Consider the following 72089-nt stretch of genomic DNA (forward strand, 5'->3'; position numbering starts at 1 on the left):
TTCCATAAACTGGATCATGATTTTGTTGATGTGCTCTCTTTCTGTTTTTCAAATGCAGGCATCTAATGTGATAAATTTCCCTCTCAAGACTGTTTTAGCTGTATCCCACAGGTTTTGATAACTTGTGTCTCCATTGTTGTTATGTTGAGGAATTTAACAATTTCCTCTTTTATCTCTTCCTGGATCAAACTATCATTCGGCATAAGATTATTTAATTTCTAAGTCTCTGTGTGGGGATGAACATTTTTGTTGGAGTTGAGATCCACCTTTATTGCCTTGTGGTCTGAGAAGGTACAGGGTATAATTTCTATTCTTTTAATTTTGTTGAGGTTTGATTTATATCCTAGGATGTGGTAGTTTTTGGAGTATGTACCATGGGCTGACAAGAAAAATGTGTAATCTTAACTTTGGGATAGTGTGTTCTGTACATGTCTATTAATCCCATTTGTTCTAGACTTATATTTAAGTCCTTTGTATCTTTGTTTAGTTTCTGCTTACAGGCTCTGTCCAGTTCTGAAACTGTGGTGTTAAAGTCCTAGGCTATTATGGTATTATTGGATATCATATTTGCTGAGACATATCAAGGTCTGTTTCATAAATCTGGGAGTATTTAAGTTGGGTGCATAAATATTTAAAATTGAAATGTCTTTTTGTTGTATTGTTCCTTTGACCAGCATAAAATGTCCATCTTTGTCTTTCTTAGCTTTAGCTGCTTTAAATCCACTTTTATCTGAAAATAAGATTTCAACCCCTCCTTTCTTCAGATTTCCATTAGCTCGAAATACAGTTTTCTATCCCTTAACCCTGAGTCTTGACTTGTCCTTCAGGGCTAGGTGTGTCTCCTGGATACAGATATGGATGGCTTGTTCTTTTTTATCCAAGTCCAGCTGTGCCTCTTTAGTGGTGAATTCAGTCCACTGACATTTACTGAGAAAATTGATAAGTGTAGTGGAATTCTGTTCATCTTATTTTGTGCAAGTCTGTTGTGTAGTTTTATCCTTTGTGCCATTGTGGAAGCAAAGTTTTGACCGTTAGCTTCTGGGTGTTTACTTTGCTGATGGTCCGTTGTAATGGTTAGTGTTAAGAATAGGTCTAAGTATTTCCTGTAGAGGTGGTCTTGTTGTGGTGAATTTCCTCAGTCCTTGTATATTTACAAAAGATTTGATTTCTGTATCAATTTTGAAATTTAGTCTAGCAGGATACAGAATTCTGGGCTGAAAATTGTGTTGTTTTAGAATGTTGAAGTTGGATGACCATGCTTTTCTGTCTTGGAAGGTTTTAGTTGAAAAGTCTGCTGTCATCCTAATGGCTCTGCTTCTATAGGTAGTTGGTGCTTACTCCTAGCTGCTTGCAGATTGTTTTCTTTCATCTTGACTTTGGACAGGTTCATTACAATGTGTCTTGGAGAGGCTCTGTTTGATACCCATCTGAAAGGAATGTATCAGGGTATTTAGCAAAACTTGGGACATTTTCATTTAGGGCTTCCATTCCTTTGTAATTTGTGTCTTCTCTTTTTCTTAGTAAAACTGACTAGAGATTATGATTTTATTTATCTTTTCAAAGAACCAGCTTTTAGTTTTACTGGTTGCCCCTATTGATTTCTTATTACCAATTGTGTGAAATTCTGCTATACTTTTCATTATTTATTTTCGCCTTCTTCCCTTGGATTTACTTTGCTTTTTTTCCAGTTTCCTAAGGTGGAAACTTACATGATTGATTTTATATCTATCTTCTTTTTTCAATATATGCATTTAGTGTTACAGATTTCTCTCTACCAGGGGTGTCAAACCTGTGGCCCATGGGATACATGCAGATTATGTGAGGACTTTTTGACGTTTTTGTGGTGGTTATCACAAAAATCATACACAGAGCTTTCTTTCCCCCTTCAATACCTTTCATTAGTGTCTGTGTGTTTAATGTGTGGCCCAAGATCCCTCTATTCTTCTTCTTCCACCAGAGGCAGAGAAGAAAACAAGTTGGACATCGCTGAGGCATTTATTTCACTGCATTCTTCAGATTTTGATCAATTATGTTTTTGTCTTCATTTAGTTCAAAATATTTTTAAATTTCTTTTGATATTTCTTCAAAACCCATATGCCATTTAGAAGCATCTTATTTAATCTTCATCTGCTTTGATGGATGTCAACAACATAGCCTATCAGAGCCTATAGATATCAGTTATATCTAGATTTCAGTTGAAGCCCATTGAGTTCAATGTTTATACTGATTTCCTGCTTGCTATACCTGTTCATTTCTAATACAGGGGTGTTGAAATTTCCAGCTAGAATATGGGATCATCTACCACTCTTTGTAGTTAGATCAGTTTTTGCTTTACATGTTTTGGCACTCTGCCATTAGGCACAAACATCCTAAGGTTATTACATCATTGTGGAGTATTCACTGCTTTATCATTATGTAATGCCCTGATAACTTTCCTTCCTTTGAATTCTGCCTAGTCTAAAATTCACATAGATACTCCTGTTTCCTTTTGATTAGTGTGAGCATAGTGTTCTTTCCCCATTTGCTTTTAAATCTGCATGTGACTCTGTATTTAAAGTGGGTTTCACATAGATAACAAACAGTTGGGTCTTGTTTTTTCATCCACTAATAATTTTTATCTTGTAGTTGGGGCATTTAGGACATTGATATTCAAAGTTATTACTAATATATTACATCATAATATATAATATATTTAATATATAATATAACATGACTAATACTTGCCATATTTGTTACCATTTTCTATTTGTTATCCTTGTTTCAATTTTTTAACACTTTGTATGTTTCAATGTTCTAGACTCTTTTTGCTTTTTGTGCATATCAGTTATAACTAGCTTTTTTACTACTTTTAATGGTTGTCCTAGAGTTTTGCAAAGGTAATCCAAGCCCAATTTCAAACAACACTATGTCACTTCAAAGAGTCTATGAGTACCTCACAATAATAAAATGATCCCAATTCTTCTCTAACATCTCTTATATCATTGCTTCCATTCATTTTCCTACATATAAGGATACTTACGTATATGTGATATATACACAAGTAAACATAATTGACTATGTTGTTACTATTATTTGAACAAACTGTTATCTGTTAGGTCAGTTAAGAAAAATAAAAATATTCTTTCTTTGATACTCTTTTTTTCTTTATGTAGATCTGAGTTTCTGACCAATATTATTTTCCTTCTCTCTAAAGAAATTTTAACATTATTTGTAAAGCAGAAATTGCCTACTGATGATAATTTTTCTAACTATTTGTCTGAAAAAGTCTTTATTTCTCCTTGACTTATAAAAGAATTTACATAGTGTAAAATATTCTAGAATGGTGGTTTTTTTTTCCTGTCAACATTTTAAATATTTGCTCCACTCTCTTCTTGCTTACATAGTTTGAGACAAAGTCAGATATAATTCTTCTCAGGCAGTGCCCATGGCTCAAAGGAGTAGGGCCCTGGCCCCATATGCTGGAGGTAGTACGTTCAAGCCCAGCCCCGGCCAAAAACTGCAAAAAAAAGACAGATATAATTCTTGTCTTTACTTCTCTGTAGTGAAGATTTCCCCCCCATAGCTTCTCCCAGAATTATTATTATTGTTGTTATTTATTAAATCATAGCCGTGTACATCAATGTAATCATGGGGTACAATGTGCTGGTTTGATATACAATTTGAAATATTTTCATCAAATTGGTTAACATAGCCTTCATGGCATTTTCTTAGTTATTGTGTTAAGACATTTGTATTCTACATTTAGTAAATTTCGCATGTACCCTTGTAAGATGCACTGTAGGTGTGGTCCCACCGATTACCCTCCCTCCACCCATCAGAATTTTTTCTTTATCTTTGATTTTCTGTAGTTTGAAGTCATATCCTTTGGTCTTTATCCTGCTTGGGGTTCTCTGATTTTCCTGGGTTTGTGGTGTGGTGTCTGATATTAATTTAGGGGAAATTCTGCATTACTAATGCTTAAATGTTTCTTCTGTTTTTTTTTTTTTTTCTCTCTCTTCTCCTTGTGGTATTCCCATTTTGCTGTTACACCTTTTAGAGTTGTTCCACAATTCTTAGATACTCTGTTCTGATGTTTTTTCTGTTTACTTTTCTGTTTTAAATGTTTGTTTTAACATATCTCCAAGTCTTCCATATCTCCGAAATTCTTTCCTCAGTTTCATTCATTCTTCCGCCACCAAAGGCATTCCTCCCCCGTCCCCCTTGCAGCATTTCCTTTTCCTTTTTTTCTTCAAATTTCTCTCTCTCTTCTTGTATTGCCCATCTGTTCTTGCATGCAACCTACTTTATCCATTAGAGCCCTTAGCATATTAATTGTAGCTGCTTGAAATTCCTAGTCTGATAATATCAACACCCCTGCCATATGGGAGTCTAGTTCTTATGCTTGCTGTGTCCTCCAACGGTTTTTTGCCTTTTAATTTTGCCTTGTAATTTTTCCTTGGTAGCTGGACATGACGCACTGGGTAACAGATTTGCTGTAAATGGGTCTTTAGGAATGTCCTAGTAAGAAGTGGGGGTGGGGAAGCATTTGGAAGAAATAAGATTTGGCTTTGTTCTTTTAGTGAGCCTTTGAACTGTGAACTTCCTAAGAGCTTCTCATTTTTTTCTCCTCCCTTAAATGGGACAGGGTGGCTAGAAGAGGCTGGAATTTGGTATTTCCCTTTTCTTAGGTCACTTTGGCTCTGATAAAACCCTCACAGTTTACACTCTAGGAAAATAGTTTCTCTTGAGGGCAGACCTTAAGAAGAACAGAATGTTTGTTCTATTTCCTATTGCTCTGAATGGCCTACTTCAGAGCATTGGCTCTTTTTCCCCTCTTCCTATCGGGCGTACAAGGGATTTTTCTCTGGTATTTTCTTTTTTTTTGGCCGGGGCTGGGTTTGAACCCACCACCTCCGGCATACGGGGCCGGTGCCCTACCCCTTTGAGCCCCAGGCACCACCCTCTCCAGTATTTTCTGTGAGAATTTAGTTGAGCACCTGAAGATAAAATTCACAAACGTGTGAGGGTCCCTCTATGCCTGGTCCCCCTGGAGTCTTTTTTCTTTTCTTTCTTTCTTTTTTGAGACAGAGTCTCACTATGTTGCCCTTGATAGAGTGCCATGGCATCACAGCTCACAGCAACCTCAAACTCTCAGGCTTAGGTGATTCTCTTGCCTCAGCCTCCCGAGTAGCTGGGACTACAGGCGCCTGCCACAACGCCTGGCTATTTTTGGTTGCAGTTGTCATTGTTGTCTAACAGGCCAGGCTGGGCTCGAACCCATCACCTTCCGTGAATGTGGCCTGGGCGCCGAGCCCTCCCCTGGAGTTTTTAACTCTACAACTTGTCCACAGAGTTTCCAACCAAGGCACTGGTGGTTTCAATGGCAGTTTCTGCTTAGGGTTCTTGTTCTGGGGAATTGTGATTCTTTGCCTTGGCCTGTCTCTTCCCAATTGGGGGAGAGGGAGTAGTTTTTTCCTTGGATCTCGCTTCTCTGAAAGATCTACACAGAGTTGTTGATTTGTCAGTTTGTTCAGCTGTTTACTTGTTAAGACAAAAATGACTATTTTCAAGCTCCTTATCAATCAGACTGGAAACTGGAATCTGCAGTTTCTTTTTGGAATAATGAAAATGCTTTGGAATTAGAGACATGATGGCAGAACAACTTTGTGAATATTTTGAAAACCACTGAATTGTATACTATTAAAAAGTGAATTTTATAGTATGTCAATTATATCTTAATAAAAAAAGATTGGCCAGAAATCACAGTGACACTCACAAGTTTTACTCCTGATACCAAAAACAAACAAAACCGTAGGCAATGCTATTTTAAAGAAAAATAGCCCTGTAATAAGATACAGCTGTTTTAATTTTTAAAGACTATGTCAAAACAAGACAGACCACAATACAGTATAATGCTTCTAGGTGACAGGGGAGTTGTGTAATTCCATCAATATCTTTGCTTCAGTCTGACATTTGGCTGGATTAAATCGTTTTTACCCTTCTCCCTCCTTGTTCTCTTCTAGACAGGATTCAAAATTTAGAAGTCGGGTAAATACCAATCCTTGTTCTAAAACTCTATTCTCCAGCCTGTGAGCCAGAATATGGAGCCATGTAAGGTACAATACTCCAGCCTCCAAAGAACGCTGATAGAAATTCAAAGCCCCAGCCACTTATTGGGCAAATACTCTCAGAAGATGACTCAGGCATTGGCTGAACACTAGAAAAATTAGGGTTTGTGTAAACCAAAAGGTCAGAGAAAATAAAGATATGCAGCACAGGAAAAAATAGCTTTACGGTGATAATCTTGGGTGATGCAAATTTGCGTCTCAATTTTGTAACTGTTTCTAAACCATCGTGATTAGTTTTCCTTAGACCTCAGAAAACAGCCTTGAAAAAAATATATATATAATTTCAATCTTTCTCAGATTGCTTACGGTTGGAGAGGACCTGGAGTTATGAGTACATGCAGTAACAACAGGAAGATAGGAGAGGCAGAGGCAGAGGTCGGTGAATTCTGGCAGAGGCTTGTTTGTTGGAAAGTGAAAACTCATTATCATATCAAGATTCAGGAACCAGACTGCTTGGATTTAAATCCTTGTTCTGTCATTTACTGTGTGACATTGGGCAAGTCAGTTTTCTTATATGTGAAATGAGAAAAACAATACTTTATATGGTATTTTGAGGGAAGAGAATTGCTTGAACCCTAGAGTTTGAGGTTGCTGGGAACTGTGATGCCACGGCACTCTACCGAGGGCAACAAAGTAAGACTTTGTCTCAAAAAAAAAAAAAAGTTTACATTATTATATCATAATTTATTTTATTTCCACAGTTTCCCAGGGAAATAAAAATATATATTACACTGTAATTTCAAAATTTGATAGCCAAGTAATCTAGCTATTTTGACAATGAAAATATTCACACACAGTAAAAGTGGAGGCGTGATTAGTTTCTCCTTAGACTTCAGAAGACAGCCTTGAAAAATATATATACTGTTTTACTAAATCATGTATTTACTAAAAATACATGATACTATTATAAGAAATTGAAAAATGAATAACAATGAAAATAAACTCATTATAAATTTTATATATGTATTCATATTTACACAATGTGTATCTGGGCATACACACTAAAATGCATGTGTACTAGTAAAAGGATCAAATGAAGGGAACTTGAGAGATTTTATTAATTTGCTGCCACTAAGTCATGCATACATTCTTCCCAGCTCAGACACTTAAGTACAACATGTTGTTTGATAGATATGGAAATAATGAACATATGTAGACTGTGAAAGAATTCAAGTCTCACTGAGAAACCACCTTAATTCCAGTATAATCATTGATTGCTGAGAAAAACAGCCCTGCTTCTGATGAAACCCCTAGCAGACCCATAAATTCTGACTTGCAACGATGGCTCGAGGCCAGACACCCCTGCACCTCAGCCTTAACCTGCCTCTTTCCTCCACTTTTACTGTGTGTGAATATTTTCATTGTCAAAATAGCTAGATTTGGCTATCAAATTTTGAAATTACAGTGTAATATATATTTATATTTCCCTGGAAAATTGTGGAAATAAAATAAATTACAATATAGTAATATATACTTTTTTTTTTGAGACAAGGTCTCACTTTGTTGCTCTCAGTAGAGTGCCGCACCATCACAGCTCACAGCAACCTCAAACTCTAGGGTTCAAGCAATTCTCTTGCCTCAGCCTTCCAAGCAGCTGGGACTACAGGTGCCTGCCAGAACACCCAGCTATTTTTAAGAGATGAGGTCTTGTTCTGGCTCAGGCTGGTCTTGAACTTGAGAGCTCAGACGATCCACCCACCTGGGCCTCCCAGAGTGCTAGGATTACAAGTGTGAGCCACCGTGCCTTATATTCACATTTTCTTAAAGAGGGATGAAATATCCAGTTAACAGTAGAGAAATAAAATGAACATGAATAGTGTAATTCTATTTTTAAGCTGAATTTTCTAATTTAGTGGGGGATTATGAATACATATAATGGCCACGTTCTCTTAACTCTGTCTCACTCCATCCTTTTCTGCAGCTAAAATTAGAAAGGAAGTGAAGGGTACTGTCAGGCTCTAATGTTGCAACTTGTAGAGAGAAAAAGTATCTTCTAAAACTCTATCCTAGGCACAGTTCAGTGATTAGCTTAGTAGATCATTACTTTTCCTTTTCAAGGCTCATACAAATATTTTAACTTGAGCTTCAATTTCCTCTTTTCTGAGGTATTAATAGGTACTCAAGTATCTATTAACTTGTAATATTACGTATTACAAAATAATATTACAAAGTAGTATCAACATAGTATTTGGCACATAATAAGTTTAAAAATACTAGCTATAAACAATACATTCCAAATTCATATAAGCTACACTATAATTATGCTCTTTTTCTAAACTAATAATTGATTTTTGCTCTTACGTTTAAGAGAACACAATGGGGCCGAGATTGGTGGCTCACATCTGTGATCCTAGCACTCTGGGAGGCAGAGACAGGTGGGTCCCCGGACCTCAGGAGTTCCAGACCAGCCTGAACAAGAGCAAGACACCATCTCTACTAAAAATAGAAAAGTAGCTGGTCATGATGGAGGGCGTCTGTAGTCCAAGCTACTCAGGAGGCTGAGGCAGGAGGATTACTGAGCTCAAGAGTTTGAGGTGTCTGTGAGCTACGCTGAGGTCATGGCCCTCTAGCCGGGGCAACAGGGTAGGACACTGTCAAAAACAAACAAAACACCAGTGGCTTTATAGTTTATATTTAATATGTTTAATATGACCATTTATTTCTTCTTGAATTCCAATGCGTTTTGTTGCTGAAACTAGACTTTACTATAGCTCGTCAACATCTTTGCACAAAACAGAAGAATTTGATATTCAGTTCATTATTTATGGTTAAGGAATCAGCAGCCTACACGGCTGCATGGTAATTCTAGAAATGGCCTTCTAAGCAGATGTACTGACAGAGAAGCACCTACATATTAAGACTATTCCCAAATAGCAATTTGTTTCCATAGTACCTAAGTAAAAACAGACAGAATTTCCTATTTATTTCCAAGAACAGAAAAACATGAAGTAGTTAAGAATTTCAGGTTTGGGTAAGGAAAATGATATTAAATATTAAAAGTTGGTTTAAAAATTGTTTTTCTTTATTCTGTTAATAAGGGACTTTCTTAAGCTATAATCTGACTTCAAATTAATATTCAATATTAAAAGTTTGATATTTATTTGGCTTACAAGACTGATGATGCAAGTTCCTAAAATGTAAAATGTCATTTTTGTGTGGTTTAGGGCTGAAAATGTTATAATAAAAGAGAAAATACCTTCTTAATAAAGATTAACTTAGGAGAAAAAGTCCAAAAAGACATTAAGATGTGAATTCTATATGATCATAAATAAGAAGGAAATTGTCCCAATTTCCTAATAAGGAAATTATTCTCTCATTTGTTTTAATATATTTTTTTACCTTCTAAGTACTTGGCACTGTGCTATATGCACCAGGGACAATAATGTTATAGTTGACTGCCTTCACGAAGCTTAGTATCTAGCAAGGGAAGGACACTGAGCCGCAATGGTTGTAACACAAGGTAGAAAGCGTTTCATTAGCAGGAAGATAGGGGATGCTGTGAGAACATCCAGGGAAGGAAGTCATGGGACAAGAAAACATTGAAGAGAGCGACAAAAGAGACTTCTCAGAAAAAGCAAAAACAATTTCAATTTTAATAAAGTATCTGCCCTTCTGAAATCAAACATATTTAATACTTTGTACAATATACTGAAAGTATGTCTTGTTCTTTAAAATATCATTTCTGAAGATGATTCTGAGGCTCACTCATGATTACAAGATACGTGGAATCCGGCATACTAACATGACATAATTACTCCATACTCTATACAGTGAGTTATTAATAGGACACCATAAGTCACACAGATTACACAAGTTAACATGTGCTAGATAAAGTGTCCTCAGTTTGGGGGTGTTTTTCCCTGCTAGCTGAAGTGAGCTTCCTTTTAACACTGTACTATACTTTGGTGTCAATAGCTTTGAAAGATAGACACTGAAAGTTAAAAACGAGTTACTGTATTTGGCACTGCTGCATGGAAAAGACAGTGTGAGTTTCTATGTACTGTAAGCTGGAAAAGCTGGAAATGCCTTCTGAGTTACATGTTTATGCCAGAAAGTTGGACAAACACTGATCAGTCTGTAAAGAATGGAAAAATCTCTTGACCACCAACTCAAACGATAATAATTCAGCCTACTAACTTACTTGTTAATTACTTTGAGACGCTTTGATTGTCAGGTACTAAAATAGTTTTGAAGTTAGAGAACTGCTTTCTCTCTGAAGTCTTGTAGGTGGCCCAATTCCCCATGTTATTCACAGCTGAGCAAACATTATTGATACATTTTTGTCTTAATTTAAATAATAATCAATTGGAGCAAAAAAGCAAATCATGTCTGAAAGTCCTTTGGCTCCACATCCTGATCCTGAATGCTGCTTTTGAATACTGTCACCTCTGCAACAGACTGAAATGATGCCTATCATAACATGAGGATGGCCCAATCAATTGACAATCTAAACTCATAAGGACTGCCCAATCTAATGAGAGCATCAGGTGCTAGTGCTTCTCAATCAGTTAATAACAATACTTGGAAGAAATTTCATTCCAATAAATATGGTATAAAAGTCTTTATATTATAGTTCTAAGTTCACGAAAAGCACTTCAAGGATGTCTTGTCAGAACTATCACCACAAGATGCCAAAACGTATACATTTTGTTCCAAATGTAATTATGACACCTATAACAAAAGCAGTAAAAAGCAAGACAAGAAAACCCTGGTCTGTCTCAAATGATTTCAACCCCATTCCTTAGGAGAATGGGTAATACAAGTATGCTGCTGTAGGCTGTGCTTATTTTTAAACATCTGAGACCATATTCTACAGCAGTTTTAGATTTTTTCATTGTCATCATTGTTAATTTTTTTAAATGCAACTGGGCTTGCTTGCTTCAAAGAAGTCTTAGAAACATCTGTGTGCATGGTGGACATGGCTATTGTCTCATAGTCATCGTCCCGAGACCGGAAATCACAGAAGTTAAAGAAGAAATGCAAGTCTCTCTGGAAGTTTTTGTTCAGAAATCCATAAAATATGGGGTTGACACAGGTGGATATCATTGCTGTTAGGTGGCAGAGCAGGAATAACAGATTATGGTTGCATGTAGCAATGATCTGATGATTCCAATCAAATACGGTGTTGAAGATGGTAAGGGGGAGCCAGCAAACGGCAAAGGCTACCACGATGGAGAGCAGCATGATGTTGATTCTTTTGGTCTCACTGGACCTGTACTTACTGTCTCTCATCCTGTCCATCATGTTGTTCCTCCTTTTTAAGCGTATATATATCTATGGAGGAAAAAAAAAATAAGTTCGAAGGGAACCACTGAATTAATGAGAAATTCTGCAGAAAGAAGGTAAAAATAGAAATTATAGGGGAAAGCAATTGTCTTACCTTGAAGTAGCAAATGAATATAAAACAGAGTGGACCAAAATACTGCAGCACCAAGAGCAGTGTGGTATAAGACAACCTGTGAGAGTCCGACGGAAATTTATCAAAGCACACGTACTTGTCCTTGAACGCATCAAGTGTCACATTTTGGAATGGTTCATCAGTCAATACTTGGTAGATCAGGAAAGGCAGAGAAGAAGCCACAGCAAGGACCCACATCACAGCAATACCTATGTAGGCATGTCTATTATTGGGTCGCCACCCTCGTGGGTTGATTATCAGCTGATGCCGTTCCACAGCAATGAGAACCAGAGAGAAAATGGACACAGTGATTGAAACACATTGAACAAAAGGATTCAACTTGCACATTGCCTCACCAAAGACCCAGTGGTCCATTAATGTGTAGACAAATGTGAAGGGGAGACACATGATGGCAACAAGCAGGTCTGAGAAGGAAAGGTTCACAATCAGGATGTTGGTAACATTTCTCATCTCCTTTTGTTTCAAGATGATTATGATCAAGGCCAAGTTTCCAGAGACACCAAGAATGATCACAGCTCCATAAGCAAGAGCTAATGTAAATATCATGGCCAAGGGCAGATGACAATCATCATTTTCAAAAGCCAAAAACTGGGAATTCTTCTCTGAAAAATTATAGTGGACTGAATGATTTTCAATCTGGGAAAATAAGGTTGAATTCATTTTGATTGGTTTGGTTGTTACAGATTATTTTAGATAAATGGAAATTACGTTTCTTCAAAGCAGGTCAACTGTTCAGGTTATTCTTATTCCCCACATTGGAATCCACTTAACCAAAATTATTCTGAATTCTTCATTCCCTTGAACTGAACAATCTGTAAAGAGAAAATGACCAATTGCATTACGAATCTTATTGAGGGCAGTCAAAATGAATTCTGACTCAGAACTCTTTAAACTGAAAGCACTGAAATAAATAAACAAAAGCTGATCTCGTAAACATCTTTCCAACAGCAGAAACAAGGCAAACATTCTAAATAAAAAAAAAAAACCTGTAAAATTTTTAATAGGACTTGCTTACGCATTGAGTTTCAGAAGAACATAGTAAGGAATATGTAAACCTCATGCCAAGTCTTATATAAACAGTACTATAAACACATTCCTACGCATTGTAAGAATGTGAATGTATAATAAACTACTTAATGCACATATTAAAACATAAGAAAATGTATGAAAGAAACAAAGCAAAACAAAAAAACCTAATTCTTCCTTATACCTAATTCTTCCACAGAAATGGAAGAATTAGTGTAGAGGTCAAGCTGTAGTAACGCTCCACCATACACTGGACTGCTTTCTACCGCAGACATTCAGCATGGACACATTCAAAAGGAGATGACAATACGGCAAGACATCAAAAATGTGTCTTTTGCCATATGTGAGACTGCTGAAGGACCAGATGTTTAATCAAGAAAATACTTAGCATGGACGGATGGTAGAGATGTCTTCTCACATTTTAATGGGCAGCATGTAGAATGAACAGCACTGGGCTTAGATTGTCACGTCTAACTATGTGAACAACTTGAAAGTAGGATTGAGAGGTACACATTATGTTTTTTTTAATCAATTATGAGGAACAAAAGTTTAATCAAGTGAAATGAACTGCCTGCAAATTTAGCAAGTGCTTACTCAAGAAAAGTCATAAGCCCTATAGGAAAGACCACTTCTGTGGAGTACTTACACTGTGCAGAAGATTCAAACTTTAAGATTCTTGATTTTATTAATATGTCAGAAACTCTCAAAGGATTTCTAAGGTTTTATTCATGTAAGCATCCTCCTTCCCCACCAGGCACACGCACACACACACTCTCTCTCTATATATATCAAATACAAGGATCTAGATTTCAGTTGTAATTTTGATTTTTCACAGAATTTTGTGTTATAAACACTTTTCTCTTGCTCGTAAGACAAAATCACAGACAACAGACTTGTAGAGATTTAAAAATCCTTTATAAAAAGTCTCTGGTTTTCCCTAGAATACTAAATAAATAGATGAGATTTCTTATGCTAATTTACACGTCATTTTGCCGAGTTAAGAGACTGTATTGCATTTCCTTCTTTATTTTATGAAAATGAAGAAAATTTGTGATGATGTACTTGCATTGCAAGCAAGATAATAAATTTAATGAACCCCCAAATGCACTTGCTTTTTAAGTAATGCATCTAATGAATCTTCCCTTTAGTGTTTTTGCTTTCTAAATGCAGGATATTTTTTATTATAAAAATATGATTTGGCATTGTAAAACTGAGGAGGAATAAAAATAAAAGTTGCTATCATGAAGTCAGAATAAAAGTACTAAGAATGGTAAGGGAAGGATTTCACCTGTGAATGTGATCAGAAATATGGTACTCTCTTCCTCTATGCAATAACCTATGACTCCCTAATACTATTGTGAAAATCTTACTTCTCTCAAGAATTCTAAAGGCGGAGGGAATGATCACTGATAGTCACTTGTGGTTTGAGAATGAATCTTGAAGAAGTAGGTAATAAACTGAAATTCTTTGGCAGTCTAACTTTCCCTAAGAATTTGAGAAAATTGTACATTGTACTTCATATTTAAGTTACTACGGAGATATTTAATGTTATTGGTCAGTTAATGATGAGTTTTTCTTCACCACTGAAAGTAAAACTAGCTCAGCAAGAAAGAGCGTCCTCTTTATCCTATAGCTTCTCATGGTTCCCCATCACCAAGTACTACCAGGTGAAGGAAGATCTTGATAAGGAGATCACTGAGGGCATTCCCCAGCCTGACTCTTGAATTCCTTTATGTTATGCCTCCTTTCCACTCTTTGCTCCAACGACTCCAAAGTGAATGTTCTATTCAGGGCAAGCCAGTCTGTTCACACTCTACCCCACACAGCCCTCTGCATCTCCACCCCTGCCACTCCTCTGGCTGGGTGTTCCCGTTTCTCTCACTATCAATTCAAATTCTACTCATCTTTCAAGACCCCATTTAGCCCTTTGAATCTATGATTGGAGCCTGTCATTTTTAATGTAATGTCTTTACAGGTGGACATTGTGTATACTTCATAGTACCGTGAAGATATTAGATTTAGAATAAAAATGTGTTGACTGATATAGTAGATGCAGGGTGAGAATTATTATAGTCCTTTTATGTGAAAAATTAAGTTAATTTTTTTTTTTTTTAGAGACAGAGTCTCATTTTGTCACCCTCGGTAGAGTGCTGTGGTGTCACAGCTCACAGTAACCTTCAGCTCTTGGGCTTAGGCGAGTCTCTTGCCTCAGCCTCCCGAGTAGCTGGGACCTCAGGCGCCCACCACAACGCCCAGCTATTTTCTTGTTGCAGTTTGGCTGGGGCTGGGTTTGAACCCGCCACCTTCGATATATGGGGCTGGTGCCTTACCCACTGAGCTACAGGCACTGCCCCCAATATGGAGTTAATTATAACTCTGCTACCTTTGAGAAATGGCATTTTTTCTACTGAGTTAACTTAGCTACCCAGAAAATGCAAATTTTTTTTAATTTTTACTTTTTTGGAGTTGGCAAGTTCCTTTTACTACACATTCAGTAGTCCTTCCAGTTGGGTAAAACAGTTTGCACTGGATAAAATGTGTATTTTCAGTTTATCTTAGGTCATTCTATTAGGTCAGGAGGTCAGGAATATAGTAGAAAATGTTATTATTTTATGCAAAACAAAAGAGAATTGTTTCTAAAAGAACATTCATCCAACAAATATTTACTTAATACTTACTTGTGTTAGGCATAATTTTCGTGGAAAGAATGGGACCTTTTCACTGAGTTTCTAGTTCAAAAGGGTTACAAAAAAATAAATTAGTAAAAGATATACAGTGCTCACAGATAATAAGGGCTATGGAGAAAAATAAACCAGGGAAGAGGGACTGGGATTGTTGGGAGTTGTAGTTTATTACAGGGTGGTGAGAGGAGGTCTCTCACTTTCTGCGAAGGTAGCATGTGAGTCCAGACCTGAGAGTAGTGAGCAGGGAGGCCAGCAGTGCCTCATGGACGCCTCCCATAAGGAAAGAACAAATATAAAACCCTAAGGCTGGAGTGTACCTGGTGTGCTAAACAGCAATGAGAAGTAGGATAACTAACCAGGAGACTAGTAGGAAATAGATTGGGAAGGTACAGACTGTGCAGGGCCTTCTAATGGGATGATCTTTGCTATTTACTCTGAAAGAGATGGGGGGGGTCGATGTAGTCTTTTGTTTAAAAATTACTATTCTAGCTGCTGTTTGCAACATATTTAAAGGAAAGAGAAAAAGTAGGAAGATTCATTAGGAGGCTAGTGCAATAATCCAGGTGAAAGATAACAGGGGCACAGACCAAGGTGTTTGTCATGAAAAGAAAGAAAAAGAGAAATTTCATGTCCACTGAATGACTTTGGCAAAAATTGATACATATAGGAATCCATGGACACACTTACTAAATTACTGCACTATGTGGGCTACAAAGACAGCTTTCTTGCAGAGGAGTTTCAACATATGAAAACTACTCTGCTACCTTTGAGGAATGGCATTTTTTCTACTGAGTTAGCTACGCAGAAAATGCAAATTTTTTTTATTTTTACTTTTTTTGGAGTTTGCAAGTTCCTTTTACTACGTGCACATTCGGTAGTCCTAACAGTTGGGTAAAACAGTTTGCACTGGATAAAATGTGTATTTTCAGTTTATCTTAGCATAATTTCAAGAAATAACTGTCAGAAAATAACAGTACTAAGAGCTTATATACTTTATCTTTGCAAAAGAAAATCATTTGATACCTACTATTCACATTGGTATTTGTAAAATAAGCTATGCAACTACAGACACTATAAAAACTAAAAACTGTTAAAGTTTGGTATAACTATCATGTGCATTTAGAGCCCAAACAGCGGCACATACTGCATTATTACCAGTTGGTAAATTAACCCCCTTGCAGAAGGAAATTTTCTTTTCTTTCTTTCCAGTTTTCTTTTCCTTTGGCTTTTCCCTGTTTGCTGTTCTCAGTGCTGTTGCTACCAGAAAATACGGCTCTCTGGTCATAACCTGCTGCAGATAAATTTTTACAAATATTCAAGATTGTTTGTTCACCTCTCCTGTTTTGGAAAAGCAATGTCAGCCTTGTGACATACAGCCTCTCAAAGTTACTGCTAGGTTATCTAAATGAGTTATATAATCCCCTGTTCCTTCCCACGGGGAAGGGCATGTTCAACAGACAGCTGCTTTAGACAATAAGGAAAGACTAATAAAGCAGTAACTGCTGCGAAGCACTCGGTCCTCAGTCCTGGGTGGTGAGCCAGCCAGCTTTCCGCTTCTCTCTCGCTTCATCAGGGAACCAGCTCAGGGTCTCGGGATTGAGGCTACTGTTTTTCTGTTCCAGTCCTGACACAGACAAGCAGACTTCGCACTTCCCCTGTGTGTGCCACCCAAGTTATCTTTCTCATAGCATCCAGTTGGGCGAGACAGATCAGTGAATGCTTATCTATACGCCCGCATGAGAGTGTGTGTGTGTGTGTGAGAGAGAGAGAGAGACAAAATCAAAACACACTCCCTTTTTTTTTCTTCCCCTAGGTTTCACCCGTGCTGGAGGACAAATAACGAAATGGGATGTGTTCAGTCAAAATTCCTGCTGGCATGCTTACCCACATACCTTTTTCATATTGTGTAAGTAGGAGAATTGCCCGAAATGTCCCCCATTCCCGCCTCCCACTACACACACACACACCCCTCTCATCAGGGAACAACTCTACCCGTGGTAAAAGAATATGACAAAACACATCCAAACGCACCCCAAACAAAGCCCAAACCCAAAGTCAATTCTCCCTCCGTGGTCCAGCATCCGTCCTTAAATCATTCTCATCTCTCCAGTCTACTTGGGTACTAAAGGGACCTTCCTAAGCCACCTCCACCTCCTGTTCCTCCCCAATCTCCAAACCCAGCCATGCTCCATCACCACCGTTCCTTTGAAGGGAGCTAAAGAGTTCCTTCCATGATTAACTCCGAACGAGAAAGGCAGGGTGTCTACCGGGGCGCCGCGACAGACCGGAGGGCCCAGCACAGGGACGCGGGGTCGCTGCACCCACACGCCCGCAAGCCCGAAGGCGGGAGGTGCACGGCCGTCCGCGACCCCCTGGAACCCCACGTGCCCGGGACCGGGCGACCGCGGCCCCTCGTCAGGCCCGACCTTCTCCGGCAGCCGGTACTCGATAAAAACTCCCGCGCGGCCGCCCCCGGCAGCGGCTCCAGCCAGTTCCAGAAAGACGAGCGCGGTGGGGGTGAGACGCACCAGGGCGCCTTCCCACACCCTGGTCCTTCTGCCGAAAATCAGAGGTGAGGAAAACTTGGGTCCCCATCCAGAAATGCCCCAGAAACACGGTGTGGGGAGGCGGGAACCCCCGGACTACGGCCGGCCCCGCACCCGAGGCAGGCTCCGGAGCTGTCCCGCAATCTGGAGCCCCGGCGACCTGCCCGCCTTGGGGACCGAAGCGAAGCGCCGAGTGCGCCTCCTCAGTTCCCAAGGCTGGTTTCGGGCGCTCGCACCCTCGTCCTCTCCCTTTTCATCCGCCACCCCGTCAATGAGAAATTTCTCCGAAGTCTCTCAAAAGACATAAACTTGAAACTTACCTTCTTTGGAATTCGTCGTTTTGCTCCAGTGTATACAGAGGGAAGGGCGCGGACAGGGGCAGCAGGATCCGAGGGCGCTCCTCGGGCTCAAATTCTAAAGCCTGAGGCAGCCGGGAAGAGACGCCCCCTTAAAGCCGGATCCTCCCCAGCCCGGGTCACGTGACAGCACCCCGCCAGGAGCGCCCGGGGCTCCCCCCGCCCCCGACAGCTCCGCACCTGTGGCAGCGGTGCCGGGAAAGGCCGCAGGGCGTGGAGGCGACTCCTGAATCGCACGTGGGTAGACGCGGAAAGTCAGCCCTGCTCGCCCAGCTGCCCCGGACTCTGGGAGGGCCAATTTCCCACGGCTTTTAAAAAGTCGGCGCCGCCGGGCTTTTCTTTGTTTGCAGGTCGGTGCCATCTGGTGGCCGAAGTTATTATATGCTACCCAAAAGCTCGCGTGCGTCAGCGGGACTGAGGAACTACGGGGGTGGTCATTGACGGGAATTGGAAACATGGAGTTCACAGCAGTCATGGCACTAATACGATTTTTGCTTCCTTTTGTGCAGCTCACATATTTCTCAAGCCAGTGCTGAGAAATTGTTTCCCTCAGTTTATAAGTGAACCGAGGTGAACCTTGGAGGAGAGGAGAAAAAAAAAATGCCTGGAGTCAGATTTGTTCCCAGCGCCTGAGCGCTTTTAAAGTTTTATTTTTTTTTTTTATTAAATCATAGCTGTGTACATTAATGCAATTATGGGTACAATGTGCTGGGTTTATATACAATTTGAAATACTTTCATCAAACTGGTTAACATAGCCTTCACCGCATTTTCTTAGTTATTGTGTTAAGATATTTATATTCTGAAACCAGCACATTGTACCCCTTGACTGCACTGTACACAGCTATGATTTAACAATAAAAATAAATAAATTAAAAAAAAGTATTTATATTCTACCCTTAGTAGATTTAACGTGTACCCTTGTAAACTGCACCGTGGGTGTGGTCCCACCAATTACCCTCCCTCCACCCATCCTACCCCCTCCGCTCCCTGTCCTCTTTCCCCTTCATCTTGGGCGATAGCTGGGTTATAGCATTCATATGGAAGTGTGGGTGCTTATAAATTAGTTTCATAGTAGGGCTGAGTACATTGGATACTTTTTCTTCCATTCTGGAGATACTTTGCTAAGAAGAATATGCGCCAGCTCTATCCGTGTGTATGTGTTTTAGGGAAGCATGATGGAGGCACATTTCTCTGGTAATCGAAAAGAGTCGATGCAATCTCCTTGGTGCTTAAGCTACTGAATATTATGAGGAAAAGAATAGAAAGTACACAGAATGCACTGAGGGTGGCAGACCCATCATGCTACCAGATGATTCAGCCATAGTTACTGGCATAGTGTTTTACACGATTCTGTTCTAGTTTGAGAAGTCAAAATTGTGTACTCACACAAATGACTTACTGGTGTAGGAAATGAGAATTTCTTCCAAATTAAAGTGTTAGTTAAAAAATAAAAAGACTTCCTAAAAAATATGTAGGGTACTGCCTAGGATATACACAAAGGCTTCATTAGAAAACAGTTCTCATCACTTCCTGTCTTTACTACTATAAACCAGACAATAAACAGCAGCCTTGGTTCTGCTACTAGAGAGGCTGAGGGCTGCTTGAGCCCAGGAGTTCCAGACCAAGCCAGGATAGCACAGTGAGATCTCATCTCAAAAAACAAACAAACAAAAAACCCCAAGATACATGGTAATTGCCTGAACCTTACACTGTTAAAAAAAAAAAAGTTTTCTTTTTCTGATTATTAGGCTGAATAAAACATATTTAAAGCTCAAGACAAGATCATTTATTTATATGGATACTGATCTATCCAATCTCTCTGTATTTTTCCAGAAAAATTTCTAAAATGTGTACTAGACATATCTTTACATAGTTCGAAAATGATTATAATCAAGAATTAAAATGATATGTAATAAATGTGCTGAGTGCATAACAATAGATATTAATATACATGTAAAAAGTCCACTAATGGTGAAAAGGAATAAAATGACAGAACCTAATGAATATATATGTGTATGTATATATACATATTTTTTTAACCAACGTTGAAAGTTGAAAATGAGGCACAATTAAAGAATTTCAATTATTTTAAAGAGCAGTAATTCACACTCATTTAGATTTCCACTCATCCTCTGTCTATTCACTTCCTAAGTCACATTCTGTTCTTAGAAGTTTTCCCTTATGGTTTTGATCGTTGAATTGACTATTTTTAGACTACTGCAGGAATTACAGCAGAAATAATTTAATTCTTTACTAAGAATAAGTTTTATGTAAATCATTTGTTATTTCAGCAAATGTTTTTGGACTTGATAATATAATTAAGACTCAGATACTTTCCTTTCAGTATTTTCTAAATGCTAATAAAAGCACATCTGCAAGGAGGCCTGAACTATTATGGCCATTATATTTTATCATTTTATTAACTCAATTTTATAAAGCTGCATTATTGAATTATTATTATCAAATACCAATCCTCATAGGATCATTGGTCTCAAAGACTATTTTCTATGTCAAATTTTGTGACACAAAGTTTAGAAATGCTCTGTAGCAAAATTATATAATTTTCTAAGAATATCATTTTCTTAGGACTCTTTTCACTGAGTAAACTAGAGAAATTAGGCATAGTACAATTACCAAAACAATATAAGATCCTATTATAAGCCCACCAACCCAGGAAAGGATTAACAAGCTGTGGTATATGTATACCATGGAATACTATTCAGCTATTAAAAAAGATGGAGACTTTACATCTTTTGTATTAACCTGGATGGAGTTGGACAACATTCTTTTTAGTAAAGCATCACAAGAATGGAGAACCAAGAATCCAATGTACTCAATTCTAATACGATGATAGTAGATGACCTAATACAAGGTAGGGGGTAGGGAAGTGGGAATGGAGGGAGGGAGGAGGGGGATGGGGGTCCTGGTGTATGGTACATCTCTTGGACACAGGACGCAATTGTATGAGGGACTTTATCTAACAAATGCAATCAGTGTAACCTAATTCTTCATACCATCGACGAATCCAAAATAGTAAAAAAGATCCTATTATAATGTAATCTTATGAAAGATTAGTAATAAGTAAAGCAGTCTGAATTTCTCAGATACATGTTAAAGAGTTTTCTCATTTTCCAGATCATTTTTTTCCTATTCTTAAGCAAACAGTCAGTTGAATACTTTCTTATTTGGTATTCAAACTACATAAAACCTCACCTTTGAGGAAGAGAGAAATTTTTTGAATTCTCTATATTTCTTTCTGAAGTTTCATAACAGACTGACCTATAAACCATGGAGAATTAAATTAATGGCCTATTCTCAGGTTCTCTTTTGCAATACTCTTTCTCTTAAATGGAGTCATTTATGCTGAGGGATAGGCTCTAACCATCAAATCTCTATGGATCTTAGTTTTATAGTCTAAAAAATGGAACATAGGTATAGTCTAGCCCAGCCTTTAAATTCCCTGATTCAATAATTGTCCAGATAAAAGTGTGTCACTATGCTCGCTGCTGAAGTTTAAACACTGCAATTACTGTATTGGTGTCCTGATGAGTTTCTGCTGCAAGGGTTAAAGTTTTTAAATGTGATGAGACCCAAATACAGGTAAATTGTCATAAATTATCATTCAGAAGAATCTTGATAGGCATTAATACTACCTCTGAAAACCAAAATGTACATGATGTTCATAAGGAGGAAATTCCATTGGGGCAAGAACTTAGAATAATCAATTTACCTTGATGAATCAGTTCATATTTTTCTGTAAATTGATTCTGTCAAGTTTTTCCTTCTTTCTGTGACTTCTACTGTATTCTTTTTGATCTATGATGCCCAAGAATGTAAAGCGCAACATTATTTTATGGGCTACCAAGAAAGAAAAAAATGTTTTCAGTAAAACAAAGGCATACTAGCAATTATAAATGAATCTTAGAGTATTAAAGTATTTTTTTAAAATTCCTCACCTTAGAATCAATTAAATATAGTAGGTAAAGAGTTTTGACTAAATTTGTCAGTACAATCAGATAATTGATACAATCATTTTATTCATTTGTCCTTCTGAGAGACTTACCTAACACAAAGAAGTGACAATTAATTTAGTTAAAATGTTAGTTCACAAGTACACAGACAAACAATTCAATTATCTCCCTACGTACAAGATGCCAAATAATATTTGTTGATTTGCTCTTGATTTGAAATGGAAATACCCTTCAATAAAGTTCTTATTTGGTTACATAGGCTACATATTTCAGGGCATTAAAAACAAAACCCTGGGCTGGGCACGGTGGCTCATGCCTGGGAGGCTGAGGCAGGTGGATTGCCTGAGCCCAGTGGTTCGAGATCTGCCTGAGCAAGAGCAAGGCCCCATCTCTAAAAATAGCTGGGCGCTGTGGTAGGTGCCTGTAGTCCTGGCTATGTGGGATCCTGAGGCAAGAGAATCTCTTAACTCAAGAATTAGAGGTTGCTAATGCTGAGCTAAGATGCTACAGCATTCTACCAAGGGTGACCAAGTGAGATTCTATCTCAAAATAAAAAAAAAAAAAAAACCTGTCAGAATAAGATTATAGATAATTGGGATCTTAAAATTATTTAGTAAATATGCAAACATTTTTCTGCAGGACTCATATCATCAGCTATCACTAGACCTTCAACAAAAGTGTAATGTTATATTATAAAAATGTACTAATATGTGTTTATTACACAGTATCATGAATAGAGCTGCTTTGCCATGGTCAATATTACTGCTTTTAACAACCAGTATTACTATTCTCTTCACGTGCCTTTTCAAAGAGACAAGGTTGGAAGACGAGAGTGAGGGCAAATTGGAGTGCCACCACTGGACCTTTCCTCATCTGCGACAAACATCTCTAACTGTTCACCTTGTCCTGACCTCTACTCCTTTCAGTCTCAGGCTTGATATTAGACACTTTCACAACACAGCTTTTCAGGTAGTCAGTATCAATAGATCAGATATGGCTTAGGATACAAAGCTAAGTAAAATGGAATGATTTTTTTCCAAAGATAGGAGAAAGGCTCGGTGCTCCTAGCTCAGCCGTTAGGGCATGGGCCATTGGGGCTGGAGGGTTCAACCCAGCCCAGGCCTGCTAAACAGCAATGACAACAACAACAACAACAACAACAACAAAAATAGCCGGGCATTGTGATGGGTGCCTGTAGTCCCAGCTACTCGGGAGCCTGAGGGAAGAGAATCACTTAAGCCCAAGAGTTTTGAGGTTGCTGTGAGCTGTGAAGCCACAACACTCTACCAAGGGTGACTTGGTGAGACTATCTCAAAAAAGACAGGAGAAAGATTCCTTCTGTACACAGGCAGGGGTAGTATGAATTGTGCCCAGGCATTGCTTTGCTATGCTAAGTATACTGTCTTCATTCCTTTGTTTAAGGTCTAGCTATTGCTTTTCTTTCCTTAGATACAAATAAATCTAGAAGAAAAACAAATATCCGAGGATGGGCTATGGTACAAAATGACTTCTCTGAGTTCGTGAATTTGCTTAGCTACCACTCTCCACAAGCATAGTATGTAGGTAAAAACTCAACTGTGCAGATTATTGCAACTACAAAATCAAAACCTTAATTTAACCTCAAATAGTGTAAGAAATTCAATAGGATGTGGGTAACTCCCAATTTCTCTGCTCTTAGAAGCTCTTTTGAAATGTCACTGCTTTCTCTCAGCTCATACCCTCAGTCTCAGTGAACTCATTTTTGAGATGAGAAAAAACCATTAAGTTTTTACTCCCCAGATTTCATGGCCCTCATTTTGGCAGTGGATCCTCCAACCGAGCTGTTTTAACCAAGCACTTTAAGTCAATCTAAGTCCCTGAGTTTTCCCAGCCAAGGCCCTTAACACGAGGGACAGAGACGAGCCATCCCGCTGTGCCCCTCTGAGGTGCTGACCTGCTCAATCCGTGAGTATAAAATCCATGAGTTGTATTCTGCAAAGTGTGGGGCAGGTTTGTCGCACAACAATAAAATAACCAGCGCTTTTCTTACCTTAGCTAAAATAAAAACCAAAACAAAATTGCTCATCTCTTCCTCACAGTAACTTCCAGACCTGAGCAACATCTTCTCCAGCTGTCTCTCTTTCCTGGCTAGTGTCTCCTAATGATGAATAAGGTACAATTACCATCCTCTCATTTGTCCCTCAACTATAGTCCACCCCAAACTGCTTCTTCCCAGGACACCAATGACCAAAGCTACTGCAGGCATATGGAACGTGACGATATTCATCCTTCTCGTCGCACTGCACTCTCTTGATCATCTCCTTTTCCTGGAATTTTTTTTTTTTTTTTCCTTTGACTTTACTAACTCCACACCTCAGACTTTTCTTCACTGGATGTTCCTCAGCCATCTTCACCAAAATCTATTATCTTCATCCACTTCTTAAGTGTTTTTCTCTCTAGGATCCTATTTATAAATGGGCTGAAGATGGCCCCTGTGTATTAGCCTGAAATGGTTCTCCGACTGTATACTTCTTCACAGCTATTAGCCCAAAGCCTGTCAGCACAACTAAAATTCTCACACATTGAATTGCTTTGAATATAGTCAAAATAAACACATGTATTTTCGACTGCTTACAGCCTACCATTTTTACATGCCCTGTGATACCACCCAACATCTGCTAATCAGAGATAAAATGAATCTGGTAGCCATAGAAGTTAGCAAACCACTGCTGCCATTCTAAGTCTTCCGACCCAAGGGCCCCCCACCTTGTGTTGAATGATATCACCTGGACAGTACCCTATTTTCCCTTTCTTACCCCTTCTCACTGCTGTCTCTGGAAGTTCTCTTGTTAGAAAAGACTACTCCCGTCATACAATCCATGTGAGTGGCACCCACATAAACCTTGTGCATTTTGTGTCTTGTTTCTTCCTTGATCAATCCCCAAATTGTTAAACGTGATAGGAATCCCAATCTCAATAGTCTCCTTTTTCCTTCTTAATCATACCATCTGCCATCAATCCATCCTTGTATGCACATAACCCCCAATCTCTATTCCAACTGCAGATCCCTCTCAGGTCTTCTTGGCAGGAGTGCTTCTCTGCTCATGGCCTTGACCTCAGCAGCAGCATTGTCCTTCTCCCTCAAGCTGGCGCCTATGAATTGTCCCAAGTATTTCCCTCTCTCATACTAGCAAATCCAGTTGGTCCCAGATTCCCATTGATGTTATCTCCTATATATTTCCCCACATGTGTTCTTTCTCCTCCATCTAGCTCTACTTATTTCTCTATTTAATGGTCTCTGTCACCAGCTGCTTTCACAACCATCCAATCCTATCATCCTCACAGCTAAAACTGTCTAATTGCCTAAGTGAAATGCCAACAATGTCCTTTTTAATCAACATTTTCGGGGTAATCTACCTTACACACTGCAGTTATAACGAGCTAGTTGAACTTCCATGATTATCACACACTCACCTTCTCACTCCTGTCCCACTTCTCACTCCCATATTTTCTGCATCTGCCTTTTAACTCTTCTGAGCCCTTCAAATTTCAGCTCTACTGTCTTCTCTCATATCTCTTTATTTCCTCAGCTCCACTTGCAGACTGAGCTTGCATCTATATTTCTACCCCTACTGCTACACTAGGTTTATTGCTAACATGGAACTTACCACATTGTATTGTCATCAATTATTAATTTGTCCAGATCTATAACTACACTGTGATGTCTTGAAGGCAGTGACTATTTTTTTTTCATTTCTTTTAACTTGGATAATTAAAATAATAAAATAAATAAAAAATAAAAAAATAAAATAAAATAATAAAAGAATAAATAATAAAAGAAAAATAATAAAAATAAAAAATAAAATAAATAAAATAATAAAAGTTAATTTCATAACTTTTAACTTGGCATAGAAGATACTGAAAAAATCTGTTGAAAGAATGAAGAAATAAAAATGAGGTAAGACTACAACAATTTTGAATATCATGCCCATTTGTTCATCTCAAATCAACAAATTATGCCCATTTGTTCATCTCAAACATTTAAAAAAGTCCTCAGTATTTGCAGCTATTATGGATTATTGATATTTTTATGCATGTACCTTTTACTCCTAGTTTGCTTACTAATATACTCAACTTGAAGATTCTTGTTATATTTTTGGTTTCCTTATGTATTGGCTCTGCTTTCCTTATTATGTGTAAACTTGAATAATGGACACTATTGCCTTTGAAAAATGCTTATACTATTCACTAGAGAAGATATGTCATATTTTTTCTATTTGATGAACGACATTATTTTTTTTTTTTTTGTAGAGACAGAGTCTCACTTTATGGCCCTCGGTAGAGTGCTGTGGCCTCACACAGCTCACAGCAACCTCTAACTCCTGGGCTTAAGCAATTCTCTTGCCTCAGCCTCCCGAGTAGCTGGGACTACAGGCACCCGCCACAACGCCCGGCTATTTTTTGGTTGCAGTTTGGCCGGGGTGGGGTTTGAACCCGCCACCCTCGGTATATGGGGCCGGCGCCTTACCCACTGAGCCATAGGCGCCGCCCGTGAACGACATATTTTTAAAAGATGAATTAATCGTGAGCATGATAAGACTAAGAATATGGTAACAAGTATTTTTGAAGAGCACATTATTCAACCATGATAACTTTTTATTCTAGGCTTATACTCTGGGCAGTTCTCTAAATATTCCTCTTTTTAATTTTCTTTTTTTTTTTTTTTGACACAGAGTCTCACTATGTTGCCCTCGGTAGAGTGCTGTGGAATCACAGCTCACAGCAACCTCAAATCTTGGGCTTAAGCAATTCTTTTGCATCAGCCTCCCAAGTAACTGGGATGACAGGTGCCCGCCACAATGCCTGGCTATTTTTGTTGCAGTTGTCATTGTTGTTCAGCTGGCCCAGCAGGGCTTGAACCCGCCAGACTGGGTATATGTGGCCAGGACCGTAACCACTGTGCTATAGGCACCAAGTCTGTAACAAAAATACCAAAAATAAGTAAACTGTTTCCGTTTCATTTCCACTTAATGCAGTAAAGCTATTAACTTACTTTACTTATAACTAGATTTAAAAATAGTAGGCACAGGTAGAACCTTTGACTGCCTTAATGGGACAGGAGGCATTGATCCTTCCAAAGCTACTTCCTGCTGAGCGTGGACGTTGATACAGGGGAAGGCCATTAGAGGGCTTACTGAGACATTGTTCCAAGCCACTTCACAGATGATTAAGATCTGGAAAGAGGAGGCGGAGCAAGATGGCAGCCGAGTAACAGCTTCCTTGCATCTGGGCACCGTGAGTCTGGGGAGATAGGATTCCAGGCATCTCTGGCTGGTGGGAACTGCCTATCATCACGCCTATGAGGATACAGGGAGTCAGCGAGAGACTTCTGGACCCCAAGAGGAGGACTAAAACAGTGGAAAACCGGCAAGTGGTCGCGTGTGTTCAATCCGTCTAAACCCGCCCACAACTTCCACAGGCACAAGAACTTAAAGAACAAGAGGAAGTGAAAGGAAAATTAGGGCAAGGAAACAGATAAAAGAAATCACTCATGAGGAAGAATCAGCAGAAAACTCCAGGCAACATGAGGAACCAGTCCAGAACAACCCCGCCAAGGGACCATGAGGTAGCTACTGCAGAGGATTCCACCTATACAGAAATGTTAGGAATGACAGAAATGGAATTTAGAATACACACGTTGAAAACAATGAAAGAAATGATGGAAACAATGAAGGAAACTGCTAATAAAGTGGAAAATAACCAAAAGGAAATCCAAAAACAGAATCAAATCAGAGATGAACGATATGAAGAATATAAAAAGGATATAGCAGAGCTGAAGGAAATGAAACAGTCAATCAGGGAACTTAAAGATGCAATGGAAAGTATCAGCAACAGGTTAGACCATGCAGAAGAAAGAATTTCAGAGGTAGAAGACAAAGTTTTTGAGATAACTCAGATAGTAAAAGAGGCAGAAAAGAAGAGAGAGAAAGCAGAACGTTCAATGTCAGAATTATGGGACTTTATGAAGCGTTCCAACATACGAGTTATAGGAATCCCAGAAGGGGAAGAAGAATGCCCCAGAGGAATGGAAGCCATACTAGAGAATATTATAAATGAAAATTTCCCAAACATCACCAAAGATTCTGACACACTGCTTTCAGAGGGATATCGGACCCCAGGTCGCCTCAACTCTAACCGAGCTTCTCCAAGACACATTGTGATGAACCTGTCCAAAGTCAAGACAAAAGAAAAGATTCTGCAAGCTGCCAGGAGTAAATGCCAGTTGACCTACAGGGGCAAATCCATCAGAGTGACCGCAGACTTCTCTAATGAAACTTTCCAAGCAAGAAGACAATGGTCATCTACCTTTAATCTACTTAAACAGAACAATTTTCAGCCCAGAATTCCATACCCTGCTAAGCTAAGCTTCAAAATTGACGGAGAAATCAAATCATTTACGGATATACAAACATTGAGGAAATTCGCCACAACAAGACCAGCTCTACAGGAAATACTTCAACCTGTTCTGCACACTGACCACCACAATGGATCAGCAGCAAAGTAAGAACTCAGAAATCAAAGGACAGAACCTAACCTCCACACTGATGCAAAAGATAAAACTAAGCAATGGACTCTCACCAAATAAGATGAATAGAATACTACCACACTTATCAATTATCTCCATAAATGTTAATGGCTTGAATTCCCCACTGAAGAGACATAGATTGGCTGACTGGAATAAAAAACACAAGCCATCCATTTGCTGTCTGCAAGAAACACACCTGGCTTCAAAAGACAAATTAAAGCTCCGAGTCAAGGGTTGGAAGACAATTTTTCAGGCAAATGGAATTCAGAAGAAAAGAGGAGTTGCAATCTTATTTTCAGATACATGTGGATTTAAAGCAACTAAAGTCAAAAAAGACAAAGATGGTCACTTTATATTGGTCAAGGGAAAACTACAACAGGAAGACATTTCAATTCTAAATATTTATGCACCCAATTTAAATGCTCCCAGATTCTTGAAGCAGACCTTACTCAGTCTGAGCAATATGATATCTGATAATACCATCATAACAGGGGACTTTAACACACCTCTTACAGAGCTGGACAGATCCTCTAAACAGAAATTAAAGAAAGATATAAGAGATTTAAATGAGACCTTAGACCAACTATGCTTGATAGACGCATATAGAACACTCCACCCCAAAGACAAAGAATATACATTCTCTCATCACCCCATGGAACATTCTCCAAAATTGATCATATCCTGGGACACAAAACAAATATCAACAGAATCAAAAGAATTGAAATTTTACCTTGTATCTTCTCAGACCATAAGGCACTAAAGGTGGAACTCAACTCTAACAAAAATGCTCGACCCCACCCAAAGGCATGGAAATTAAACAATCTTCTGTTGAATAACAGATGGGTGCAGGAAGAAATAAAACAAGAAATCATTAACTTCCTTGAGCATAACAACAATGAAGACACAAGCTACCAAAACTTGTGGGATACTGCAAAAGCAGTTTTGAGAGGAAAATTCATCGCTTTAGATGCCTACATTCGAAAAACAGAAAGAGAGCACATCAACAATCTCACAAGAGATCTTATGGAATTGGAAAAAGAAGAACAATCTAAGCCTAAACTCAGTAGAAGAAAAGAAATATCCAAAATCAAATCAGAGATCCATGAAATTGAAAACAAAAGAATCATTCAGAAAATTAATGAAACAAGGAGTTGGTTTTTTGAAAAAATAAATAAAATAGATAAACCATTGGCCAGACTAACTAGAAATAGAAAAGTAAAGTCTCTAGTAACCTCAATCAGAAACGATAAAGGGGAAATAACAACTGATCCCACAGAGATACAAGAGATCATCTCTGAATACTACCAGAAACTCTATGCCCAGAAATTTGACAATGTGAAGGAAATGGATCAATATTTGGAATCACACCCTCTCCCTAGACTTAGCCAGGAAGAAATAGAGCTCCTGAACAGACCAATTTCAAGCACTGAGATCAAAGAAACAATAAAAAAGCTTCCAACTAAAAAATGCCCTGGTCCAGATGGCTTCACTCCAGAATTCTATCAAACCTTCAAGGAAGAGCTTATTCCTGTACTGCAGAAATTATTCCAAAAAACTGAGGAAGAAGGAATCTTCCCCAACACATTCTATGAAGCAAACATCACCCTGATACCAAAACCAGGAAAAGACCCAAACAAAAAGGAGAATTTCAGACCAATCTCACTCATGAATATAGACGGAAAAATTCTCAACAAAATCCTAGCCAATAGATTACAGCTTATCATCAAAAAAGTCATTCATCATGATCAAGTAGGCTTCATCCCAGGGATGCAAGGCTGGTTTAACATACGCAAGTCCATAAACGTTATCCACCATATTAACAGAGGCAAAAATAAAGATCACATGATCCTCTCAATAGACGCAGAAAAAGCATTTGATAAAATCCAGCATCCTTTTCTAATTAGAACACTGAAGAGTATAGGCATAGGTGGCACATTTCTAAAACTGATTGAAGCTATCTATGACAAACCCACAGCCAATATTTTACTGAATAGAGTAAAACTGAAAGCTTTTCCTCTTATAACTGGAACCAGACAAGGTTGTCCTCTGTCACCTTTACTATTCAATATAGTGCTGGAAGTTCTAGCCAATACAATTAGGCAAGACAAGGAAATAAAGGGAATCCAAATGGGAGCAGAGGAGGTCAAACTCTCCCTCTTTGCTGACGACATGATCTTATACTTAGAGAACCCCAAAGACTCAACCACAAGACTCCTAGAAGTCATCAAAAAATACAGTAATGTTTCAGGATATAAAATCAATGTCCACAAGTCAGTAGCCTTTCTATACACCAATAACTGTCAAGATGAGAAGCTAATTAAGGACACAACTCCCTTCACCATAGTTTGAAAGAAAATGAAATACCTAGGAATATACCTAACGAAGGAGGTGAAGGACCTCTATAAAGAAAACTATGAACTCCTCAGAAAGGAAATAGCAGAGGATATTAACAAATGGAAGAACATACCATGTTCATGGATTGGAAGAATCAACATTGTTAAAATGTCTAGACTTCCCAAAGCAATCTACCTATTCAATGCCATTCCTATCAAAGTACCTATATCGTACTTTCAAGATTTGGAAAAAATGATTCTGCGTTTTGTATGGAACCGGAAAAAACCCCGTATAGCTAAGGCAGTTCTTAGTAACAAAAATAAAGCTGGGGGCATCAGCATACCAGATTTTAGTCTGTACTACAAAGCCATAGTGGTCAAGACAGCATGGTACTGGCACAAAAACAGAGACATAGACACTTGGAATCAAATTGAACACCAAGAAATGAAACTAACATCTTACAACCACCTAATCTTCGATAAACCAAACAAGAACATACCTTGGGGGAAAGACTCCCTATTCAATAAATGGTGTTGGGAGAACTGGATGTCTACATGTAAAAGACTGAAACTGGACCCACACCTTTCCCCACTCACAAAAATTGATTCAAGATGGATAAAGGACTTAAATTTAAGGCATGAAACAATAAAAATCCTCAAAGAAAGCATAGGAAAAACACTGGAAGATATTGGCCTGGGGGAAGACTTCATGAAGAAGACTGCCATGGCAATTGCAACAACAACAAAAATAAACAAATGGGACTTCATTAAACTGAAAAGCTTCTGTACAGCTAAGGAGACAATAACCAAAGCAAAGAGACAACCCACACAATGGGAAAGGATATTTGCATATTTTCAATCAGACAAAAGCTTGATAACCAGGATCTATAGAGAACTCAAATTAATCCACATGAAAAAAGCCAACAATCCCATATATCAATGGGCAAGAGACATGAATAGAACTTTCTCTAAAGACGACAGACGAATGGCTAACAAACACATGAAAAAATGTTCATCATCTCTATATATTAGAGAAATGCAAATCAAAACAACCCTGAGATATCATCTAACCCCAGTGAGAATGGCCCACATCACAAAATCTCAAAACTGCAGATGCTGGCATGGATGTGGAGAGAAGGGAACACTTTTACACTGCTGGTGGGACTGCAAACTAGTACAACCTTTCTGGAAGGAAGTATGGCGAAACCTCAAAGCACTCAACTTAGACCTCCCATTCGATCCTGCAATCCCATTACTGGGCATCTACCCAGAAGGAAAAAAATCCTTTTATCGTAAGGACACTTGTACTAGACTGTTTGTTGCAGCTCAATTTACAATCGCCAAAATGTGGAAACAGCCTAAATGCCCACCAACCCAGGAATGGATTAACAAGCTGTGGTATATGTATACCATGGAATACTATTCAGCCATTTAAAAAAATGGAGACTTTACATCCTTCGTATTAACCTGGATGGAAGTGGAAGACATTATTCTTAGTAAAGCATCACAAGAATGTAGAAGCATGAATCCTATGTACTCAATCTTGATATGAGGACAATTAATGACAATTAAGGTTATGGGGGGAGGAGCAGAAAGAGGGATGGAGGGAGGGGGATGGGGCCTTAGTGTGTGTCACACTTTATGGGGGCAAGACATGATTGCAAGAGGGACTTTACCTAACAATTGCAATCAGTGTAACTGGCTTATTGTACCCTCAATGAATCCCCAACAATAAAAAAAAATAATAAATAAAAAAAAAAAAAATAGTAGGCACAAAAATTTAGATAGGAAATGGGGAATTATTTTTTAAAAATAATATGAGAGGATACTTATTGACAACACCATTTTAGAGGTGTTTTGATTTACCAAAGAAAAGGATTGTATAATGGCCCATACTTGTATAATGGATTTATATGACAAAATATTATGTGGCCAGAGGAATGCATATTCTGTTCTTTTATATGTATTTTGTGCTGCAAAATTAAAATATAATTAGATAAAGAATGAATTGCTGGTATATTTTTGACACCTAAATTTTTTTGTTTTGTTTTAGGTTTTAACATTTTTTTAAGGTTAATGTGAGGATTAATCAACCAAATCACAATATTTGAATATGTTAGGTAGAGTCGCTTTTATAGTTATGTCCTGCACCCAAAAGGTATGCCATACACCCTACATTGTGCCCATTAAGTGGGAGCACCCACTCCTTCCTTTTCCTCCTCCCTTCTCCTCCCTCCCTTGTACCCCTTCTCCCCAACTTGAATTGAAATGAGTTTTTCTCCTATGTGGGCATGAATTAGATCATCTACTGGCTTCATATTAGTGTTGAGTACATTGGATATTTGCTTTTCCATTTCTGTAATACTTTACCGAAAGAATGTGTTTCAACTCCATCCAGATGAATACAAAAGATATGAAGTCACCATCTTTTTTAATGGCTGATTAGTATTACATGGTATACATATACCACAGTTTATTAATCCATTCCTGAATTGATAGGCATTTAGTTTGCTTCTACATCTTGATGATTGTAAATTGAGCTGCGATAAACACTCTAGTACATATGTCTTTGTGATAAAATGATTTTTTTTCTTCTGGGTAGATGCCTTGTAGTGGGTGGATCAAATGAGAGGTCTAACTTGAGTTCTTTGAGGATTCTGCACAGATACCCACTTTTTGAAAAGAATCAGTCAGATATATGTAGTCAACACTAGCTGCAGAGAAGAGAGTACGCCAGTAAAAAATGGGAAATTGTATCAACAGCATTTCATTACTTCTTCTTTTTTTAATATGAAGGGAAACAATGTCTATGATGATCACATTCTTCCGAAGGTCATAAAAGATTATTTTTCTACACATAATTCTATAACGCATGTTCACTAATGGCACAAGTCATAGGTATTGAGAGCTCAAAGAGGGCTCCAGGTCTGTGAATCAAACATTTCATTTTAAAAAGAAAGTACAGACTAAAAGGTCAAGTGCCTTGTCTAAAGCCATACCATGAATTTGAGATAAAGCCTAGCTGCACACCAAGTGTTCTGATAGTGTCTATTATTAAAATACGTATGTGATGTGTGATCATATAACTGTATACATATGTATTGCATATATATGCGTATTTTTAACATAGAAATTTACTTGTAAAAAAGAATTATACATTCTCTCTGGTCTCTCAATGGTCTAATCATTAGGACATCACAAGAAGTGTTGTTTAAGGAGCACAGTGTTTATCAGAAGTCAATGAAGTGTTTATGGTGGTTTTCAAGGCTCCCCAAATTTTAATTGCCTAGGAAAATGATTCTATTCACACAATACTTTGAATTAACTTAAAAAATAGTTTTTGTTTCATAAAAAATTGCATGCATGTCACAATAAGTTAGTTCCTTGTTTTAAGTCCTAGGTATTGATTTATATAACAATGACTATCCCAGAAAAACCTATGCAGCAAGGAATATCATAAAAATATTTTTCATAACACACAAAAATGGCCATTTCCACCCCTTTAAGTAGTAAGCACTTAAATTTATCATTATAGGACAAGCAGATAAAGAATCATTACTTTTATGAATACAATAAAAATTCTCAGAGAAAAAAATCTGCATACAGTAAAAAATACTATTTTCTCTAGTTTACTTACTCCCACTGCTCTTGTAACAAATATATCAAAATGATGTATCAGTTGAAATTATTTTGAAGCACTTCAAGTAACTATCCTCTACTCATGTTGTTATGAAAATGCAGAAATAACTTTGACAAGACATCGGTCATGTTCCTCAGCAAAATGTTACGCCAGGCATTGTCGGAGGCATTGTTTTATTGCTCAGTTGTTTGTCTTAGCAGTCCCAAGAGATCTTTAACTTTCTCCTTTATGGATACCTTTCTTTCATAACTGATAGCTAACCATGAAAACTGGGAAATACAGAGTTTAATATTGTAACATACATAAAATCCAACTTAATTTCCCAAATGAGCATTTTACAAATAGTGATTAGGAAAAATATGTAAAACAAAGCTGGACATCGCTATTTCTGTTCCCAGAGGCGGTACTACCCTCATTTGAATGTTACTACCTGAAGGGAAGTATAAAATTACTATCATACATTATACAAACAGTGACAGTGATCCCAGTCCTTCCTGGGAAATTTATGTTTTAATTTTTTTTTTTTTTTTTGCAGTTTTTGGCTGGGGCAGGGTTTGAACTCACCACCTCCAGTATATGGGGCTGGCGCCCTACTTCTTGAGCCACAGGCACTGCCCTCTTCCTGGGAAATTTAAAGGTAAAATCTCTTTGTATCTTCCTCTTTTATGTAGCACATTGTTGAGATTTTCAAGTCAACACTTCCTTTAAAATGAAGAATTTTATATATGCATGTTTATATATGTGTAAATTCGTTCACCTATGTAACCTTAATCCTCTGTACTGTAAAGTTCTGATTCCCAATTTTGACACTTGCATGTTTGTAGGTCTAGGATGAAGGGAAAATGGGTGGGTTAATCAGAATCTTCATCTCACTTTCACCTTGAGCTTTTATATTCAATATTCTGATAACAGTTGCTTCGTAAAGGTTCATATCATCAAAAAGAAAAAAATGGAAAAAAATAAAATTCATTTTGCATTGTTAATATGAAAAAGCCTATAGCGTATCCTAGTTACAGATAATAACAATGGTATTCATTTGTTATAAAGACAATCCCTATATAAAGGGCACATGTTTTGACACTGTGAGGGATGGAAGGATATGTGGCAATAGGTATCGTATTAACTTTTGGGGGATGAGGTTAGGAAAGTCTACAAACCAAACTCTGTTTTCTTAAGGTCATCCCTACTTGACAATTCCATGAATCCCTCTCTTCCCTGCAGAGTCCTGAGGGCCTGCTGAGACTGCCCATTGTGCTGAGCTTTGGGGGAGAATATGCTAGTATTTCATAAATAAATCACGGAGGAATAAAATAGGAACTGTATTTGAAGTATTTAACATTTCTTGGACGACTCTCTAGCTGACACCCTACACAAATCCACTGAGTACTGACTGCCAGCTAAAATTCAGCAGAAAGGAGGCAGGAGAATTTTTTTCTGACCCCTGGGGTAGTAGCCAGTGACTGTCACCTCAGAGTTAGAGTCATTGCTCCCCTGGGATACAGCCCTTTTCAACTCACAGGGCGCCAATCCGAGGGCTGCACTCGTCAGAGTATGGTGACTGTCACATCTCAGGTCTCAGTTTTGGAGTGTACGATGAACACACCCTTCCCCGTGGCACAGCTACGTCCAAAAACATAGGGGTCTCTCCCCAATCTACCTCTTCTCTCTCTCACACACACACCCATAAAGTCCCTGCCAAGTGATAAGTAGCTAAAAATAAGGCAAATCTGCGCAGTACAGGTTTGGAGACGTTAGGATGGAAATCGTGTTGCAGAGGAACAGTAGGAGAGCTTTTTCATCTTTTTTTTTGGGGGGGATGTAATATTGCTTTTCCTCCTCCCCTGTGACAACTCTTTTTAGCCCCTCTTCTTCATTTCGTTATTGCGTGTAGTCTTGAAAATCGCTGGTTTCATTTCAACCTCGCTGCCCAGAGCCGAGCTTCAGCCACTGCTCCCCAGGGTGGGAAGCAAACGCCCCTCTCCTGCTCTGCACGGCGCCCCCTGACTGAACCTGAGGCTTCTTCCTTACTTCAAAAAGGTGCCAGAAGGAGCAGTGTGGGGGCAACACAGGGAGCGCTGAAGCTTTTTGTCAGGAAGCCTAAGCTCGCAGAGACAAGCCCACCCCACGCCTGTGTGGACTCAGAGTTCGCTGCTGTCACAGCGCTGGGCAGGACCCGCGAAAAAAATGCCCATCGAGTTAATCTGCTCAGCTGGACCAGAGGCCAGGGTGCGGAGAGTCACCCCGGGGCCCTGCGGCTTCTCCTGTCCCCACCCCCCACCCCCAGCGGCGCAGAGGCGGACGTGCCCCCGGCCGGGGCTCCCGGAGAGGCTGGCGCAGAGCAGGCGCCCTGGACCAGGGTCTCGGGGGTCCCCGGAGCAGTCACGTGCTCCCGCGACGTCTCTAAATCCCCCGCGGCTCCTCGCCCCCGCTCTCCGCCGCTGCCGCAGGTGCAGGAGCGACAGCGCGGCCGCGTCCCCCGAGCCGAGGGCCTGCAGCGCCGGACGCCCCGAGGTACGCGCGTGGCCCCTCCCCGCGTCCCTCCGCGCCAGGCAGGCCTGCACGCGGGCGGCGCACCCCTGTCCCCGGGCCCCGGCGCTGTCGGGGCTCCCAGAGGGCGGGATGGGGAACCCAAGGAGGCGCGGCTGGAAAATGGGGATTCGGGTGGCGGAACCGGCAGCTGTCAGCGGTGAAGGGACAGCGGGAAGGCACTGGGCTTTATTCTTTGGTGCGGCGCTGTCCCTCCAGTCCCCAACTCACCTGGGGTGGAGCAGGCGGGAGCTGAAAGCCAAGGATAGTGTCCGAACCGCACTGGAGCCCGGACGGGAGAGGGAAGAGAGGGGTGGACACGGCGCAGCCCGCCGGGCGTCCGAAGCTGGGGACCCACCGCAGCGGGGGGCCGGGTCGGGGTTCGGCCCTAGCTGGTCTCTGACTACCTCGGGACGCAGCCGACCCGAGACCGGGAGGCGATCGTCCACCTGCGTTCCTGCTCGCACGGTGTCCTCAAATGCCAATTGCGTGCAATAACACAGCCGGAAAACTCGAATTCCAGAAACCGACATTCTTACTCTCAAGTTCACAGACCCTTAATTTATCTTGTAAAGGAACTGAGGCATTGTGTTGGACCGAAGTCAGAAAGATTTTGCTACTCAGATCGTGGAAATAGCCTAAGGCTCTTTCAGCAAAATTTTGCAGCCGGAATGCAATTTTAGATTCCAGATTTCTCAGGGGAAGATAAACTCTAGGTTAGAATCTAGAAGGGAGGATGGTGCATGCTTGTGTGTTTGTCAGCTGAGCAGAACAAAGCTGTGTTTATTTTTCCAATTCAAATTTTGGCAGATTCTGGCTTTAAGAATAAATCGTGGGAATATTTGGGAACTTGGAATCTTGCCATTATTCCAGGATCATTGTAATTGATAATTTATCATTGTTAAAGAAAAGAATTATATGTATTTTATTCTTTTGTGTGATTGGCAATTGGTACTCTTTGTGAGAAAAATGGTGCACATTTTCATGAGGCAGGAAGTTATCCTAACCAGGAAACCTTGTTTAAGTATGTAACAGTCTTTTAGTATCCTTTGAGTTCCCTGTGGTTCCTCCTGTCACTAAGGTAAATTTACTTTCTTAAAATACAGTCTATTCAGAAGATTTATTTGTCTGTAAGTATCAAATATACGTCAATTTATAAGAACATTCCAATAACGCTTTACAAAGACATTACTTTTTTAGTGTTGCCACAGTTTAATCAAGAACTTGTCTTTCACTTTTTACTCAGGGAATTAGGGTTCATTGTCTCAGCCTGGAAATTTGATGAGTTATAACAAAGTAGAAGAACTAAATGTACTTATTAGATCCAAAAAAAGTTTCACACAGACCATACCAGATTTCTTGTCAAATAGTATTTCATTTTTCAAATATGCTTTCTTTGGCTATATTCCACAATTTCTATACTAATCTGAGATGAAGTTGACTTCACATGTCATTACTTTGATTATGTATAAAATACCTATGTTGCATAAAATGGTACATACTACAACATTCATAGTAACATTTGTTGAAAAGCAGAGAATTATTAAGCATTTCCATTTCAGGTTTGCTTATTGTGTTTTTCAGGAAAAAGGAAGTGAAGGGGTAATTTTAAAGAAAGATATTCTTCAAGCTTTTTTTTTTCATTTCAGAGTTGTTTCTCTACCTTAATTTTTCAACTTTAAAACAGAAGACTTAAACTTATTGCACAAGAGTCCTCCAATGTTTAAACTATTCCCCAGCTACAAGGAGGCATTCTCAAAGAAACTGCTTAATATGGCCATTGCCCTTCTTCATTTGCAGTATCCATTATTTAGTTGTGAGAAGAAACTGTTCATTGGAGCACAGATTAACAGAATGCTCACTTTGTGTGGAGTACCAAGTTAGGGGTGTGTGTGTGGGGCGGGGGAGGGAGAGCAGGGAAGAGTTGAATACAATCACAGCAGAATGAAATGAATAAATGAATGTTGAGTGAAAATGCTGTGAGAGGAAAAAAGATAATGTATCAATTAATCTATCAATCCTACATAATTATCCCTTATATTCAGCAGCAGTGCAAGTGTCCATGTTGTAGTGAAAGAGTATATCATTGGCAGCCAGGAGAATGCCATTCATTCATTCTCCATTTACCACCTTTTATATCTCAGTCTACCCTTAGTCACTGTATGATCTCAAATTAATCTCTCATAAACTATCCCTTGGATTGTACCTTATGTTAGTCATCTTTAAACCATGAAAATGGAGCAAGCACCTGGCATACTGTATGTTAGATAAATCTTTGCTGAATGAATAAGGGAAGGAACAACTAATCTTTCCTACCTATTTACTAATGAAAGGGGCCTGCCCTTTAAAATTATAGGTAAATTATTTACTTTCTTAACATACTCAAATATTTTAGGGAATGAAAGAAATGTCCTAAGTTTTTCTTCTGTGTCCTATGACTATTCAAGCATTTCCTTCATCTGCTTGCTAAGGAGACAGTGGTTTTCATAATTTAATAAATTAATATTTATGTGCAATATTTAAAATAGAAAAGATTTAGAAACAAACAGAACAATCTGATGATGTACTTGTTTTCATGTAAATAAAAACATGTAAATAAGTTTTGCAATTTTGGTTTCATGGTAGTGATAAATAGCTTTTATCAATGAAGATATCCAATTTAAAACTTTAAAGTACTACTATCATTATCCATGTAGGTGTCTTCATTTAATTTTAGGGCCACCTAAAGCTTCTCTAATTTCAGTGAGTACCTACCTATGTATATGTAAACATGCATTTACACACGTATACTCCTACAGTATATTGAATTTGCTCACATTCCCAGGGTGATTCATTTCTGTTATTTTGAGGCTGTAGAAATTAAGCTACTTTTCTATAACGATTATTGAAAGTATTTACTTAGCATCCCCTATGCATAAAACACTGTATTAAGCATCATTGATCGATACCATGAAAATAATTAAGGCTTTTCCTTTACCTCCCTTAGAATCTAATAGGGAGGGAGGTATGAACACATGCATTGGAGAAAATCCGAATTTTAGACTCAAAGCCTCATTTTGTTTTCACTACAAATTAGGTTGTATTTCTTCTTTCTTCAAAATATTTTGGACAGCAATTTTACTCTAAATAGGTATCATTCACAGTTACATACCCTCCAAAAGCACAGAGCACCATTAGAAAACCTTAGTAGTAGGAAAAAAGGCAACCAGTAACATCTGACCCACCAGAAAATTGGGATAAAGGATTGATTCATGAAAGTGAGTCAAAAGAACCAAGCAGGATTATAGTTACAAATAGCTTGTATATGTTATAGGTATAAATAGGATGATGAACAAGCTAGATCCAGCCAGGGGGTCATCAGAGCTCAGGAAATCAGGCAGAAACACCAGTCAGAGCTGCTTTGATTAGAAGCTCACCACCCTGCCCAGGGGAGCTCCTGGAAGGCTCCTAACCCGTAATATGATGACTAAGATGATTCAACAGGTTGTGTAAGTCACTCTTGGGCCATTGTTCTTTTTCACTTTTTCATTATTCGTTAGGGTCTAAGGTTGAATGAATATGATCCTAGGGCTTTGAATTAATAGATGTTTAACAGGATTTAATTAACTGCCAGAAAGTAATTCAATCAACATAAATGGCCATGGCTCATGTCTATGATCTTAGCAGCTAGGCCTCCCAGAGGCCAAGGAGGAAGGACCAACCTCAGTAAAAGTGAGACCCCTGTCTCTACTGAAAAATGGAAAAACTAGCCAGGTGTTGTGGGTGCCTATAGTCCCAGCTACTCAGGAGACTGAGACAAGAGGATTGCTCAAGCCCAAGAGTTTGAGGTTGCTGTGAGCTAGGCTGAGGCAACCTAGCCTGGACAACAGAGTGAGCCTCTGTCTCAAAAAAAAGGAAAGAAAGAAAGAAACTTGCTGTATATAAAACTGAAGTTAGATTTATTTATAATCAATGTATGTACAAATAGGATTTCCTATTTAGAAATTTATTGGACCAGGATCTGTAAGTCCCTCATATGTTGAGGATAACATTATTAATTTAAAAATACATATATTTTATAATTTTGACTACAATTCAATGATAGGTCTAGAAATAAGTAGATAAATATATATTCAGATATAGGAAAAATGCTTTTTATAGCTACATATATATCAAGATCTTTAGAACAATGTATATTGATCAGAATTAATAAATTATTGCTATATTAAGTTTTCTGTAGGAAATTTTTTGTTAAAAAAAGAAAGTGTTTAATTTTTCAAGGGGGAAGGGTTCTTTTGCCTTTCATTTCTATGTTATGGGCAATTTAGTGCTTTCTCACACAGTACCATCAGATCTCTAATATGTAGAGGTAAATAAGTAGTAATATTGTGGTATGACATTAATTTCATTTGAAATGAAAAAATTTATTATGAGGAATTATACAGGTTATCCATAAAGTTCTTGTGCAATTTAAAATAGTTGGCTATTTTATGGACATCCTGTATTAGTATCACTTCTACATTTAACTTGAAGATGCAATGTTTTCCTTAAGCAATATAAATTCATTAACTCTTTTTAACTGAAATATAAATTTATGATTTACTAATTATAAAATAAACAGGTACATGTTGTCTTTTAAAAACACCCACAGCAATGCTGGTCACTCAGTCCTAGTCCTAATCCATGATAATCTAGCATATCTCAAAAGAATTGATCACAGAATGATTTTTGTCATCCAGCATTGTGTCTATGTAATCAATGCTATAGCTTGATAAACATTTGTTGAGTGCCTCGTATATATATACCTAGGTCCTGGCATAGTGTTCCTACCCTTGAGGAGATTAAATTTTGAACACTATGAACTAGATAATATTTAGCTTACGAAATTTTTGTTCAAATTTTTATTTTGTCATAGATATTTATGACCTGCAGTGAAGTTACTATGTTGTGTGTAGTGATGAATTCCATTGCTAATAAATAAGGGGGAAAGGTAGGCATTATAATTGCAATGAAAACAGACTATGGACTGGTAGCATCAGACAACTCTGAACAAAGCATTATGGAAATCCTGAAGAAGAGCTCATACCCAGTCGAGGACAGGTGACTTTTAAGTTAGGCCTAGTTTCAGGTACGAAGGAAAGGAATTTTCAAGGTAAGATTATGTGACTACACTAAATACCAGGTATCTTGACTAAAAAATAATATTGATGACTTATTGTAAATTATGTCCCTTGATATTCTTATCTACATTTGATTTTTCCATTCTTTGCATTATTTACCCCAGAAATTAAAAAAATAAGATCTGCTGCTTTAACCCAAATTGATACAACATAGAAGTTACAGAATTAAACGTAACTGTAATTGTTATTAGCTGATCTATCCACTGCACTTGGAACCACCTCATAAACTTTCTTAGACAATTAAAAAGGTAATGGGAATAAATTATAAAATTTACTTTTCCTCCCATAGATTAACTTAAACTATTCATGTAATTTTTTTTTTCACATTGTTAACAAATGTCTTTTTTATTTCAAGCAGGACTACAATATGGATTTAGAGCTCGAGGAGTATTATAACAAGACGCTTGTTGCAGAGAATGATACCACTTCCACTCGGAATTCTGATTTCCCAGTCTGGGATGACTATAAAAGCAGTGTAGATGACCTACAGTATTTTCTGATTGGACTCTATACATTTGTAAGTCTTCTTGGTTTTATGGGGAATCTACTGATTTTAATGGCTCTCATGAAAAGGCGTAATCAGAAGACGACAGTAAATTTTCTCATAGGAAATCTGGCCTTTTCTGATATCTTGGTTGTGCTGTTCTGCTCCCCTTTCACGCTGACCTCCATCTTGCTGGATCAGTGGATGTTCGGGAAAGTCATGTGCCATGTTATGCCTTTCCTTCAATGTGTATCTGTTTTGGTTTCAACTTTAATTTTAATATCCATTGCCATTGTCAGGTATCATATGATAAAACATCCTATATCTAATAACTTGACAGCAAACCATGGCTACTTTCTCATAGCTACTGTCTGGACATTAGGTTTTGCAATTTGTTCTCCCCTTCCAGTGTTTCACAGTCTTGTGGAACTTCAGGAAACATTTGGCTCAGCGTTGCTGAGCAGCAGATACTTATGTGTTGAATCATGGCCGTCTGACTCATACAGAATTGCCTTTACTATCTCTTTATTGCTGGTTCAGTATATTCTGCCCTTAATTTGTCTAACTGTAAGTCATACAAGTGTCTGCAGGAGTGTAAGCTGTGGGTTGTCAAACAAAGAAAGTAGGCTGGAAGAAAATGAGATGATCAACTTAACTCTCCATCCATCCAAAAAAAGTGGGCCTCAGGTGAAACTCTCCAGTCGGCATAAATGGAGTTACTCATTCATCAGAAAGCACAGAAGACGGTACAGCAAGAAGACAGCATGTGTGCTCCCTGCTCCAGCCAGACCTTCTCACCAGAACCATGTGAGAACACTTCCAGGAAACCTCCGCGCTGGGAGAAGTCAGCTCTCTTCATCCAGTAAGTTCATACCAGGGGTCCCCACTTGCTTTGAGATGAAACCAGAAGAAAACTCAGATGCTCATGAAATGAGAATAAAACGTTCTGTCAAGAGAATAAAAAAGAGATCTCGAAGTGTTTTCTACAGACTGACTGTGCTGATATTAGTGTTTGCTGTGAGTTGGATGCCCCTACATCTTTTCCACGTAGTAACTGACTTTAATGATAACCTTATTTCCAATAGGCATTTCAAGTTGGTGTATTGCATTTGTCATTTGTTAGGCATGATGTCCTGTTGTCTTAATCCAATTCTGTATGGATTTCTTAATAATGGCATTAAAGCTGACTTAATGTCCCTTATACACTGTCTTCATATGTCATAGAACTGGTTACTAAGGAAAGAACAAATGTTGAAGTCATCTAAGACATCTTCATGATAACTATGTCTGTATAATAAATATAGAAATTTTGTTAATACATGGAATTAATTTATGTCAAAGAGTTCAGGATTTGAATGTCAGTTTATAATAGATGGAAGATAATTTTAATATTATTAATTTATTTAGTTGTACAAAGTCAGTGTCAATCCAATCTGTAATTTTATTTTGAAAAGTAGTATTATGCTGTATTTCATGTTGTCTTATAAAAAATGAATTGTATTTTTTGCTTGAAATAAAAATTATATTTAACCAACTTGGTACTTTTGTCCAAGAATGTAATGAAAAAAACACTTTCTTCGGGAATATTTAATTTCAAATTTAGGAAATTTCTATTACCTACCTGTCTTCACTTCTTCTCCCTTCTTAACATTTCTATTTTGAAGACAACTAGTATGTCCAGAAAATCATAACTAAAATGACAGAGTTATGATTATAAGTTATGATTATAATTTAACATTGAGTACAATTTTGGGATTCCTACAAGAAAATGCCTATTTCTTATTATTGAGAATTTTTCAGACTGTCCACTTCACTCTCCTAGTAATACACAGTTAATTTACCAAATGAGAATTGGTTTTAAATCATTTCTAGACTTAGACTAGACTTACACATGTACTACAACATTAAACTGTAAGTTAAGCAGTGCCTACAGAAATACAAGCTGCCTGTTATCCAACAAAGAATATAGACTGGAAGGAAGATGCTCAAGTTACCTCTTCTTCATCTATCCCAGAAGAGTAGGCCCCATACATGGAGTTATTAACACTACCTAATAAAGGTGGTTTTCTTATACACTTTTTTATTCTATTAAAAATGTGCAATGTGGGCTCAGCACCGGTAGCGCACTGGTTATGGTGCGAGCCACATATACAGAGGCTGGCAGGTTCAAACCCAGCCTGGGCCAGCTAAACAACAACTGCAACAAAATAAATAGCCAGGCATTGTGGCGGGTGCCTATAGTCCCAGCTACCTGGAGGCTGAGACAAGAGAATCACTTAAGCCCAAGAGTTTGAATTTGCTGTGAGCCATGACTCCATGGCACTCTACCCAGCTTGAGACTCTGTCTCAAAAAAAAAAAAAAAAAAAAAATGTGAAATGTAAATAGTATCTGTATTTCCAATTGTCAAATAATTTTAAAGAATATTTAAAATGTGCACAGATAATAATGTTTTTTTTTTTTTTTTTTGGCCACAATATAGAATGATTATTATATTGTGTGCTATCATACTGAAGTCTTTATCATTCTCGATTATTGGAAAGTTTTGTTTGTTTTAACCAGATTTTTAAAGAACTAAAAGTCCCTGAAAAAAAAATTGAGCATTTTCAGGCGGTGCCTGTGGCTCAGTGAGTAGGGCGCCCGCCAGGATGGCGAGTTCAAACCCAGCCCCGCCAGCCCCTGCCAAACTGCAACCAAAAAAATAGCCGGGCGTTGTGGCGGGCGCCTGTAGTCCCAGCTGCTCGGGAGGCTGAGGCAAGAGAATGGCGTAAACTCAAGAGTTAGAGGTTGCTGTGAGCCGTGTGAAGTCATGGCACTCTACCCGAGGATGGTATAGTGAGACTGTCTCTACAAAAAAAAAAAAAAAAATTAAAAAAAAATCGAGCATTTTCGTTTAAGGCTCAGATGTGCAAAGTATAATTCCTATCACTGATTTAAACATTCCTCTGCATTGATTCCTATTCATAAAAAGGGAAAGCAACACAACAAACAAAAAGCCTTTAAGTTTTCAAGTATTTAATCTGCTAAGTATTTAATCAATTTAAAATCCAAAATTTTTATAGAGGTTTTCTTTTTGCCCCTCCTACACACTGCAAGTTGATATGACCTCATGCCTTAAGGCAAGTATGCCCCCTGCTGGCGCTTGCTGAAATCCAGTTGAGAAGCAATAATCTTGCCTGGTCTTATTAGATCTTCCTCTGCCTCTGCTGTATAACATATGGTCTGTTCTCAACAAGGTTAAGACCTGAGAGTCCAGCCCAGAATCCCCCAACCTTACTAACAGCAGGAGTTAACATTCTCAATGACTGAAACTCTCTTTGATGGGGTCTCAGCCACATCTTCTGTTTTGTTCCAAGTTTAGGTTGTTACTCTGTGGAGTGACTGTACCCCTTGCAAAGTCTGAGAACTAGGAGGCCTCCATCTGTTGGGCTTAGGTGATTCTCTTGTCTCAGCCTCCTGAGTAGCTGGGATTACAGGTGCCCGCCACAACGCCTGGCTATTTTTTGTTGTTGTTGTTGCAGTTTGGCCGAATGAGGGAACTTGCATTCATCTCTGCAGGAACTTACAAAACTACCCTATTCATAGGTCACAAAGAATGGAGACAGGCAGCTTGGGCTTGCTCAAGGCTTCTCTCTGCCCCCGCACTATCTACTTTGCTGTGTCTACCTTATGTTGATATCGTACACTCTGTTTCTCAGTCCTTTATTTTTCTTATTTTTGATTTATTTACTTATTTAAAGACAGGGTCTCACTTTGTTGCCCAGGCTAGAGTGCAGTGGCACAATCATAACCCACTGCAGCTTCCAACTCTTGGGCTAAAGTGATCCCAATAAGGTGGGACTACAAATGTTCACCACCATGCCCAGCTAATTTTTAAAAATTTTTTCATAGAGACAGGTTGAAAACCTGTCACTATGTTTCCCAGGCTGGTCTCAAACTCCTGATCTCAGTTACCATCCAGTCTTGGCCTACCAAAGTTCTGGAATTATAGGTGTGAGTCACTGTGCCCAGCCTCATTCTTTTTTTTAGACCTTCAAATATAAATCTGGTCACAAGTCCCCTCAGCTTTTAGTTCCCCTCTACTGGGTAGTATATGAGCGAAGCAAGTTGTTATGTTACAGTAGATGGGGAAAAAAAATAAAAACTTGGTTCACTTTTGCTTTTCTCTTTTTTCTCCCCTTCTTTTCATTCTGTGGGCTTCTAATGGCTTCTACTTCTCCCCTTTGTCTGCACTATGGCTTATAGGAAGCCATGTTCAGAATATCAAGGTTTGCTTTTGGAAGGGAAACTTTTATGATTGCAACCTTTTCCCTCTTTCCCTTCCTCGTCTCACAATCCACAAAATAAAAATAAAAATAAGGAAGAAAGAAAACAGATATGTAAGCTGAAGACTGACCTTTTATTTAAAAGCAATAAGGCATTTGCACTTTCACTGGGGCCATCAATTTCAAGGTTCAATGTTAGTGATTGGAGGGGGAAAGAAACTTACTGATGAGGGCAAAAATAAATACATCAGGAGGTATTTTATCCTGTGACAGTTACTTACATTAGCAAATGCACATTAACTGTCAAACTTCACAGATTTTATGGTAGTTGATAGATGAGTTTAGTTAACCTGGATAAACTAATTTGGGGCCCTTAAACTATTGAACTTGAAGAAAACAATTTATCTTCCCTAACCAGAAATGGCCTAATGTTCTTAATAATAGAAAGTTGAAAAGTTTGGAGGGCTTGATGGATAGAAGTCATGAAGATTGGGATTATTGGTTTTAGAAGATTATAATGAATAATAATTTCTTCCATGAATACTTGCTTAGTGACTTAAACAATTTATGTTCATTCAACTCTCCACTGCTCAAGGGCTGATTATCCAACTTCTTTGTATTCTTTTCTGGTGTCTGACTTGATTACTTATTTAGTAACATCTTCAGAAAATCATGGCTAGGGGAAATAATGGAGATGAAATTATAAACAGTCAACCTCATTACTTTTTCACAATTATTTAAAAATATTTAATTCAGGAAGAGGTGTTAAATTGAATTTTAGTGGTAATTTAACATAGTGCTAGCTATGTTGACCATTACTGTGAATAATAAAACATTAGATGGAAAAAAAAAAGAAAGTTTAGGAAGGCTCAAAGAACAAGTAAAATAATTAAATGAGGAAAAAATGTGTATGATGATTATTTTAGTCAACAGATATGTATTGAATGTTTACTGTGTACCAGGTGCTTGGGATATGTTAGTGAACAAAAGCCAACAATATCCTGCTCATTTGGCGTTTGCTTTGTGGGAACTGTGGAGTCAATGGCAAAAGGTGGATAAGCAATAATCAATAAGAAAGAATATTAAAAAGTAAATTACGTAATAATAATATAGTATATAGATACACGTATTGTTTCCCAAGGATACTGTAAAAAAGTACCACAAACTGGGAGGCTTAACACAACAAAATTCACCATTCTAGCGGCCAGAAGTCTAAAGCCTATAGGGGAGTCCTTCCTTGCCTGCTCCTAGCTTCTGTGGTTAATGGGCAGGATTTGGTGTCCCTTGCAGCTGCTTAACTCTAATTAGGTGCCTTCATTGTCACAAGATGTTGTCCTTGCGTCTCTGTGTTCAAATGTCCATCTTCTTCTTCTTTTTTTCTTGGCCAGGGCTGGGTTTGAACCTGCCACCTCCAGCATATGATACCGGCGCCCTACCCCTTTGAGCCACAGGCACCACCCTTCTTTTTTTTTTTTGAGACAGAGTCTCACTTTGTTGCCCTGAGTAGAGTGCCCCAACATCACATCTCACAGCAACCTCCATCTGTTGGGCTTAGGTGATTCTCTTGTCTCAGCCTCCTGAGTAGCTGGGATTACAGGTGCCCGCCACAACGCCTGGCTATTTTTTGTTGTTGTTGTTGCAGTTTGGCCGGGGCTGGGTTTGAACCTGCCACCCTTGGTATATGGGGCCGGCGCCCTACTCACTGAGCCACAGGCGCCACTTATAAAGACTCCAGTCACATTGGATTGCCCACCCACCCACAAACACTCCAGTAGAACCTCATCATAATGAACCTAATTACATCTGCCATGACCCTATTTTCAAATAAGGTCACATTCTGAGTTACTGGGCATTAAGATTTCAATATTTTCTTGGGGGGGGGTGGAGGGGACATAATTCGGCACATAACAGCATAGCAATGATTATTATTAACAACTAGAGCTTTAAAATAATACACAGTAGGGTCAGAACGGGTGTGCAGATGGCAGGATGGGGAGAAGAGAAAGATGTAATTTGAAATGTGATGGCTCCATAGCCCCCATTGATAACTTTTGTGCAAAGACTTGAGAGAGGTGAGGACGGTAGCCGTGTGACTACCAGGGAAGAGAGAACTCGAGCAGAAGGTACAGACAATTTAAAGACTTGGAAGCGACACTTTGAGTGTTAGAGGAACAAGAAGGACATCATTGGAGCAGAAGTACATTCAACAGATGGAAATGAGATAAGAAGCTGAATCAAAAATACAGTTCTTTGTAGGGATTTGTAAAGGCGCTAAATTTCACTTTTAGTAAAATGAGGAGGTCTCGTGGATATTGACCAGAGATAGAATATACTCCATCCCTTACACTAAAGGGATCATTCTAGTGATTAGAATACACTGTGTTCCTTTCTGACTTATGACATTAGCCATCATGGATGCTTAATAATGCACTACAATCACCTTCCAGTACCCTCCTTGGCCATCTGGTGACCATGGTGACATTCAGCAATGAGGGATGTAGGACTTTTTCTACGATGAGTTCACTAACTTGTCTGACCACATATGTGAGAGAGTGTGTGCTTGTGTGTGTGTGTATTCACTGGTTGAAAATGATGATGTCAGGAGTATACCTAACGAAGGAGGTGAAAGATCTCTACAAAGAGAACTATGAAACTCTAAGAAAAGAAATAGCTGAAGATGTTAACAGATGGAAAAACATACCATGCTCATGGCTGGGAAGAATCAACATTGTTAAAATGTCCATACTGCCCAAAGCAATATATAACTTTAATGCAATTCCTATTAAAGCTCCATTGTCATACTTTAAAGATCTTGAAAAAATAATACTTCGTTTTATATGGAATAAAAAAAAGCCTCGAATAGCCAAAACATTACTGAGCAATAAAAACAAAGCTCAGGAGGAATCACGCTACCAGACCTGAGACTGTACTATAAATCCATAGTGATCAAAACAGCATGGTACTAGCACAAAAGCAGAGAAGTAGATGTCTGGAACAGAATAGAGAACCAAGAGATGGATCCAGCTACTTACCGTTTTTTTTTGTTTGTTTTTTGTTTTTGAATTATTTTTTATTTTATTTTATTTATTTATTTTTTATTAAATCATAGCTGTGTACATTAGGATGATCATGGGGCATCATAACACTTGGTTCATAGACCATTTGACACATTTTCATCACACTAGTTAATATAGCTTTCATGGCATTTTCGTAGGTGGAGGGAGGGGATTAATGGGATTACACCTGCGGTGCATCTTACAAGGGAATATGTGAATCCCAGCTACTTACCATTATTTGACCTTTGACAAGCCAATTAAAAACATTCAGTGGGGAAAAGATTCCCTATTTAACAAATGGTGCTGGGTAAACTGGCTGGCAACCTGTAGAAGATTGAAACTGGACTCACACCTTTCACCATTAACTAAGATAGACTCTTACTGGATCAAAGATTTAAACTTAAGACATGAAACCATAAAAATACTTGAAGAAAGTGCAGGGAAAACTCTTGAAGGAATCGGCCTGGGTGAATATTTTATGAGGAGGACTCCCCAGGCAATTGAAGCAGTATCAAAAATACATTACTGGGACCTGATCAAACTAAAAAGCTTCTGCACAGCCAAGAACATAGTGAGTAAAGCAAGCAGACAGCCCTCAGAATGGGAGAAAATATTTTCAGGTTATACTTCCGATGAAGGTCTAATAACCAGAATCCACAGAGAACTCAAACGTACTAACAAGAAAAGAACACGTGACCCCATCTCAGGCAGGGCAAGGGACTTGAAGAGAAACTTCTCTAAAGAAGACCGATGCAAAGATCTACAAACACATGAAAAAAAGCTCATCATCCTTAATCATCAGAGAAATGCAAATCAAAACTACTCTGAGATATCACCTAACCCCAGTAAGAGTAGCCCACATAACAAAATCCCAAAACCAGAAATGTTGCCGTGGATGTGGAGGAAAGGGCACACTTCTACACTGCTGGTGGGAATGCCCATTAATACGTTCCTTCTGGAAGGATGTTTGGAGAATACTTAGAGACCTAAAAATAGACCTGCCATTCCATCCTATAATTCCTTTACTAGGTTTATACCCAGAAGTCACAATATAACAAAGACATCTGTACCAGAATGTTTATTGCAGCCCAATTCATAATTGCTAAGTCATGGAAGAAGCCCAAGTGCCCATCGACCCACGAATGGACTAGCAAATTGTGGTACATGTATACCATGGAATACTATGCAGCCTTAAAGAAAGATGGAGACTTTACCTCTTTCATGTTTACATGGATGGAACTGGAACATATTCTTCTTAGCAAAGTATCTCAGGAATGGAAGAAAAAGTATTCAATGTACTCAGCCCAACTATGAAGCTAAATTATAGCTTTCACATGAAGACTATAACCCAACTATAGCACAAGACTATGGGGAAAGGGCCAAGGAAGGGGAAGGGAGGGGGGGAGGTTTTGGTGGAGGGAGGGTAATGGGTGGGGCCACATCTATGGTGCATCTTAGAATGGGTACAGGCGATTGCACTAATGTACACAGCTATGATTTAACAATAAAAAAAAGAAAAAATAGGAAAATGATGATGTCTTAGTTCTCTTTTTCCCCACTTATTAGGTTAAACACACTAATGAAAATATAATCTCCTTTATCTGGTTGATTAATCAATGGTACAGTTCTTTTAAGAAAGACAGGATGAAGCTATGTTATTATCTCTTCATTTGCTACTTGTCAGAAAGTGATCAACTCAAGGATGTAGACACGTGTGATAGCTTTTGTTTCATTGTCTTTATCATTATTATCGAGGAAACTTAAGTAGCCCCATTTTTGACCCATGGGAACCCCTTCAAGTTATCTCTATGCCATTTTTTTTTTGATTCAGTATTCATAAGTGTTATCCATAGGAGGGTCAGGTCCAATAGAAGTTACTCAATCATAATAAGGGAAGAACTCCATTATGTACATTCTAAATCATAAATGATGAGAAAATTGGAAAGAATGAAGGTTTCTAAACCATGGAATTTTAAATGTCTCTCCCTTTCTTTCAGTAGGGAACTGAAGGAGTTGAATGTTAATTAAGGACTAGACAGCACAATATTGAACCTAGATCATCTTGAACACTTTTAATGATTTCATTGTACTCCATATAATTTGTTTATAAATCAAGCTGATGCAACTGACACAGTCCAATGTAAATTAGATACATTCTCAAAAGATTTAAAAGCAAGAACATTTTAGTAGTGGATATTCAGGAAATAACTTTTTCAGGTGGTATGATGGCCTGAGTCTTACACTACTCTGAATTTCACCATGGAAGCATTTTTGATGACAAAGAAGAAAGGATGCTACAATACTAAAATTGCAGTCTTGTACATTATCCATGAAAATTCTTCTTTCTAGAATTCCATTCTAAACATAGGTCTATAATCCCTTATTGCTTTTTACTGACCTGATCTGATTAAAACTCACATGAAGCTAATTATGGTCTTTATTTATCCCACTTAGCAGTTTACTCATGCAATTTCTGTCAAAATATTAACATTTATGATTTGATTAGATTTATGATCCTGTAATGATAAATATGATCTAATACCCTACATCATATTGGGAGAATAATATATGGCATAGATATACATACAAAGATACATTAATATTTGTGTAAACACATCTGTCCTCAGAGTTTTAGATAAAGGCTTGTGTGTATGCATCATTATCACCAACAACAGAAGTTTATTATTTGCCCAGCACACTGAAGACTCTTCACGTGAGTGACCTTGTTTGCATCCCTGTCTTTAAGGACTGTGCTATCTGGCACTGCTCTGGCCAAGGGTTTCCTCAGTGTGTTCCGCAGACTTTGGGAAGCTCGTGCAGTGTTCTGGACCACTGAAATCACTAAAAGCACTAAGAGGTGCCATTTGTTTACATGACTATGAAAATAATATTTATTGTTTAACCTCTCTTCTTTTAACAGAAGTTTTGAGAGTTTCCATGAGCACACTGAGCAATGCTGGGGTGATTAGCATAAGCCAGAGAGCCGGCTGGTGACGCAGTAACTCAGTTGCTAAAGCACTTAGTGAAACTCTGTAAAAAACAATGGTACTTTAGGCCATTATGAAGTTGGTAATTATTTTAATACTTAGATGTAGGTTGTTTAACATGTACCACTATTTCATAGAGAGCATAAGGAACACTGTCTTAAACTGCAAGTTAATGTAGAGGATGAACATAGGGAACAATCAGCAAATTGGTCTCATGATGCTATTTGACAGCTTTAGAAATTGCATTGTCTAATTTAAAAATTTATATAGTGTATCGAGATATCTCTATGTCTAGTAAAAAACATTATTTAAGTGAGAAAAAGATTCAGAATAGTTAGTGTTTGATTTATTGGGAATAAATATCATCTAAATCCACAATAAAGCTTTAGAGAAAAGTGCATTATAAATAGTAGCCTACACTTCTAAAATATTTAATCATTTAGAATTAAAATGCAAAATTTTTTTTTAAAGTTGAATTTATGAAATGAAACATGAAACACTTTCAAACATTAGGTTGCAAAAGCAAGTTTTAGGTTTGGGGGAGTTTATTACAGACTTTATAAACATTTAGTTGCATCTAAACCTATAGTTTAAAATGCTTCTTGCATCAAAATGATAATTCTTATTTGTGAATTTATGAAATGACTCCAAGTTATTCTAAAGTAGGATAAATATCATGTGTAAATGCAATAAATAAAATAAAAACATCTCTAAACATATAGTGAATATTGGTAAACATCATTTAAAGTAAGATCTCCCTTTCCTTGAAATTACAAAAGAAAGACTATATGAAGCAGCAGCTTGGGAAGTCTCCTAGGTAAGTTGCACAGATCCCTTTGCTGTGTATATGTACATAGTTCTGAGCTAAGAGTTTGGATGGCAGTTCAGGAGACAAGAAAGAGGGAGGCAAAAGAGTTCCACTGTAATTTTGGACTAAGTCGCTTAGGCTTCCCACAATCAGTACTCACCAATTCAAAGTCCCCAATTTGTTTAGCCTCCTTTTTCTTGTAAAATTATCTAAGCATCTTTCAATGCATTTTCTCTATCATTTCCTGTATCTTTTCCTTTTTTTCCTGCTATGCATCATTATTAAAACTGTGAGAAATTATCCCCTATCTTTACTTCAATGATATTTTTTAAAGGACAATGGGATTCTTACCAGAAAGAGTGTCCTTTATCTACTTAAAAGAACATAGTAATGGAAAGATTTGTCTTTTGCTTGAACCTAACTCTGTTTTCATAAGAGGTCTCTATCAGAAATATTGACACTTTTCAGATCACCATATTGGTCCTCTTAGAGTTCAGGCAGCAGACACCTGAATTTGGATTCTTCTTTCAATTCCTAAGTCCTTTAAGGCTCTACTCCCCAACTCCCAGGTTGTGGACTGGTGTTAATGCAAGGTCTATTAGAAACTGGGCCACACAGCAGGAGGTAAGTGGTGGGCAAGCAAGGGAACCTTCATTTGTATTTACAGCTGCTCCCAATCACTTGCATCATTGCCTGAGCTCTGCCTCCCGTCAGATAAACAGGGGATTAGGTTCTCACAGGAGCACAAACCCTACTGTAAACTGCACGTGGGAGGGATCTTGGCTGCACATGCCTTATGAGAATCTAATGCCTGCTGACCTGAGGTGGAGCTCAGGTCATCATGCTAGCACTGGGGAGTGGCTGCAAATACAGGATGGGACCTTCTAGTGTCAGGAAGACAAGCTCAAGGCTCCCACTGTTTCTACAATATGGTGAGTTGTATAATTATTCTATTATACATTATAATGTAATAATAATGGAAATAAAGTGCACAATAAATGTAATGTAATGCACTTGAATCATCAAAAAAACATCCCTGCAACCCCCATTTGTAGAAAAATTGTCTTCCATGAAACTGGTCCCTGGTGTCAAAAAGGCTGGGGACCATTAAGAAATATATGTCCAGTGGGGAGAAAAATGGAGATTCCTCAAAGAACTAAAAGTAGACCTACCATTTGATCCTGTCATCCTTTGACAACCCAAAAGAAAAAGACATTTTACCACAAGGACAGTTGCACATGAGTGTTTATAGCAGTTCAATTTACATTTGCAAGATGTGAAAACAATCCAAGTATCCATCAACCCATGAATGGATTCAGGAACTGTGGTATATGTATACCATGGAATACTCGTCAATCATAAAAAGGTGGAGATTTTGTATCTTTTGTAATAACCTTGATGGATTTAGAGAACATTCTCCTAAGCAAAGTATCTCAACAATGGAAAAATCAGCACCACACATACTCAGTACTTAATTAGAACCAGTAGATTAACACCTGCATGCCCACATCAGAGAAAAACTCAATTCACGTAAGGATTAGAGGGAAGGAGTGGGATAAATTCACAACAAATGGGTACATTGCACACTTCCTAGATAAAAGGCACAACTCTAACCTGGACTTTAACCTTACAGAAGTATACTATGAAACCTAATCATATATACCCCCATATTAATCTGAAAAAAAAAAAAAGAAATATATGTTCATTCTCCTGCCTCTATATTACCAAAAATTTTAAATGCTTTTGTTTTTATTCTATAATAAGACAGATCATTTCAGATCCCTATACATACCAAGAATTTTTCCATCCTGTTTCCCACGACTTTAAAAGCTATCGTAATTTGATGTGTAACCCAAAGGCACAGTAATGGGGAAGGAAGAAGTGACAAAGATGACCTAAACAAGATGTTTAGTTGATTTTGCTATGCCTTTTGCACTTTGGAAAATTTCCTTTATTTTTTAACATATTCACATAGTTTCTTGATAAAAACCAGTATGTGTGTTAAGCTGAATATGTTACTCTAGATTAACAATAAGGAATGGCAAAGAAAAAAAAGTCTCCTGCTGCTTACATGGGTAATGATGAGAGTAGGGTGGTCAATAAAGAAATTGATATTTTCACTGTATCAGTTCCAGGTAGTCACAGAAATCTGTGGATTATCTGATAGAAAAAAGTTAACCATTTGTATTAACTCATTTTACTCTTATTCCAGGAACCGGGTTAAGATCTATTTTTATAATAGCTTTATTGAGACATAGTTAATATATCATAAAATTCACCCTTTAAAGGTGTGCAATTCAGTGTTTTGCATAGTCATGGATTTGTCAACAAACACTCCTCTCTAATTTTATATTTTCATCATTTTCATCACCCTAACATTCCTGCACCCATTAGCAGCCACTCTTCATTCCCCCATCCTCCTCTCTTCTTCTGGCAATTGGCAATTTATTATATGTCTCTATGTATTTATCTTCGTTGGACCTTTCATACAAATGGAATCATGCAATATGTAGTCTTTTATGATTGGCTTATTTAGTGTGTTTTCAAGGTTCGTTCATGTGGTAGAATGTGAGCTCTTCATTCATTTTCATTGTCAATTAATATTCCATTATCCTACACACCAGCCTATGTTTATCCGTTTATCTGCTGATTCAAGTTATAGGCTTAAAGTGATATTGCCTGTAGTTTAATTTGCATTTGCCTAATTACTAGTGATGTTGAGCACCTTGCCATTTGCTTATTGTACATCTGTAAATCTTCTTTAGAGAAATGTTTATTCAAATTCTTCATCCATTTTTTAATTGGGTTCTCTTCCTATTGTTGAGTAATAAGAATTCTTTTTTCATATTCTGGACGTAGGTCCTTATCAGATATAGGATTTTCTAGCATTCTCTCTCATTCTATAGGTTGTCTTTTTGCTTTCTTGATGTTCTTTGAAGTACAAAGGTTTCTAATTTTTATGAAGTATAACATACCTGGTTTTTCTCTGTCACTTATACTTCTGGTATAATGTCAAAGACTTCATCGCCTAACTCAAGGTCATAGACGCTAATTAGTAAGTTTTCTTCCAAAATTTTAGTAGTTTGGGGTCTTACATTTTGAACTATTACCATTTTGAGGTAGTTTTTGTATATGGCTTGAGGCAGAAGTTTAATTTCATTATTTTGATGGTATATATCCTATTGTCTCAGAAACATTTGATAAAAAGACTATTTTGGGGGCCAGGTGCAGTGGCTCATGCTTGTAATCCTAGCACTCTGGGAGGCCAAGGTGGGTGAATTGCGTGAGCTCAGGAGCTGGAGACCAGCCTGAACAAGAGTGAGACCTCATCTCTTAAAAATAGCCAGGCTTGTGGAAGCCTGTAGTTCCAGCTACGTGGGAGACTGAGGCAAGAGGATCACTCAAGCCTGGGAGTTTGAGGTTGCTGTGAGCTGTGACACCCTGGCATTCTACCAAAAGGTAACAAAATGAGACTCTGTCTCAAAAAAAAAAAAAAAAGACTTATTTTTCTCTAGAGAATTCTTGTTACCATCATCAAAAATCAATTGACCATGAATATAAGTATTTATTTCTGGACTCTGAATTCTACTCCATTAATCTGTATTTCCACCTTTACGTCTGTACCACATCATCTTGATTATTATAGCTTTGTAGTTTTGAAACCAGGAAGTAAGTCATCCAACTTTGTTCTTTTTCAAGATTATTTGGGTATTTTCCTTTATGTTTCATTATTTCACTTTCTTCTCTCATTTTGAAATGGCTATTACGCTTACATTGATCTCATAATAAATTGAATTTGCTGTAGAAAATTCTCTATATTTTAATACCTTTGTATTTTCCCCACGGTGTTTTTGTTATCTCATTTTGTTACAAAATGATGTTATTACTTAATACTTATGTTTTTAAATGTTCTTACTTGTAAAGTTTTTTGTGTATTTTCTATGATTTATGCTTTAGATAAATTAGGTTTTACAGAAGCATTTTCTCTTTTCTAGTAAAAGATAATTTTCACGATCACTTCCTGCTCAGGGTAACTTTCCAGTATGATGACAAGGGCAGAGACAACAAGCTAAATACCAGCCTCCCAACCCTGGGCAGCTTGTGGGCAGCTTGTGGATATAGTAGAAGAATAAGCCCCTGTCTTTTCTGATACCATAGGTTCCTCCAAACGACAGTGACAACTCTATCATGAAAGAGGGATCGTGACTGGAATTGCCCTGAACCAACCAGTGAGCTTACAAAAAGGGGTACTTCTCCAGCATCCAGAAGTACATGCTTAAATTTACTTTTGTTTTCATTACTATTCCTGTTTTGACTCCAACTTTCTTTGATGTGCTTTCTACCACCTTGTGGGTAGATCTGACAGTGCTGCTATTTCAATGTTCAAAACTGCAGTGTTTCTAAATATAGTAAGTAATAGATCCTCTAATGCCAGTTTATTTTCTTCTAAGTGTGAACAAACCCTACATTTAAAGAAACAGAAGTGTGATTTCAGAATTCTGTAGAAACCAGTTGAAGGTGTTGTTTTACTGACCAACACTAATTTTTTAACTGCTCTTATAATTTTTTGATGCTAAATTTTCATTCTAAGATCAAGTTTATATTTTTAAATATTATTTGAGCGTATTTATATATTACAGTGTCAATTTTTATTCATATCATTTTATTCCCCAACATAGTAATTTCTCATTTCATTGCACTAATGTACACAGCTATGATTTAACAATAAACAAAAAAAGAAAAAGAAAAAAAAAAGACAATTGTATCTGCTACTAAAATTGCAACCCCTGCTTTTTTCTGGTTTCCATTTGCTTGTATTATAGAAGTCCATCCATAAAAATAGACTCACTCTTTAAGGTAAGGTGAGGTGAGATTCTTGTACATAGCAGATATCCAGTCTGAGTTTATGTATCCAGTCAGCCATCCTGTGTCTTTTAGACAACAATTTAAACCATTCACATTAATTGAGAGAATTGATAAGCCTGGTTGTGTTTTGGGTGTCATGATTTTCAGATGTCCAGTGGACATTTATAATACTTTCATTTAAATCCTTCCATCCTATGGAAGTTGGGTTTTGTTCAAAAATTTCTGGGTGAATTTACTTTAGAGGTAGAGCATTGTGCTGGTTGATGTGGAGGATGGGTGTGAGAATATCCTGGAGAGCTGGTTTAGTTATGGCAAATTTCTTCAACATGTCTATGTCATTAAAGTATTTGATTTCTTCATCACAAATGAAACAGTTTAGTTGGCTACAGGATCATGGGCTGGAAGTTTTGTTCTAGGAGATTGAAGGCTGATGACCATCCTCTTCTGGCTTGAAACATTTTGACTCAGAGATCTGCAGTCATTCTGATATTTCTCCCTTTGTAGGTGATGCTTTTTTTTTTTTTTTTTTTTTTTACATCTGGCTGCTTATAGGATTTTCTCCTTTGTCTTAACTTTGGCAAGTTAATCACAATGTTTCTAGGAGATGCTTTATTTGGATTGAGTCTTGCTGGGGTTCTAAAACTCTCTACTACCTGAAGTTCTCTATCTCTCGTGATGCTTGGGAAATTCTCCTCCAAAATCTCTTAGAGTAGAGCATCTGTATGTGACACAAGAGAAATTTGAGTTGTTCCACTCTCAATGGCATGGTTTAAATCCAATTGTTCTTTTGAACTGGTGAGTTTTGCCAGTCTCACAGCTAGAGTTTAAAAATGAAGGCAGTAGGATTCTTGTATACATGTGTATGCTTCACAAAATAAGGAAATAATCCCCAATGATTTTCAAGTTCATGTGACTTTAGTGATCTTCAGTGAATAAAGAGAGATTTTGAAGTCATTAGTATAATTATTTAAAATAGTATAATGATTTAAAATAAAGACATCCTCAAAATTTGATTTAGATATTTTTGCCTGAACCTGTTGGATTAAAATTGGTCTGCCTCTGTTAGATGTTTTAAGGTCATAAAACTGCTATTCCTGTAATATTTTTAGTATTTGTCTAGATCTGACTGTGAGCTTATGGATACTACATGTGTAGATTCAAAACTCTTCAGTAATTTAAAATCTTAAAATCGAGGAGGCGGAGCAAGATGGCAGCCGAGTAACAGCTTCCTTGCATCTGGGCACCGTGAGTCTGGGGAGATAGGATTCCAGGCATCTCTGGCTGGTGGGAACTGCCTATCATCACTCCTATGAGGATACAGGGAGTCAGCGAGCGACTTCTGGACCCCAAGAGGAGGACTAAAACAGTGGAAAACCGGCAAGTGGTCGCGTGTGTTCAATCCGTCTAAACCCGCCCACAACTGTAAGTTCAGTAGCAGCGAGACTGCAAACCAGAAAGGCCTTACCTGTGAACTGTTATGATGTCCTTGGGCTTGGCACTGAGTTGAACTGCCCTGGGGAAGGCCTGAGCGGGAGTGCAGAGAACTTTGGCCGTTGTCTAGGGCCCCAGTCTGAGCCGCTGAGCCAGACGGAGCTAATAGTGTTTGGCGGTGGGTCACACGGAACCATTGCCAGTGATCTGCCCTGGCAAGCTCCGCCCTCAGGGTCGCAGAGCTAGAAACGGGTGGGAGCTGGTAACCCAGCAACCAAGTAGCCTAAGGGTGGGGTCTGAGCCGCCTTGCAGCCCTAACCCTCAGGGGCAGAGTGAGACCAATTTTGGCACACTGGGTAAGCGGATAGCCACTTCAGCAGTGATTCCAGCGAGAAAAGCTGAGAAAGCTTCTGCTCAGCAAGTTTACAAGTTCAAAGTGCCTTTTAAGTGGGCTGAAGAGAGATTTAGGGTGTCTACCTGCTGGGGTTTGAGAAATCAGCAGCCTCCAGTCATATCAGAACTGTGACTAACATCTCATACCCCAGAAGACCACGTGTTGCCCAGACAATATTCAATAACATATACAAACTGCTTTGTTTTTGGTTGTGTATTTTTTTCTTTTTTTTGTTTGTTTGTTTTTTTTGTTTGTTTATTTTGACGTTGTTGATGTTCTTTTGTTTTTTAATTTCAATCTTTTCCATACAGATCCCTTTTTCTTTCTCAACTTTTCTAGTTTAATCATAATTTCCCATTGCTGCCTTTTTTAATAACTACAACTTCATTTTTGCTAGTGTTTCTACTGCTATCATTTGGTTTTTCACCCAATTGTATCCCCGTAAAGTTTTCTGTTTGCTTGTTTTGGTTTGATTTATAGCATTTTTGTCTTTCCTCTCTACTTGGTGGAGGTGGGGTACTGTGTCTGACCAGGTTAGCAAAGAGCTGCTGACCTCAAGGGAACCACCCAACTGGGCACTCCCAGAGGTGGGGTTTTTTAAGGTTGTGTCAAAGTACCCTACTGTACACCTATATTGCCCTGTCTCCCTCTTTCTGTACCTCTCTTCTTTTTGTCAATATTCCTTATCCCCACTCCCTCTCCTTTCTCTATCTTGCTTTTTTTTCTTATCACTCGGTCCTCCTTTCTTTCATCCCTTTTTTGCTCCTCAACCTTCTCACCCTTCTGGTCCTGTAACCCTTAGTCCACAGGCACAAGAACTTAAAGAGCAAGAGGAAGTGAAAGGAAAATTAGGGCAAGGAAACAGATAAAAGAAATCACTCATGAGGAAGAATCAGCAGAAAACTCCAGGCAACATGAAGAACCAGTCCAGAACAACCCTGCCAAGGGACCATGAGGTAGCTACTGCAGAGGATTCCACCTATACAGAAATGTTAGGAATGACAGAAAGGGAATTTAGAATACACATGTTGAAAACAATGAAAGAAATGATGGAAACAATGAAGGAAACTGCTAATAAAGTGGAAAATAACCAAAAGGAAATCCAAAAACAGAATCAAATCAGAGATGAACGATATGAAGAATATAAAAAGGATATAGTAGAGCTGAAGGAAATGAAACAGTCAATCAGGGAACTTAAAGATGCAATGGAAAGTATCAGCAACAGGTTAGACCATGCAGAAGAAAGAATTTCAGAGGTAGAAGACAAAGTTTTTGAGATAACTCAGATAGTAAAAGAGGCAGAAAAGAAGAGAGAGAAAGCGGAACGTAAACTGTCAGAATTATGGGACTTTATGAAGCGTTCCAACATACGAGTTATAGGAATTCCAGAAGGGGAAGAAGAATGCCCCAGAGGAATGGAAGCCATACTAGAGAATATTATAAAAGAAAATTTCCCAAACATCACCAAAGATTCTGACACACTGCTTTCAGAGGGATATCGGACCCCAGGTCGCCTCAACTCTAACTGAGCTTCTCCAAGACACATTGTGATGAACCTGTCCAAAGTCAAGACAAAAGAAAAGATTCTGCAAGCTGCCAGGAGTAAGCGCCAGTTGACCTACAGGGGCAAATCCATCAGAGTTACCGCAGACTTCTCTAATGAAACTTTCCAAGCAAGAAGACAATGGTCATCTACCTTTAATCTACTTAAACAGAACAATTTTCACCCAAGAATTCTGTACCCTGCTAAGCTAAGCTTAAAAATTGACGGAGAAATCAAATCATTTACGGATATACAAACATTGAGGAAATTCGCCACAACAAGACCAGCTCTACAGGAAATACTTCAACCTGTTCTGCACACTGACCACCACAATGGATCAGCAGCAAAGTAAGAACTCAGAAATCAAAGGACAGAACCTAACCTCCACACTGATGCAAAAGATAAAACTAAGCAATGGACTCTCACAAAATAAGACGAATAGAATACTACCACACTTATCAATTATCTCAATAAATGTTAATGGCTTGAATTCCCCACTGAAGAGACATGGATTGGCTGACTGGATTAAAAAACACAAGCCATCCATTTGCTGTCTGCAAGAAACACACCTGGCTTCAAAAGACAAATTAAAACTCCGAGTCAAGGGTTGGAAGACAATTTTTCAGGCAAATGGAATTCAGAAGAAAAGAGGAGTTGCAATCTTATTTTCAGATACATGTGGATTTAAAGCAACTAAAGTCAAAAAAGACAAAGATGGTCACTTTATATTGGTCAAGGGAAAACTACAAGAAGACATTTCAATTCTAAATATTTATGCACCCAATTTAAATGCTCCCAGATTCTTGAAACAGACCTTACTCAGTCTGAGCAATATGATACCTGATAATACCATCATAACATGGGACTTTAACACACCTCTTACAGAGCTGGACAGATCCTCTAAACAGAAATTAAACAAAGATATAAGAGATTTAAATGAGACCTTAGACCAACTATGCTTGATAGACGCATATAGAACACTCCACCCCAAAGACAAAGAATATACATTCTTCCCATCACCCCATGGAACATTCTCCAAAATTGATCATATCCTGGGACACAAAACAAATATCAACAGAATCAAAAGAATTGAAATTTTACCTTGTATCTTCTCAGACCATAAGGCACTAAAGGTGGAACTCAACTCTAACAAAAATGCTCGACCCCACCCAAAGGCATGGAAACTAAACAATCTTCTGTTGAATAACAGATGGGTGCAGGAAGAAATAAAACAGGAAATCATTAACTTCCTTGAGCATAACAACAATGAAGACACAAGCTACCAAAACCTGTGGGATACTGCAAAAGCAGTTTTGAGAGGAAAATTCATCGCTTTAGATGCCTACATTCGAAAAACAGAAAGAGAGCACATCAACAATCTCACAAGAGAACTTATGGAATTGGAAAAAGAAGAACAATCTAAGCCTAAACTCAGTAGAAGAAAAGAAATATCCAAAATCAAATCAGAGATCAATGAAATTGAAAACAAAAGAATCATTCAGAAAATTAATGAAACAAGGAGTTGGTTTTTTGAAAAAATAAATAAAATAGATAAACCATTGGCCAGACTAACTAGAAATAGAAAAGTAAAATCTCTAGTAACCTCAATCAGAAACGATAAAGGGGAAATAACAACTGATCCCACAGAGATACAAGAGATCATCTCTGAATACTACCAGAAACTCTATGCCCAGAAATTTGACAATGTGAAGGAAATGGATCAATATTTGGAATCACACCCTCTCCCTAGACTTAGCCAGGATGAAATAGACCTCCTGAACAGACCAATTTCAAGCACTGAGATCAAAGAAACAATAGAAAAGCTTCCAAGTAAAAAATGCCCTGGTCCAGATGGCTTCACTCCAGAATTCTATCAAACCTTCAAGGACGAGCTTATTCCTGTACTGCAGAAATTATTCCAAAAAACTGAGGAAGAAGGAATCTTCCCCAACACATTCTATGAAGCAAACATCACCCTGATACCAAAACCAGGAAAAGACCCAAACAAAAAGGAGAATTTCAGACCAATCTCACTCATGAATATAGACGGAAAAATTCTCAACAAAATCCTAGCCAATAGATTACAGCTTATCATCAAAAAAGTCATTCATCATGATCAAGTAGGCTTCATCCCAGGGATGCAAGGCTGGTTTAACATACGCAAGTCCATAAATGTTATCCACCATATTAACAGAGGCAAAAATAAAGATCACATGATCCTCTCAATAGATGCAGAAAAAGCATTTGATATAATCCAGCATCCTTATCTAATTAGAACACTGAAGAGTATAGGCATAGGTGGCACATTTCTAAAACTGATTGAAGCTATCTATGACAAACCCACAGCCAATATTTTACTGAATAGAGTAAAACTGAAAGCTTTTCCTCTTAGAACTGGAACCAGACAAGGTTGTCCTCTGTCACCTTTACTATTCAACATAGTGCTGGAAGTTCTAGCCAATACAATTACGCAAGACAAGGAAATAAAGGGAATCCAAATGGGAGCAGAGGAGGTCAAACTCTCCCTCTTTGCTGACGACATGATCTTATACTTAGAGAACCCCAAAGACTCAACCACAAGACTCCTAGAAGTCATCAAAAATACAATAATGTTTCAGGATATAAAATCAATGTCCACAAGTCAGTAGCCTTTGTATACACCAATAACAGTCAAGATGAGAAGCTAATTAAGGACACAACTCCCTTCACCATAGTTTCAAAGAAAATGAAATACCTAGGAATATACCTAACGAAGGAGGTGAAGGACCTCTATAAAGAAAACTATGAACTCCTCAGAAAGGAAATAGCAGAGGATATTAACAAATGGAAGAACATACCATGCTCATGGCTTGGAAGAATCAACATTGTTAGAATGTCTATACTTCCCAAAGCAATCTGCCTATTCAATGCCATTCCTATCAAAGTACCTACATCGTACTTTCAAGATTTGGAAATAATGATTCTGCGTTTTGTATGGAACCGGAAAAAACCCCGTATAGCTAAGGCAGTTCTTAGTAACAAAAATAAAGCTGGGGGTATCAGCATACCAGATTTTAGTCTGTACTACAAAGCCATAGTGCTCAAGACAGCATGGTACTGGCACAAAAACAGAGACATAGACACTTGGAATCGAATTGAACACCAAGAAATGAAACTAACATCTTACAACACCTAATCTTCGATAAACCAAACAAGAACTTACCTTGGGGGAAAGACTCCCTATTCAATAAATGGTGTTGGGAGAACTGGATGTCTACATGTAAAAGACTGAAACTGGACCCACACCTTTCCCCACTCACAAAAATTGACTCAAGATGGATAAAGGACTTAAATTTAAGGCATGAAACAATAAAAATCCTCAAAGAAAGCATAGGAAAAACACTGGAAGATATTGGCCTGGGGGAAGACTTCATGAAGAAGACTGCCATGGCAATTGCAACAACAACAAAAGTAAACAAATGGGACTTCATTAAACTGAAAAGCTTCTGTACAGCTAAGGACACAATAACCAAAGCAAAGAGACAACCCACACAATGGGAAAGGATATTTGCATATTTTCAATCAGACAAAAGCTTGATAACCAGGATCTATAGAGAACTCAAATTAATCCACATGAAAAAAGCCAATAATCCCTTATATCAATGGGCAAGAGACATGAATAGAACTTTCTCTAAAGACGACAGACGAATGGCTAACAAACACATGAAAAAATGTTCATCATCTCTATATATTAGAGAAATGCAAATTAAAACATCCCTGAGATATCATCTAACCCCAGTGAGAATGGCCCACATCACAAAATCTCAAAACTGCAGATGCTGGCGTGGATGTGGAGAGAAGGGAACACTTTTACACTGCTGGTGGGACTGCAAACTAGTACAACCTTTCTGGAAGGAAGTATGGAGAAACCTCAAAGCACTCAACCTAGACCTCCCATTCGATCCTGCAATCTCATTACTGGGCATCTACCCAGGAGGAAAAAAATCCTTTTATCATAAGGACACTTGTACTAGACTGTTTATGGCAGCTCAATTTACCATTGCCAAAATGTGGAAACAGCCTAAATGCCCACCAACCCAGGAATGGATTAACAAGCTGTGGTATATGTATACCATGGAATACTATTCAGCCATTAAAAAAAATGGAGACTTTACATCCTTCGTATTAACCCGGATGGAAGTGGAAGACATTATTCTTAGTAAAGCATCACAAGAATGGAGAAGCATGAATCCTATGTACTCAATCTTGATATAAGGACAATTAATGACAATTAAGGTTATGGGGGGGGAAGCAGAAAGAGGGATGGAGGGAGGGGGGTGGGGCCTTAGTGTGTGTCACACTTTATGGGGGCAAGACATGATTGCAAGAGGGACTTTACCTAACAATTGCAATCAGTGTAACTGGCTTATTGTACCCTCAATGAATCCCCAACAATAAAAAAAAGAAAAAATAAATAAAATCTTAAAATCATATATAAATTAAATTTAATTCAAAAAATAAAAGAAAAGAAAAAAATTAAATTAAATTAAATTTAAAAGAATAATCATAAAATGAATCATTGATAAGCAAGTTAAAATACTAAAACTGATAATTAAACATAAATTTAAGTTTATATACTTTTATATCTTATTTATTTTTATATAATAAAGAAAGGCAAATATATTTGGATGTACTAATAAAAATTTGGGGACTAATAACAGTTCAAAGTTATTTTAACTTCCTATGTTTGTATTAAAAATGTGTTACTAAATGTTAACATTGCAACTAATAAATTCAATTAAACTACCAGATATTGGGAGGGGAGAGAAGAGAGGATATTTGGCAGAAGGAGGGAGGGCAAGAGGCAGGATCTCACCTAATGTGCACATTGTGAGGGTGTATAACATGCCCCCTGGGTGAGGGGCTCTTCTACAAATAGAACTGGAAGTGAGAACAATGCAAGCTAAAAATTGTACCCTCATATTAATTTGAAAAAATAAAAAAATACTTAAAAAACTACCAGATATTAAAAGAAGCAATTCTATATAAAAATATGAAGAAAAACAATTAGATGTGAAGGGTTTTTTGGTTAAGAAAAGTTATAAGAAGAAATAGAAATTTGGTTTTTGGAAAAATAATTTTGCCTCATTCAACAGTTTTTCAAAGTTTTAATTTAAATAAATACAATTAAATGATTGTAAAAGTTTTTTTTTTAAGTTTATAGATATCTTATCTTTGTTATCAGAAAGTCTTTCTTCAGTAGGTCCTTGGTCTCAGGGATTCCAAGAATGAACCCACAGACACAGATCAGTGGTAAGATAGGATTTTATTAGACAAAAAGGAATACAGAAGGAGTAAAATGCACCAGAGCTTCTGGAAGAGGGAAAGACATATGGAGAGTTTTATGTGAGATCGTCTAAAGGTACCGCAGTCTTGAGAATTACACTTGGCCAGGACTTGGCAAACGGAAACAGTTTTCAATGTTAATGAGTGTTATTGACAAATGAATTAATGCAGTCCCTCCAGCTCTGGACAAAAAGGCCAGAGCGGCCCCTTCATGAAATTGCCCAGACCTGTGAAAACTGGGGTCCCCTGACCAGCCTTGAATGGGGGAACCCTGTATCAATTAAGATTAAATAAGTATGTCTATAAAATTTTATTAAAATTAACCTTAACATTTAATACATTAAAGCAAAGTTAAATGTTAATTTTCACTTTTAAATAAGATTTTAATGTAATGTTATAAAAGATTTTTGTCCACCTTTTAAATAAACTGGTAAAAAAGAAAATAGAGAGGAAAGACAGTGTCAATTTTTCTGCTTTATGCTTCAAATTGCCATTATTAGATGGTATTGTTTGGAAAACTGAATCTTCTCCCTATCACGGGGCATTTTTTTTTTTTTTTTTTTTGCTTTTTAAAGTCTTTAAACTTTAGGTAAATAAATGATCATGACTCTGTGTTATGACAGTATTTTAGGACAACAGATGTTTAAAAGCTTGATATTTGACAAACTTTACAAAATCAAAATTCTAAATTCAGTTTTTTTGACCGTGAACTAACTTTTTAAGTAGTAGAGACACTGAAAGTCTAAGAGTGACACATTAGGCTTTTCTGGTATGTTAAAACCATACAGTACACACTGTCAAAAAATAATGTTCCATGATGGCATTGCTATGATTAATAATAAAAAAAAATGATGTTTAACTTTCTTTGGGTTATATTTATATAAACATATTATTAACAGGCATTCTAAAATTATATGAGATTTCTAAAGTTTTCATAGGCTTTGAAATATGTTTCAATAATAATTATGGTTATTATTTTAAATTGTTATATGCCACAAAAATTACCAAATTCCTTGTCAATTGTCTCTTTAATCATAGCTATTCTAAGATATTTTGACATCCACAATTGTTATTTTGCTTTCATTCTTCTAAAAAAGCAGTTTTTAACTTACTGTAGTCCAAAATTTGCTTCTTTAAGAACACGCATAAGAAGGACTCTGACGAGCATTTTTTTTTTTTTTGTCATTACAAATGGTACTGTATTTATTTAGGAGCTACCATATATAAAGCATGAACTCAACCTAGAAAATGCAAAGAAATATACAGTCTTTACCCTAACCTAGTTCATTTCTTTCTTTGTTAGGGTTCGGGGGGGGGAACTGGGGAGTATGATAGTATTGGCTACAATATTTGATGTAATTTGTGAGATGTAATTTATACTTTACCAGTCTCAATAATGTTTATGGCAGAGGACAAACACTAGAAAGGGGAAAAAAAAACCTGGTTAATTTTTATTTATTTATTTATTATTATTATTATTATTATTGCAGTTTTTGGCCAGGGCTGGGTTTGAATCCACCACCTCCAGTATATGAGGCTGGTGTCCTACTCCTTTGAGCTACAGGTGCTGCCCAAAACTTTGTTAACTTTATTTTTCTTTCTTTCTTTCTTTATTGTTAACTTTATTTTTCTTTCTTTCTTTCTTTCTTTTTTTATTGTTAAATTATAGCTGTGTACATTTGTGCAATCAAGGGGTACAATGTGCTGGTTTCATATACAATGGGCTGATGAGAAGAATGTGTGTTCAGTTTTGTTGGGATGAAATGTTCTGTAGATGTCTGTTAAGTCCAGATGTTGAATGGTTAAGTTTAAATCTAAGATTTCTTTGCTTAGCTTCTTTTTGGAGGATCTATCCAGCACTGCTAAAGGGGTGTTAAAATCTCCAACTCTATGGAACTGGAGGAAATCAAGTTGCTCATGTATGTTAGTTTCTCTTATAAATTGAGGTGCGTTCTGGTTGGGTGCATAAATATTAATAATTGAAATCTCATCATATTGAGTATTACCTTTAACAAATATGAAGTGTCAATCCTTATCCTTCCTTATTTTGGTTGTTTTAAAGCCTATTTCATCTGCGAATAGGATTCCAATGCCTGCTTTTTTTCTGCTTTCCATTGCCCAGAGTATAGATGACAATCCCTTCACCTTGAGTCTATATTTGTCTTTTAATGTAAGATGAGATTCTTTTATGTAGCAGATATCTGGCTTGAGTTTTTGTATCCAGTCAGCCAACCTGTGCCTCTTTAGAGGACAATTTAAACCATTCACATTAATTGAGAATATTAATAAGCCTTTCAAGAGTCCAGTGGACATTTTTAATCCTTTTGCAACTGTGGAAATTGGAATTTGATCAAAATTTTCTGGGTGGGGTTACTTTTGTGGTCGAGGATTATGCTGGTCTTTATGGAGGATAGGTCTGAGAATATCCTGGAGAGCTGGTTTAGTTGTGGCAAATTTCTTCAACATGTGAATGTCATTGAAGTATTTAATTTCTCCATCATAAATGAAACTCAGTTTAGCTGGGTACAGGATCCTAGGTTGAAAGTTATTTTGTTTTAGGAGATTCAAAGTCAATGACCATCATCTTCAAGCTTGAAAGCTTTCAGTAGAGAGATCTGCAGTTATTCTAATATTCTTCCCCTTGTAGGTAATGGTTTTCTTTTGTCTGGCCGCTTGCAGAATTTTATCCTTCATATTAACTTTGAAATTGATTATGATTACAATGTGTCTGGGGGATGTCTTATTTGTGTTGAGTCATGCTGGAGTTCTGTAACTGTCTGCTATCTGAAATTCTGAATCTCTTGGGATGTCTGGAAAGTTCTTTTTCATAATCTCATGGAGAAGAGATTCTGTGTCTTGTGAAGCCACTTTATTGCTTTTGGGGATCCCTATAAGACGAATGTTGGTTTTCTTAGAATTATCCCAGAGCTCTCTGAGAGAGTGATCTGTTTTTGCCCTCTATATCTCTTCCTCTCTGAGAGTTTGGGAACGTTTGAAAGTTTTGTCTTCAATGTCAGAAATCCTTTCTTCTCCTTGCTCCATTCTGTTACTGAGGGATTCTACTGTGTTTCTCAGATCTTTGAGGGCTTCAATTTCTTGTCTCAAAATATTTGGTCATTTGGTCTTTGAATTCATTGACTTCTTGAGACATCTTTTGGGTTACTGCTTGGAATTCTAATTCGATCTTATTTGCTATCCAGATTCTGAATTCGATTTCTGACATCTCAGCTATTTGTTTGTGCATGAGATCTTTTGCTGTGTCTGCCCCATTTTTCCTTGGGGGAGTTGATCTACTCTGATTATACATATTGCCAGAATTTGTCCTTTGATTTCGTCTCATGATTGTTTTTCACTATTGCCTCTGGCTGTCTTCAGAGTTGGGGTGGTGTCTCTCCAAGATTAGACAGGGGAGGGATCACTCTATTGTTGCCGGATTTTTGTAGGGAGTGACCCTGTGTAGCTCTTCTGGGGCTGCCCCAGTCCTGGAGTTTTGATTGTTGGAGCAGCTCCAGAGTGTGACACCCCCGGATCTAGCAACAGGGTGGGAGGTGGTGCACATGGTTCTGGGAGTGCCTGGTGCCCAGTGACTCTGGCAGAGAAGACCCAAGGCTCCGGCAGTCTCTGGCCAGGAGAAGGGCTCTGTGCAGAGTCAGGGAGGGCTCCGGAGGGCACGCTGCTACCAGAGTCCCTGGCCAGATGAGCTGGCGGGTGTGGAGGCAGGAAGGGTACAGGACAGAGGATGCTGGGTTCCTGGCTCCTGGAGTTCCTGGTCAGGGTGTGGGGAGGCCTGGCGTGTGGTGGGGTAGCTGTCCTGGACTAGCTCTTACCGTGTCGGGTGTGTACAGCTCTTACGGAGGGGAGGGTGCCGATTTGCGGGTCTGGCACAGCTCTTCCGGAGTTCCGGGAGGGTCCCAACCCATCTGTTACTGGGTCCAGGAGGGTGCCGATCACTGGTCCCAGTGCAGCAATTCCAGAGGTCTCTGACAAGTATTCTTAAATACAGGTTTCTATTAACTGCAAAAATCTTACCATCTGGACTGAATCCTGGCCATGAGTCCCTTCCATTTTTTTGACTTGAGCTCAGTGAAATTGCTGTCACCTTCCCCCAACCTCCCGAGGTCCTGCGAACATAAACTATGACATACAAACTCCAGGATGACTTTGAATATTAACATTTGGTTTTCTTTCTGAAAGTTACTTCTGCTTGTTGGGTAGTGCTGGCCTGGCTCCGGAGCCACCTCCTCAGGATGCAACGTCACAACCATGGCCAGGTTCCTGACCAATGTGTTGCACCTTCATGCGGCAGCATTGCCACTGTCACCACCACCTGGGGCTTGTCCCACCTTCTAGAGCTCCCAGCTCAACCCCTACCTTTTCATTCCGCCTGGAGTGGGGGAGACATGCCCTTTTGGCTCCCAGCTTTTGTCCTTGTGGTTGAGGAGAGACAGTAGGAACGACCAAGTTGGGACTGGGGACTGTTCCGTAGTTAGAACAGATATTGAGCAGCCAGCCCCTAGTGACCTCGCTCTGAACTGACCTCATTATTCTATAATTACAATCACAAATTTTAACCTGGATGGGTCCTTCTGGAAGGTTTG

The 72089-nt window shown here is 38.1% G+C and overlaps 2 protein-coding genes across 5 annotated transcripts; one reads left to right on the plus strand and one right to left on the minus strand.

The window, feature by feature from the left end:
* Positions 1-9682: 9682 nt before the first annotated feature.
* Positions 9683-37999, minus strand: NPY1R (neuropeptide Y receptor Y1). Of its 3 annotated transcripts, XM_053583914.1 has the most exons (4): positions 18319-18408; positions 18103-18203; positions 11488-12338; positions 9683-11381 (listed from the first exon to the last, which is right to left on the minus strand). In XM_053583914.1, exons 3-4 carry the CDS (start codon positions 12184-12186, stop codon positions 10929-10931), a joined length of 1152 nt encoding a protein of 383 aa, XP_053439889.1. In that variant the 5' UTR covers positions 12187-12338; positions 18103-18203; positions 18319-18408; the 3' UTR covers positions 9683-10928. The 3 variants fall into 3 exon arrangements, with proteins under 3 accessions (XP_053439889.1, XP_053439899.1, XP_053439881.1); XM_053583924.1 differs by lacking the exons at positions 18103-18203; positions 18319-18408 and adding an exon at positions 37407-37999; XM_053583906.1 differs by having other exon boundaries at positions 18103-18418.
* NPY5R (neuropeptide Y receptor Y5) lies at positions 17733-44352 on the plus strand. Of its 2 annotated transcripts, XM_053583895.1 has the most exons (3): positions 17733-17808; positions 35185-35286; positions 42693-44352. In XM_053583895.1, exon 3 carries the CDS (start codon positions 42702-42704, stop codon positions 44040-44042), a length of 1341 nt encoding a protein of 446 aa, XP_053439870.1. In that variant the 5' UTR covers positions 17733-17808; positions 35185-35286; positions 42693-42701; the 3' UTR covers positions 44043-44352. The 2 variants fall into 2 exon arrangements, with proteins under 2 accessions (XP_053439870.1, XP_053439859.1); XM_053583884.1 differs by lacking the exons at positions 17733-17808; positions 35185-35286 and adding an exon at positions 36699-37160.
* The last annotated feature ends 27737 nt before the right edge of the window (positions 44353-72089 follow it).

Source organism: Nycticebus coucang, chromosome 1 (assembly GCF_027406575.1).
Source record: "Nycticebus coucang isolate mNycCou1 chromosome 1, mNycCou1.pri, whole genome shotgun sequence".
In the NCBI taxonomy this organism is placed as follows: Eukaryota; Metazoa; Chordata; class Mammalia; order Primates; family Lorisidae; genus Nycticebus; species Nycticebus coucang.

Coding starts and splice junctions, on each gene's coding strand:
- NPY1R (XM_053583924.1), bottom strand. CDS start 12,186: ATGAATTCAACCTTATTTTCCCAGATTGAAAATCATTCAGTCCACTAT. Junction 11,382..11,487: donor TATTCATTTGCTACTTCAAG/GTAAGACAATTG, acceptor TTTCCTCCATAG/ATATATATACGCTTAAAAAG.
- NPY5R (XM_053583884.1), top strand. CDS start 36,834: ATGCCCATCGAGTTAATCTGCTCAGCTGGACCAGAGGCCAGGGTGCGG. Junction 37,161..42,692: donor GCAGCGCCGGACGCCCCGAG/GTACGCGCGTGG, acceptor TATTTCAAGCAG/GACTACAATATGGATTTAGA.